General features: G+C 51.2%; 2 protein-coding genes across 2 annotated transcripts in view; both read left to right on the top strand.

The window, feature by feature from the left end:
* The first annotated feature begins 13,945 nt into the window (after positions 1-13,945).
* Positions 13,946-43,371, top strand: LOC104565515 (receptor-type tyrosine-protein phosphatase V-like). The gene is made up of 37 exons (XM_088534524.1): positions 13,946-14,087; positions 15,075-15,344; positions 15,963-16,229; positions 17,768-18,040; positions 18,567-18,827; positions 19,175-19,447; positions 20,059-20,328; positions 20,526-20,795; positions 21,239-21,511; positions 21,797-22,069; positions 22,756-23,025; positions 23,442-23,714; positions 24,506-24,778; positions 25,360-25,632; positions 26,459-26,728; positions 27,201-27,479; positions 27,722-27,856; positions 27,935-28,145; positions 29,657-29,724; positions 29,915-30,041; positions 30,392-30,439; positions 30,876-30,969; positions 31,863-31,953; positions 32,548-32,624; positions 33,437-33,571; positions 33,873-33,995; positions 34,661-34,821; positions 35,261-35,396; positions 35,970-36,049; positions 36,847-36,934; positions 37,432-37,522; positions 38,268-38,344; positions 38,750-38,884; positions 39,429-39,551; positions 40,080-40,237; positions 40,836-40,971; positions 43,281-43,371. The coding sequence occupies exons 1-37, from the start codon at positions 14,051-14,053 to the stop codon at positions 43,338-43,340; spliced, it is 6,459 nt and encodes a 2,152-aa protein (XP_088390650.1). The 5' UTR covers positions 13,946-14,050; the 3' UTR covers positions 43,341-43,371.
* An 8,539-nt stretch (positions 43,372-51,910) lies between these two features.
* LGR6 (leucine rich repeat containing G protein-coupled receptor 6) overlaps positions 51,911-70,474 on the top strand; it is a 117,938-nt gene continuing 99,374 nt past the window's right edge. Inside the window, exon 1 of the mRNA XM_088534520.1 lies at positions 51,911-52,107. Coding sequence (XP_088390646.1) covers positions 51,911-52,107 — 197 coding nt within the window. The remainder of the gene's footprint in view (positions 52,108-70,474) is intronic.

Below are 70,474 nucleotides of genomic sequence, written 5' to 3'. Positions count from 1 at the left end.
CTCACCAACAGTGTGAGGACATGAAATGGAGTGACCGAGAGACACGGAAGAGGTGGGAGACCAAGGGCTGGCCATGCATGTGGCCAGTTTCTTAGGCCATGGAAAGCTGCCCATATTGAACACCAGTGAAACTGCACAAACAAGCAGTACCCACTCTAGCTCAGCCTAGGCAAGACAACAGATTTGCAGTGATTTCAGCCCAGAGGGTAAGAGAATCATGCTGCCTTCTACTGAAGGTCTCTGATAAAGATCTTGGCCACTCCTGGGCCAATCTTGCCTCTTCCTCTATCAGATGTGCAAGAAGGATGGACTTATTGCTCTGGTGAGGAGCAGGGCTGGCTGTGCGCTGGGACCAGGCTTTGCTCGCTGTTCCAGCAGTGCTGGAAGGACTGCTTACACAACAGGAAACCATTTGACCAGCAGAAAGCAGCAAAACATTCCCTTGCTCCTCAATGTTTGTTGTTTTAGCCTCTCGCAGCCAGGCTGCTCAAGCTGAACTGCAACCTAGCTGGTGCCCCCAAGCCTTGGGAGAAGAACGTCCTGGACCACGGGGCTAGCCCAGCCAGCCCCATGGCTGTTTGGGGAACACCCCCAGCCTCCGGAGCCCGCACAGACAATTCTCCCAGCCAATCTGGACACACCATCCAAACACCACAGTTGGTGGTGCCACCTGCACCACTGAGGGAGGAGCAGGGCGAGAAGGGAGAAGCAGGGCAGCGTGGCTTCATGGCTTGGCTGCTCAACTCATTGCTAATGACAGCCCAGGAGGAGAATTAGGAGGCTTTGTAATGCGTCCCGCAGTCCCCGTTACTGTGATGTCTCACAACTTCCCTGTCTGCTCTCCCGCCCTCACCCCAGGCTGTGGAGCAGCTTTCCTTCCCCATGCAGGAAGGGTGAAACAAGACAGGGCTCACGTGGCATATCCCAGCTGAGCCACAACCATGAAAATAGCTTCTGCCAATCCTGCAGTAGTGGCCAACTCTCCAAGCCTGGCACCAGTAAAGATCTTCAGACCCCCATGATCCCTTCTACCCAGTCTCTCAGAGCAGGACTCCCATTTCTATCAGCATTCCTCTTGGGATACTTTCCCAAGGACCTTTGGGCAAACAGGGTTGAGCTCTGGGTCACTCTGCAAGACCCTGTGATGGGCTCTTAGCCACAATTTGTGCCACAGAGGTTCAGTCTGAAGCAATGCTCCTGGCAGGCACTGATGGAGGCTCTGTCCCTGCATCCCTCAGTGACTACTTCACCCATGCTCCAGGATTGCACCACCAGCTGGGTGATGCAAAGCTCGTGTGATGAGGCCCTTTAGCTGTCACCAGCAGTGAGACCAGTACTCGTGGCCTGGATCGGACCCAAGAAGCAGCTTCTGAAAGGGAGTAAGCTAGACCAGCAATCCTGCTTCTGCTGCTGACCTGAGCTGCCTCTGCAAACCATGATGGACAAATGCAACCCATGGTTAAAAGTGGCAGAGGGGTTAGTCAGGCTGGGACGGTGTCAGTGCCAAATCAGCATCAGCCTGGGAAAGGCGGCCCCAGGGCTGAACTGCAGAGAGGAGAGGCAGGGTAAGAATCCATGGGTGGTTCCTGCTCCTGAGAAGGAGTAGAGTTACCTTTCTGGGGGACTGAACGTGGAAAGTGGCAGGCACAACAGGCAGCCAAAGAGATAGAGTCACGTTGGGCTTGACTCCAGGTGCTGCAGGAGATGCCTGGGAAAATCCCAGGAGCTCTGGAGTGAAGCAGGGAGGCAAGACCCGTGGGGCAGGGCCAGCAGCGCGTGGCATTCCCCATGGGCAGGAACCATCCTGTCACTGTTCCCTGCCTCTGGGGTCCCTGCAGGCAATGCCGTAGTACATGGAGGTGTGCAAGGAGTCGGAATTGGGCACCCGGGAGGCAGGATAGTCTCCATGGCTCCGTACGCTGGCAGCGCTGGCATTGCTGAACGCAGCTGTGCGTTTGCAGAGACTTTGCTGACAGAGAGGATGTTCGGGAGGGAATGCAGCCAGGTAGCAAGGTAGCACCTTGTCCTACCCTCACCCTGAGCTGCCACCAGTCTGGGGCTAGAGATGGGGAGGATCCAGGTTTATGCTCTGAAAAAGAGAACTTTCTCCCGAAAACCAAACCTTTTGTATGCAAATGCAGACATCTGACAGGTTTATTTTTGCACAGGAAGCTTTCAACCAAAGGGGCTGGGCTTGTTTCATTTTCGGGATTGTTTTTCAGCACATGGTGGGATTTGGAAGCACAGCCACTTTCCATATTTGGAGGCTGCATTTTTGCATAGACGGTTAGTACGGAGGCAGCAGCCGGGGCTTTCTCCTGCTCCTTCAGCACTGTCTCATCTGGAATGAGCCAATGTGTCTCCTTCTCTTCCCCTTTTCTCTCCAAAGAGAATTTTGCATGGAGGGAGCCTTTGGTGGCTGTGATGGGAAGGCTTAAACCTTAAACCTGTAGCAGAAACAAAGTCCTTTTGGGACTGAAAAAGGGCAAATGCAGAAGAGGCAGATGTCCCTTTGAGGCACCACATTGCAGATATTGGATCCCAGTGCTCCCACATGGGCGTAAGGAGGCTAATCCTTCCAGCAGCGTACCAAAAGCTTGTAGACATCTCCATCCATCTGATCCCTCCTCTGCGGTGTCCTGCGGTTGTTGGGAGAGACGCTGGGCGAGCCCAGGCGGGCCTTGCTTGAGGACCAGCCCAGACTTGAGCGTCAGGGCCAAGCACAAGCAGCAGTAAATGGGGAGCGAGCGCAGGCGCGCGGAACAGGCACCGTGCGCGCCACGCTCGGGGGACGAGCTGCGGACCTCCGCTGGGGATGCCCACCAGGAGAGGTACGGGTCCTGCTCCTTGCCCCTTCCCTTCTCAGCTGCGGGTTTGAAGCAGGGATGTGCGCGGCGGGGAAGGGACCGTGGATCTGCTGGGGAAAGTCAACATGAACGCGCTCGGGTACGGAGCAGGCAAAACCAGCACGTAGCCTGCTCAGACAGGCTGTAGAGGACAGGGCAGCCTCAGTACATGTGAGAGAAGTGTAGATTGGCTGTTCCTGTGGGATTTGGGGGAAAAGGAGGGAATATATCACGTCCTCCATGCATGGTGAGGAGTGGGGAGGCACTGGCTGCCTGCTGCGGTTGTGCTGCCAGCAACACACCCTGCTTGGCTACGCAGAGCAGCTTTTCTGGCAGCACCAGTTGCTGTTAGCCCGTGCCAGCTCTGTGCTGGCGCTTCCTTGGTGCTGGGGCTGTGCCTCGTGCCCCCCACGGCTTAGAATCATAGAATCATAGAATCATAGAATGCTTAGGGTTGGAAGGGACCTCTAGAGATCATCTAGTCCAACCCCTCTGCATACGCAGGGACACCTAGAGCACGTGGCACAGGACTGCATCCAAGCGGGTTTTGAAGATCTCCAGAGAAGGAGACTCCACAACCTCTCTGGGCAGCCTGTTCCAGTGCTCTGTCACCCTCACTGTTAAGAAATTTTTCCTTAAGTTCCTATGGAATTTTTGATGTTTCAGTTTCCGGCCATTTCCTCTAGTCCTATCAGTGGCCACCACTGAAAAGAGACCATGACCGTCCTCTGCACTCCCTCCCTTGAGGTATTTATATACACTGATTAGATCCCCTCTCAGCCTTCTCTTCTCCAGGCTGAACAGGCCCAGCTCCCTCAGCCTCTCCTCATAGGGCAGATGTTCCAGGCCCCTGATCATCCTTGTAGCCCTGCGCTGGACTCTCTCCAGCAGCTCCACATCCCTCTTGTACTGTGGAGCCCAGAACTGGACACAGTACTCCAGATGCGGCCTCACCAGGGCTGAGTAGAGGGGCAGGATCACCTCCCTCGACCTGCTGGAGACGCTCTCGGAATGCCGTCAATGGGATGTGGGTCTTTCAGGCAATTCAGGTGTTGCTGCAGCTCTGCTCGCAGAAGGTGCGAGCCACTTTCCACAAGCCCTTCCCAGTGGCCAGAGGAAGGTGACTCCTGAGCCTGCTCAGCCGCAGGGCATTTACCCTCACCCTAGGAGCTTGGAGCAGGTCTACCCGGCTCTACCGGCTTGCTGGGTGTGCTCTGAGTTACCTGCTCTCCTGGGGTTCCCAGGTTCACAACCGCAGGCATCGACGGTCTTGCTGTCGGGTCTTGTCTGTCACCGACTGCAAGGAGGGGAAAGTGCAGAAGGTCGCCCCAGCGCAATAGTTGCTCCTGCACCTTCTTGCTCTCCCAGCAGCCAGGGCAGCACCAGAGTGCCCAGCTCTGAGCACAGACCTGCTCTGCAGAGTGAGCGGCAGCTGAACTGCTGGATGATGTGCTGGGGCCTTGTCCCGCTCTGGAGTGGGTTTGAACTCACGGAGCAGGAGGCAGCAGCAGTGCTGGTAGGACTCCTTGTGGTTAAAGATCCACCAAGGGGTGGAGGAAGAGTATCCCATTACCCTGCAACCTGGGGGCTGTGCTGCACAGCTGACCTGAGCCTTGCAAACAGAGAGGTCCCAGCAGCAACCAGCCCCTCTAGGACAAGGGCTCTGGGACAGCTTGTTCCCTTCTCGCAGCCCTAGGTAGCCCTCAGGACCTTGGCATGGCAGCAGGCTGAAGTCACAGCTTGGGGAAATGTGCGATGCTGGTGGGCACAAGGAGGGACCAGAGGGACTTTGTTTCTGGAACAAGGCAAGACCGGAGCCTGGGCAGCTGCTTTCAGCCCAGTCCGCAGAGTGGGTCCTCTACTCAGCTCCAGCGAGGCCACACTTGGAATATTGGGTACAGTTCTCCCCAGTACAAGGACATGGAACTTCCCCAGAGGATCAAACATCCATCTTGCAAGGAAAGACTAAGCGAGCTAGACCTGTTTAGCCTAGAGAACACTGAGAGAAGATCTTATCATGTATAAATACCTGAGGGGAGAATGCAAAGAAGATGGGGCCAAACTCTTCTCAGTAGTGGCCAGTGATGGGAATGGGGTAATGGGCACAACTTAAAACACAGGAAGTTCCATCTCCATATGCGGAAGAACTTCTTTGCTGTGAGGGTGACAGAGCCCTGGCACAGGCTGCCCAGAGAGGCTGCGGAGGCTCCTTCTCTGCTCTGGAGATCTTCAACCCGCCTGGATGCCGCCCTGTGCTCCGTGCTCTGGGTGTCCCTGCTTGTGCAGGGGGTTGGACTAGATGATCTCTAGAGGTCCCTTCCAATCTCAACCATTCTGTGATTCTGTGATACTGGCACCCCAAATTGCTGGACTTTTGGTGACACGGAGCTCCCTGGTGGGGCATCAGGGTCTGCCCAGGGAGCCATGGCAGTGCTCATGCAGGAGGGCAGGAGTTTGTGTTCCCAGACTCAGACACAGGGTCCCCCGCATTGTCATGGTGTCACTAATGGTGCAGTGCTGTCAAGGCTGTCACCTCACCTTGCCATCTCTGTGACAGGCCTTCCTCCTGAGGCTGAGTCCCTTTGCACGGAGTGGCACTGCCTGTGCCCACGCGGGTTTCCTTGGGCCCTCCCAGGCCCTGCACCATGACCAGCTTAAAGAGCATTGTCTGCTGCCTGGCACCACATGGAGCCCCGGTGCAGCCCCTGGCACTCGGGGATGACCCTCAAACGCTCCCCACTGTCGTAGGCACCTGCAGTGCTGCCCAGCTGCATGTTCATCCCCTCTCTTTGCCCAAGCTGGCTCTTCCAGCACAGGTTCCTTATTTCCTCCAAGCATGGAGAGTAATGCTGAAGCCTGGGAGATGCCCCAGCAGGGACAAACCCTGTGCCACCAGCTCCATGCCCAAGGAACTTCACATACGGGCTGGTATATGGAGTGCCAACGCAAACCTGAGGATGACTCTGTTCTGCCCTAAGGTTGGCACTTCCCAGTGGGGTAACCTGAATTGGTGTCAGATGGGGTCTGTGCTGCCGATTTGTATCTGTCCCACAATGTAAACAAGACGGTGATGGGCTGCAGTCAGAGGTCTCCCCTTCTCACCTCTCTTCCAGACTAGACGTAGCCTGGTTCCTGGCACAGGGATAATCTCCCAGGCTGGGGCTCCCCTCGCTTACAGGAGGCCAGGACGTGGCTCTCCAGGTTCTGCTGCACCAGCTCAGCCCAGCGCTGCTCTCAAATACCCATTTTGCCAGGCGCTCCCCCACCCCCCTACTCCATGTGGTGAAGCCTTTGCTGCTTCACGGAAAATGTGATGACTCGGCAGCCTCCGAGTTTCCAGGCCTGGTTCCAGCTGCTGGGTGGAGAAAACTTCTGAAGTTGTTTTTGAGTCTGGCACAACTGAAGGCTTCACTGTCAGGGGGACCAAAGGGGGGTTCTGGCACCCCAGCTGTAGGCGGGCTCGTTCTATGTCTGCCTGTGGCTGGCACAGTGACACTGGGGTGGCCACGTGGAGAGAAGCACTAACTAGGGTATAATGAGTGGCTTCTTCTGTCCAGCATGGGAGGCTGCTGAGCCCCACGGCGCCAGGGACAATGCCTGAGTTTGGCTCCGAGTAGCAATTCGGGCTGGTTTCCACCACAGGCACAGCCTGAAGTCCCTGAGCTCAAGTCCAGCTCAGAGCAGAACAGCTGGGTCTGTGGGCAGGAATCAGAGCAGCCTGAAATGTGCAGGGCTGCCACAGCCATGTCCCCAAACTCAGCAGGGTACCGGCTGTGCGTGCGCCGCACTGCACCATCAGCAACACACACAGGCTGGAAAAGCAACTGGGCTGCTCCTGGCAAAGCAGTGGCTGATGGTCAGTGCCAGCAGGCAACAAGGCAAGATGCCCAGGCATCCAACCAGCCAGTGCTCATGCCAGCCACAGGGTAACCTCTCCTCCTGCCCAGAGAAGCATGGGACATCAGCCTAGCATGGCTGAAGGCTCCAGCGATGATGGAGAAAACATGCTCCATTCTGCTCTGCTCACCAGCCTGGAGAATGTGGAGGGTAGGAGGGGTCCTTCGGTGCTTGGGTAATGCTCTGAGGACTACCCGGGTGGTAGAGTTGAAGTTGTCTGCCAACAAGCTCCTGCCATGGCACCACCTTCCAGCTTCCCTGGCTGCTCCATCCCACCAAGCCAGGATGGTCTATGTTCCCATTTGCTCTCTCTACTGCTGGACACCTTTGCCTGTCTGTCAGAGCACTTCCATCGCACTAAAATACGGGGCCACAAAACCACAGAAAAGCCTGTGTTCCAAAAGGCAGAGATTCTGTCATCCGTGTGCTCTGTAACACTCCCAGCTTTGCCAGTGAAACACGGGCATTCGCTCCACAACACGGCCAGCTCTCATCTGTCCTGAGCTGCAAGCTCTAGCAGCAACGTGATTTGTGTTGCTGGTTGCTGAGTGTACACTGGAGCAGGGGACACTGCTGGGGTGACAGCAGGGAAGGGGTTTAAGCTGCAGGGATGAAGCAGAGCTGACAGCCCTGGAGTCTGTGCTGAACAGGATGGAAACAGTGACATGGTCTGAGCTTCCAGCCTCTGCCAGTGTCCTGAGCCCTAAGCCTTCTGTCCAAGGATGCAGGACACCCAAGTGCTGGGATACCAAACCCTTGAAGCCTTATGGGAGTTCTCTTGGCTCACCTAAGACAAGCGGACCTGCTATACCCTAAAGCAGCTGAGATCTCCTGCCACTTGTGGGGAGGGCAGAGTAGGGGGTCAGGCTAGAGAGTCTGTTCCGATGTTGACGTGGTCTCCTGTGGCGCAGAAATGTCACAGAGAGGTCGGTGGCAGGAACATTTGGGCTGCAAATAGGTGAAGCTGGAGGAGGTGGGCAGATGTAGTGAGCTTGTGCAGGCTCAGCTTGTTCCCTGGCTGAGCTGGGCAGACTCAGCCCAGCTGGAATTTCCTAGAACTGCAGTGAATGAGGTTTGACCTCATTCTGGAGGACGTTCCGGAGCTTTTTGGTGTGCTTTGAAGCTAGATAAGACCAACCTTGACTCTTTAGCTGGGGAGAATCATCCCCAAATCCAAATCCTGCCTGCTGGGATGAAGGTCAAAAATTTATTTGCAAATGCATTTGGGGACATGCCAGCTGTAATCTCTAGGATCCCACCCTGGGGCCACAGGGTAAACCTGGCAAGAGCTCATTGCAATGAGGAACTTGAACCTCCTCTCAGCTGCCTGCAACCTCCCTGCTCTGGAAAGAGGCCTTTTAAAACAGCCTCCAGCCCACTGCAGGCTGCGGCAGCTAGTCACGAGCCTCCCTCTGCTCCAGCCCACAGAAGGGACCTCCCTCCTTATTGCTGTGAGTAGCTGGAGGACGTAACCTCCAGTATCTGTGACCGTCTGCTGTGCGCACAGCTATCTTCTCATGAGTCAGAGACTAGTCTTCCAGTCACTTCGAAATTCAGCAGCAGCAATGGGTGTCTCCAGGCAGGGTTTTTACCCTGAGCTTCCATCTCTTATGCATCTGTTGAATATTTATATTCATCCCCTCCGGAGCTATCTACACTAAAGCCAACACTATGCCTTGTGCTCTGAGCAGGGCCCAGTGACAGTACAGAGCTCCTGGGATGCAAAGTGTTCTCCGAACGGCCCTATGTCAACTGCATTAGGTGCGAGCATTTGAGTTATGAATAGAGGGGATGCAAGGTGATTAAATACACTCCTACCATTGGGACAAGTAGCAAGTCCCAGGCTCTTTTACCCACCCCTGCTTGGAAGTTTTTGGATGGTCCCTTGGTGTTTCTGTTGCTGCTGGGGGACAGGCTTGAGAGGAGTCAAGTCCAAGAAGTCTCCCAGACCTCCATGAGGGACAAGAGTGACAGAAGCAGGGCTGACCCTGTAGGGGATCAGGATCTGGCTACCCTCAGATTGCTACTGGCTGGACCATGGGATCTCTGCAGAGACCTAATACAGATCAAAGACAAGGACTCCTAGCACCGTTCCCATTTTGCCAGGACCTTCGGAACACTGTGGACCTGGGGAACATGCAAAGAGAAGGGGAGTCGCATGTCTTGTCCCCTTCTCCACCTGATCCCGTCAACCTGGGGGCTGTCAGGAAGTTGGGACATGGATTCAGGGTTGGAGAGGGGTCACAGTCTGGGGTATTTTTAATAGTTGCCCCTCTATTTTGTCTTTGCTCTCCCTAAAGGTCTTCCCAAAGCCTTGGCCCAGGAGATTTGTGTCCTGGGGCAGTCTAGCCCTCAGAAGTCCCACTTGACTAATCCCAGAGTTTCTGTGGGAGGGAATCCACCATCCTGTTGATAGATGAGTCCCCGTGGGATCCCACCCTAACAGGTCACAAGCTCACAGAGCCTGGCATGGCTCTAATAATTCCCCTTTGTGGCTGTGCTAGCTAGCAGGACAGACTCCCATGCCCACACAGGCTGCACTGGCTTCCTGAATAACTGCATCACTGAATCCTTTCCAACGCTTCCCCAGATCTCCAGCGCTGATGTGCAGTCAATGGCATCTCCACTCTGAATCAGAACTGGCGCACAGCCACGCATTGCACAGACACCACAGCCACCACGCAGCCCACGGCACCGTGCACGGCGCGGGGTGGCTGCAGGGCACCGAGATGTGGCACAGGCCAGACCCGGCCAGTGTCTCAATCAGGCCACAGCCCAGGCACTTTTGCACCCATGGGACACAGCACACACAAAAGGATGCACCCCCCGCAGCTCCCATCTGCACAGCACCGGCACATCATACGGACGCGCATCTCCCACAGCACCAGGCATGGCCAAAGCTCACATTCCCTACCAGAACCGTGCACCAACACACAGAGCTAAAGGATGCACGGACATGCAGGAGGTAGCAGGCAAGGTGCCCGGCACCCTAGGTCTGCATTCGTGCCAATGCCCGCTCCTTACACAGGAGCCCAGCTGCCAGAGCCTGTGGTCTGCCCTCCCCGTTCTGGGGGCTGGTCAGGGCCCTCCCTTCCAGCTCTGAGCCGCCATCTGTCCTGTCCTGTCTCCTCCCCTTTCCTCCCCTCTCTGCACCAACTGCGGCAACTCCACAGAGCCCCTGACAGACAGACAGGGCTCCAGCCTTGCGGGGATCCAGCAGCAGCAACCCCCTGGCATCCCGCAAGCCCCGCGGCCGCCGGCGCTCCAGCCGCAGCGCTTGCACAACAACAACAACCGCGGAGCGGCCGCAGAGGGACGCAAACCCGCAGGAACAGCAGCAAATGCTCGCAAGGAGACGCGCGCACACGCACGCACTGGACTTCTCCCAGCCCGGAGGCGCGCTCCGCTCCTGCCCAGGGCCAGCTGGCGAGGCTGGCGATGTGCAGCGTGCTGGCACGCAGCGCCGGCGCCCACTGATGTCACCCTGTCACTTGAGCTCGGGAAGCACGTGGGGACGCAGCTCCTCCATGCAATGGGATCGGGGGCTAGCAGGGGACAGGCACCACTGAGAATCTGCGCCCAGCTTGCTCTTTCTTCATCCTGCAGCTGCCCCAGTGCCAATGCAACTACTGCTGCTGCCGTTGCTCGTCCTGTGGCACCTGGGAACCCAGGCAGAGGTAAGCCCTTGTCTCTTGAACCCCTCGCTTGTCCACGCAGGGTCTTGGCTCTGCATTCACTGGCAGTAAGGGGCTTGCATAGTCTTACCCCACTGAGGAATGACGGCATGTTTCTGGGCTGGCTCTCCAGCCACGCAGCTGCACCAAATTAGCAACGTTTGCAATTACAAGCTGAGTCTTTCCTCTGCTTCCCCCCACCCACTATGCCCTCCCGCCCCAGCGCCTGAGATCAGAGCTCGTTGCTGCTGCCATGGCTCCGCGACTCCTCATCCCAGGAATTAGCTGGCTGCTATTCCCAGGGGGTCCGGGTCCCCCTCGCTCCCCTCCACACACACGCTCCCAAAGGCAGTTGGTGGAGGAGCCAGAAATGAGTCAGACAGCAGAGCCGAGAGAGAATTAACTACAGAAAGATGAGTGTTCCTCTGCGGCTTGTTGCTGGACACGGAGCGGATGGAGATATTTCCTTTAATGTGGAGGGAGCTCACCGCAGCTGAAGGCGGAGCACGCCCTGCTCGCACTGCTTGCTGGCAGGCTGTGGGTGTCCCCAAAGTTTGCTCAGCACCCAGCAAACTCCCTGAGAGAGGAGGGTGCTGGAAGCTCCGAACCTGTCAGGCCAAGCCTTGCTTGGCAGCCTGCAGAGGATGGCAATGGACTGAGTTCTGGGTTCCTTCCATCCCTCTACATGGCTGTGGGAAAGGGGTTTGGGAATGCTGTACAGGGGATGAGATTCTTATGACCTATCCTGAGCTCACTCCCTGCCCAGATCTTCCCCTGATAATTTTGATGTCTCTCACCAGGGGCAGTTGCTCCATGCGTGTCTGAAAACCAAGACACCCCAAAAGCTGCCCCTGTCTCCCTGCTTTAGCTAGGGGAGGGTAGTCACTGGAGGCCTATGCTACCCTGGGAAGACAAGGCCACATGCCCAGATGTCACGACTGGGTGGAACCTCTGCCCAGGCATCCTGACCCGGCCTGGCACAGGTCACCTGTCCTTTAGCTTCAGCATGGACCATCTCACCTTACCCCTCTCTCTTTCGACGACCTCAATCCCCTAGGGCGAGAGATGCAATCAGACAGCATCGGCAGGGTTGGAAGGACAGGATGCACCGAGTGATAGAGGTAAGTCAAAGATGAGGTAAACAAGGTACTACCTAAGATGTGGAGGGTGGTCTTGGTGCCCAGAAACTGGCAGACAAACAGTTTTGCTTGACTAGGACTTTCGGACCTAAGAGCAGCTTGGTAAATATTTTGCTTTGGACTCACTGCCTGTTGAAGCTGATTATGACCAGGGGACCCGGTTTCCCGGGAGGGCTTGGGAAAAGCCTTGTTTCTCCCAGTAGAGATGAACTCCACAGAGGGCAGAATGTAGAAGGTGGAAAAGGCATCCCCAGCACAGCTGTGGCCCGTGATGTCCCAGAAGATGCATAGGCAACATGTAGGGCACTGAATGTGCCTGGATGTGGCCATCTGTGAATACGGTTAACAGAACTTAGCTACGGTTACATGAGCAGGATTATGGCCGTAGGTCTCGGGGCTGGACAGTGTGCCTGGACTGTTTTAGGCATTCGTATAGTTTTACCAGAGAAGCGAAGATGACTGGGAAATGGCAAATAGAGGAAGGCTACTCAGTTTATTGGGAACATAGGACCAGCAGACAAACATGGATGGAGAACTCTAACCTTCAGGAGACAAGAAAGATCCCACAGTGGAAAAGCATCCTGACCTCTCTAACACTGCTCAAACTCTGTGCCAGGGAGTTTATATGGATGCCTTTGGGAAGAGATGCCCTCAGCTCAGCATCACCTCTCAGAAGGTGTTTTGGGGAATCTGTCCCCCTTTGCTTCCTTTTTGGCAGTCTATCTAGTTATCCTTATTCTCTTTGCACTGTAACAGCACTACATGAAACAGAAATAATATATAGTTAGGAGAGCTCAGGCCACTCCAGCTTTGCAGGAAACCCACACAAAACACCTGAACAGTCCGGACGGTGTACCTGACCCAAGGACCACACTGCTGTCCCTCCGCTGCATAAAGACAGCCCCTGGAATGCCTTTGGGGCAATGGCTGTGCTGGTTTAAAGCTTTCTTGTCCTCCTAGATCACATCTGAGGCTGTTACAACACATTGCACATCATAAATTTTAAGTACTAATTACGCACAAATGTCTTATTAGCAGTAGAGCTGCAGATTATCTATGATGCTTCCCAAAGGCTGAAATCAATAGGAAGAATGTAGTTAACAATATCGAGGAGTGGAGCATGGGGGACAATCTGCCAACAGAGTGGTCCCCATCAGGGCTTTGGGAGTGTGGTTGACCATATAGCAAGGCAACATAGAAGCATGCAGGGGGTAGACATGATGTGTGGAGGCGTCACCTTGCTGGTTTGGTCCTAACAGACAGGATCTGTCTCGTTCCTTTTTGTGTAGGCAGCCCCTGAGTAATTCCAAGGGCAGGGATCCAATGGTATTTTTGGCCACTGCCCCACAAATTAGACAGATCCCTATATGCCACTTCCCATTTCCATACGCTCTCTGTCTGAATGCCACAATGCTGGCCCTGCAGCCACAGCACGCTGACGATGCCACTGCAGCACTGAATGTCCTGCACTGGGAGACCCTCTCTGAGCTGTGGTGAAGCCAAGTGCAGGACAAGTCCCAGGTTTGTTGTTCCCTGGCAGTGGGTCTGGTTCATCCACATGCTACAGGGACCAAGGTTGCTATATGGGCTATCCCAGTCTGGCTATGAGTTCAGAAACAATCTCCCTTGTCCAGCCCCAGAAACCTTTCTGCTCTTCTCTGGTGTCAGTGCCTGGGTCCCTCAAGGGGACCTTCAGATCTCCCATGTCCTTCAGACCTCCCGTGTCAGGGCTCACGGAGAAGGTACTGCTGAAGGGAGAGTAACTGCCCTACTGCCATATCCATCCTGTTCTCATGAAGACCTTGTTTTGCCCCTGCAGCTGGGTCCAGAGTCCTTTGACATTTTCGGGGAGCCCATACCAACCAAGGAAATACCATAAGATGACAAGCAATGGATTAGAACCATAAAAGACAGTATTTCTGCCACAAACCTGGGGCTGTCTGAGAACAGAATGGCTTGAAATTGGAAGCCTTTTTGTCGACTAGAAGAGATACTGTATGCTTAAGAGAGCCTGTTTCACGCAGTGCCTTTGACCTTCACTCTAAAGGGTTTTCAAACACTCTTGTGTTACAAATGCTGTTGAGAACGTAGGGTCAGGGATGTCTGACTACAGTGCGTCAGGACCCAGTGGGCCTGTGCCAAGAAGTGCAGAGAAGGTTGGTGGGCTGGAAAGCCTGGCCCCACACCCTGGATGCCCACCGTATTCCTGTTGGATGCAGCAGCACCACAGCTCCCTGATGAGGATTTTGGCTTTACCCCTACAGGGACCCTTCTGAACCTCAGCATAAGTGACCACGGCCGCTCGGACTCTCTCCTCCTATCCTGGGATGAGCTGGAGGGAAGTGTTGTGGGATATGCACTTGCCCTCTCCTCCCTGAGGCCGGACAAGCTGCTGCAGAACAGCTCAATTGGACCCAACAGCACCAGTTTCTGGTTCCATGGGCTGACACCTGGCACGTACTACAGGGTTGAGGTGACAGCTACTCTTGCCTGCATGGACATCATCAGCCAGACAGTCACAGGACAGACAAGTAAGAGATTATTCAGGGACTGCAGACTCAATGAGTCTAAGTACTCCACCTTATCCTATCACTATCCTATCCCATCCCATCCTATCCTATCCTATCCTATCCAATGGAGGGTGCAAAGTTTTCACAGGGAAACCTGTGAATCCGTGGGGTGGTTGGCTTATTCTTCACTTCTCTGTCAGTTGGGTCCTTTCCTGATCCCCAGAGCCCATGGGTAGAAATTGTTCTCTTATTCATGAGAAGGGAGGGTCCTGCCCCTGCACTTTGTGCTGGCCAGGCCATATTTCTCCTGGAATAATGCGACAAGTAATGAACCAAACCATGATGTGGACCCTGCAAAAAGCTAAGGGATGGAAAGGGTCATTCTTGGAGAACCAGAAAGAAATACCAGGAAGTTGTGTCCCTTCCACAATTTTGGCACACCTCTGGTAATCACCTGTTTGTCCAGCAGTATTTGCTTTTGGCCTTTTCTGGCTCATGCCAAGGGCCTGGGGAAAGAGCAGGGCTGATGAACCCACAGCTTAGGTGAGGACATCAGCCATTGCCTGCTTCTCTCCAAAAGAATCTTGAGTAAATCGCTGCAGGTGAAGGTAGAAAGTCTGCTAAGGAGGGCAGGGCAAAGGCAAGGGCTTGGCTGGGAGAAAAGATGCACAGCGAATGGAGTTAGACTGCAATAGTGACTGGGAATCCGTGTGAGCAGATCAGGGCTTACAGTAGGGCATGTGGCAGTATCCACAGGGCCAGGAAGAAAGGAGGGCCCTCGCACTGGGTGAGCTTGGAGGCACGTGTTGATGTCCTTGCCTTTCTCAGTGCACATCCAGCATGTTGTGCCTGGCAGAGCTTCCCTGCCCACTCTGAAGTGACTGTGCAGAATCTGATCTGACACCCGTGGGAGACCAGGGAAGCTGCCAGGCTCCCACTAGCTCCCACACACACTGGCTGATCAGGCATATCAAGGCAATGAGCAAATCCTGTCTGTGCCATGCCTAGGTCCTTCACCCGTCCACAACCTGAGCCTGAGCAGTGATGGGAGCTCCACTGTGCTGCATGCCTCCTGGGAACAGGCCAGCGGGCAGCTGGACGGCTACCACCTTGCCCTGTACCACAGCGACTCGCAGACGCTCGTGAGAAATGCATCAGTCCTGCCCAACGCCACCACATTCCTGTTTGACGGGTTGCTGGCTGGCAGTGAGTATGCCTTGAAAGTCAGCACGCTGTCTGGAGCCAGCCAGGCCAGCACCAGCATCCACCAGTGGACAGGTAGGGAGGGATGGGTGTGCTGGCCCAGGGCATGAGGGAGGGAAGGGGTAGAGTTTAGAATGGCTTTGGTAGGAGAAATCCAGCACACGTGCCAACTGGGCTGGCAGAGAGGGGGAGGAAGAATCCAGACACAGGATGGGAAGTGTGCATGGGCTGGGAAGCAGCTGGAAAATTTTCACGTTCCTACTGTAAGCTGAGGGATGTGATGAGGGCCACCTTTGCCCAATTTGTCAAGCCAAGGGGATGGACCTCACACCTCCATCCTCGTTTTGAAGAACAAGCTTCTCTCCTCTATGTCCCCATGGGAGAGGAGCAGCATGGGGATCTTGGCAAAAGGTCTTGGCTGGTGGGAGCTGCAGGAATGTTGTGTTATCCCGACTGCCACCTTCCTCTGCCCTGGGACCCAAGAAAATATGGAAGTAGGGAGGGACCCCAAGACCATTTCAGCTTGCCTGAGAAGGGATACAGGAGAGAAAGGCTGCAGCAAAACCCAGCCAGACCTTCAGTCCTTGGACTAGCATGTAAAGTAGCTATGGAGACCCTGGGGAGGGATAAGGGTCCTTGGAGCCCTCACACTTCTGCCAATGCTGACTCACTGCCTCCTGCTTTTCCTTGCAGCGCCCTCCATCCCCACACAGCTAATGCTCACCCCAGGGTCCAGCACTAGCCTCTTGGCCTCCTGGGCTGGTGCTGATGGAGCTGCCTGGCTGCACCTCACGCTCCGCAACCTGCTCACCCAAACGGTGACCAAGACCCTGTCAGCCAAGAGAGGCCTCACCAACTACACCTTCCAGCACCTCCATGCTGGCACCCAGTACTGCTTGGGTCTCAGTGCCATGGCTGGGCCTTACACCGCAATGGGGCCGAATGCCACAGCTTGGACATGTGAGTATAGCGTACTTGGTTAGGGAAGGGGACCTCGGTGACCGTGGATCTGCCTTTAGGCTCAGAACAGGGCGAACCAAGGGCTCAGGGGAGAGAGGACAGTGTGGCCAGTCCCTTGAGAGTGGATGATACCCTCAAATCCCCCTGGTCCTGGAGCCTGCTGTTTATGCAAAGCTCCCTTTGTCCTTCTGGGAAAAAAAATACAAAAGTGTAGCAACCTACTACTCTCAAATGAAGATCTGAGACTCTGCCTTGGAGACTCTGTCTGTCTCTGTTGCTTTTTGTCCAGACTTTGAATGTAAAAGTTTCCTACAAGAGCTCTGGATGCAAAGGGCAATTCTATTTGAAGTTACTCCAGAACCTACCTCTGGGGCTCTGAGATAACAGACAAGGGGAAAGGGGAAGGAGGAGGACCAGGAACAGTGGGCAGCCTGTGAGGCTGGGACAAGCAGGAGAGTGCCCCAGAGGAACAGGAGCACCAAGTTCCCTGGAACCACGGGCAGAAACAGGGCTGCAACACAGACTTTGAAGGAAGACAGAGACAGCAATCAAGGAGGGAACAGAGGGACAAGATGCAGCTGGAAAGCAGTCTCCAGCAGGTGAGAAAAAGAGGGTAGCACTCCCAGACACCCAACTAGTTGCCCCATTCAACTGCCCCCTTTTCCCTCACCTTCTGACCTCTGGTTGATGACGACTCTGAGAAAGGTAAACTTCTGTCACCACCTTCTTGGTTTGCTGCCAACACGGTGTCTGTTACACCGTGAACAGTTCTTGCTGCAGACTCATTTCCCAGACCTCCTCACGGGTAAAATGAAGGGAGAAAACAGCCTCTCAGATAGTACTGATTCCTGCTGAAAGCAAAGAAAACATTGGCCTTCTGTAGGGGAGAGCAGCAAAATATGGAGATGTCAAACTGAAAACCCAGATCTGCTCTGCCCAGTGACTCAGCTTGGTCATTGCCAGGTGTACACAAAAATCTGAGGACCTGGGAGCCACAAGATAGCAAGTCTCCAGCACTTTCCTGTTCGGCCTGTTAGTCCAGGAAGCTGTGGCCTGGAGCCTGCTCACTGCTAATTCTGCAGCTGTGATTTTGGAAGGTCTCCCCACCCCCAGCTGGTTTGTTTCTGCTATGAAGTGGCTCCGACTACATCCCCACAGTTATTGTCGTGGCTCTGATTTACCCAACCGAAAAAAAAATGTCCTTGGTGCCAGACACAAAAGCTGGGAGCAGCCAGCAGTTCAATCCAGGCTAGTTCCCAGGAACATCAGCAAGCTCTTGACAGGACACAAATGGAGATGAGACGGGCCTTTAGGAATTTCCCAGCAGGGCTGCCAAGCTGATCTAAGCTCCATGGACCAGGAATGGTTGCACTGGGAATGAAAACAGCACACTCCAATGGTGTGTTTAAACCAGGCTTGTAGTGGTCTTGCAACTAAGGACCTTAGTTGCAGTCCTTACACAAAGCAAACCCTGTGAGGTTGAGGTTCAGAGCACCCTCTAATCCTGATGCACGCAATATTGTCCCCTTCCCTTCCAGACCCGCTGAGCCCTGGCAATGTGACCCTGAGCAGCGTGGAGGAGCAGAGCTCCTTGCAGGCTCGCTGGAACACCCCGGCAGGAGAGAGAGACTTTTATCTGGTGACCCTGCAGGAGGGAGAGGATGGTGCTCCGACCAGGAACATCTCCGTTGGAGGAGACAGCAGTCATGTCACCTTCCATGGGCTGAGCCCTGGGAAGCAATATTCTGTCCAGGTGACAGCAGTGGCTGGACCTTACCGTGCTTCTGAATACAGCACAGCTGCCTGGACAAGTAAGCAGAAAGTCTAAAAATGCCTTTTTGAGGCCATTTCTGCCACTCTACAGAGGAGCCAAATTCTCCAATACTGATGCCCAAAGGGGATCCCAAGGGGAAGGGAAAGGGATGATCTCAGCACCTGACAGAGAAGTTGTGCAACATGATGCCTCTGGCCTCACAAACAGGTGTAGATCAGAATGGCAAAACCTTCCACACTATGGGTGGTCCCAAACTGTCGATTTCAAGGGCCTTTGCAGACCAAATTTCTCCTGAGTGAAGCTTAAAGTCACAGTCAGTTCCCATCTGGTTTTCCCAAGGCTGCCAACCTGGGAGGCAATGACTGGGGCAGGACTAGAAGCAGGGAGCAGAGGGTGGGGAGGGCCTCACCCAGCCCTTGGCCCTCAGAACAGTGACATGGTCTCCTTGCAACGCTGGCTGCCTGTGCTTGGTGGAGGAGACCACCACACACTGCCATGAGAGGAAGCTATCTGCATCATGCACTGCCCCAGTGACATGCGTGATCCCATCTCTGTCCTTTTAGAGCCACTGCCACCATCCAGCGTGAGCCTCTGCAACCAGGGTAGCTCCTCCAGCCTGCTAGCCCAGTGGGAAGAGGCAATGGGAGAGGCGTACGTTCTGGCCCTCCATACCATGGAGCTCCCCGTGAAGAAGAGCTCCCTTCTCAGAGGTGTCACCAACTTCACCTATGAGGGTCTTCGCCCTGGAACCCTCTATAGCTTTGAGATCAGCACTGTGGCTGGCCCTTACACCTCTGCACCTCAGCGCATCACCAACTGGACGTGTGAGTACCACAGCCCTCACCCCACACAGCTCCTGGGGTTCCAGGTGGATTCTGCCCTTCCCAGGGGTGTCATGTCTCAGCAGCCCTCTTTTCCCATGCTATATTGGACCCAGTGCTGCCCCAGCCCTTGGTACTTTGGGAATGTAACTACCCACCAACACCCTCACCGGTGTGTGGAGTTTAGAAGGGGTGATGGTGACCTGTTCAGATCCCACAGGCAGCCCAAGAGCTTGGACTTCCCAGAGTGGGTTTTTTTCTGGGGAAAGACTTTCACCCCAGCACATCGAGGCTCTGCCAAGTGGCCCCAGTCTAACTGTAGCTGTGACTCTAGACTTTGCCTTTCCTAGATCCTTTGCCTCCAGAGCAGCTGACCCTCAGCAATCACGGTCTCAGCACTTCTCTACAAGCTTCCTGGAAAGCAGCTTCTGCCAGCAGCACTGCCTACGCTGGTACTCTCTGGGAGACTAAATCCCAGAGACGCATCAGGAACATGACAACAGGAAACGGCGTGACAAACGTTACCTTTGAGGATCTTGTCCCTGGGCGACAGTATACCCTGGAAATGGTTGCCACGGCTGGGCCTTACAAATCCCCCATGCGATCAGCAACAGACTGGACATGTGAGTGCATTACCCCCACCGAGAAGGGCAGCATTCCAAACCCAACCCTATTGCAAATTGCAATCATAATCTGGCTAAAAAGAGCAGAGAGTTTTCAGCACAGAATTAGAGCAGAGTGGAGAACTGGAGATAGGGATGGTTGGCAGAGGAAGGAAGAATGGAAGGACAAGCAGAGCCACATTCAGCCAGGTGGGAAACAAAAGGGTGTTCAGTGCAGGAGAAACCCATTGCTGAATGTCAAATGTTTCCAAATGTCACCCAGAAAGAAGGGAACCAGGTGCGATGTGTGTTGCAAAGTGGAAGTCTAGGCTGTTCTTGGGGTTTGATATACCAGCACCAATGTCTAACCTAATGTGACCAGGAAGAAGCAGTCCAGGGTGCCCAGGACAAGGAGCTGCAAACGTACAACCCTTTCTGCAGACAGCTCTGCACTCCCCAACTTCCCCCTGATGTTCTGCCTCTGGAACAAGGAGTTAAACTGATCCAAGGGGTCATAACCCTGTCTCCTGAGTCAACATGACACCACATCACCAGGCAGCAGCTCCCACCTCCACGCTGCAGCAGCTCCACTGGGGCTGCTTCTCACTGCCCAAATGTATCTTCTTTCTCAGATCCTATGGCTCTGTCTGGTGTGACCCTGACCAATACTAGACGCCCACTGGGGCTCTCTGCCTTCTGGGACAAGCCTGCTGGTGATGCGGACCAGCTTCACCTCCAGCTCTACAGCAAGAACCTGCCAGCACAAAGGAACATCACCGTGGGGCCAAAAACACAGAATTTCACATTCCTGGGTCTGGCCCCTGGAATTCAATACTTCCTGAAGGTGACCGTCCTTGCTGGTCCCTACAGATCTTCCTCCCACTTTGCAACCGAGTGGACATGTGAGTGAAGGTGCCTGCTGCAGGGACAGGGCAATGCGTCGCAGTGACACAGACACAGCCAAGCCATCTCTGCAGGCAGGAGGGCTCTAGTGGGAGCTTGTCCTTTAGCCTGGTAACAGAGATGCAGGCTGGGTCCTGCCTTTCCCCATGGCTTTTCTCTGCCATCTCATGGATCCCTATGCTGTGTTTCCTCCTAGATCCCTTATCCCTGGCTAACGTGAGCGTACAGCCCGGCCGGAGACCCCAGGAGCTGCATGTGAGCTGGGTGGAGTCAGGTGGTGGCAGAGAGCACTTCGTACAGCTCTCGGTGGCTGAATCCCTATCAATCATCAGGAATGTGTCTGTTCCTCGTGGAGTCAACCACATTGACCTGCAGGGGCTGGTGCCAGGGTCCCGATACCGTGTGGAGATCTTCTCACAGGCTGGGCCTCATCGCAGCTCCTCCCAGACTGTCATCGGCTACACTGGTAGGAATGGGGCTGTTCTGCAACATCCCCATGCCTGGTACCATCCTGGCTGACTTGGTGAGGATCTGGGAGCCAAGAGAATAGTTCTGCAGGAGGGCCCTCAGCCCACACCCCTGCTACCCCACCAGTGTCTGTCATACTCAGTGTGCTGGCTGTTTTGGGGACTCTCCCTGCATGAAGAGCTCACCTTGAGCCCACCAGCTCCATGGGGTGAACTGCCATGCCTGACCCAGTGCTTTGAGGTCTCAGGCTGTGGTTGCAACTTACTGCTGCCGCGTAGGACACAGGGAGCAGCTTTCATCTGCAAGCACCCCACTGCCCTCAGCACTCTTTAGATAGTGTCGTAGAGGTTCACCGTCCTGCAGCTTCATTTCACACCCAAGCTACCTTCAGTCCTTGGCAGACCAAGATTTGTCCACTATAACACTGTTTCTCTCCCACAGTCCCGCTGCCTCTTCTCTCACTGTCAGCAATCCCTGTCAGCACTTCCTGGGCTCTGGCTGTGTTCTGGGAGACTCCACCTGGTCAGAGGGATGGATATCTGCTCAGCATGCATGAGGAGGGCTCCTCTTCACCAGCGAGGAACCTGCATGTGGGAAAAGACAGCACCAACATCACCCTGACACAGCTGGCGCCAGGAACTTGCTACCTTGTTGAGATCTGGGCTGTAGCTGGACTTCACCGCTCCCTCCCCAAGAATGTCACTGGCTGTACAGGTGAGCACCCACACCGCAGTCGTGTGACTCCAGGTGGGAGGGTTTCAAGGAGCTGTAGAAGGGAATGGGGAATGTTGTTTTCCATCCAGAGAGAGGAGCCCTTTGGCCTCATTCCGGGTGATGATGATCTGCAGTCATTTTCTGCCTCTTACAGCCTTCTTCCACACCATCACTGGGCATGAAATCACTGACTTGCCTGATGCTCTTTGTTGCCCGGGGGGAAGCAAGGCAGAAATGGCTACATGTTTTTCTCTCTCTGACTCATGTCTGTGTCTTTTCTTGCAGTTCCTGCTGCTCCAACAAACTTGAGCCTTACCAACCCAGGCAGCTCCTCAGAGCTTCACGCGTTCTGGAACAAGCCCCCTGGCAGAAGGGACCACTATCGTGTTAACATATATAGCCTTACCTCTCAAAGCAAGGAGAGGGTCCAGACATTGAGACCAGATGCTCAGAATGTTACCTGGACTCACCTGGAGGCAGGCAGCAGGTTTGCTGTGCAGGTCACTGCTGTGAAAGGCCCATTTGAAGCTTCCTCTGAAAATGTCACCCAATGGACATGTAAGTCTGATGGGAGGGGTACAGCATTTTCTTCTGCTCCAGAGCCACTATGTGAATCTTCAAGGGCATCCCTACTCACCAATTCCCCATCCCAAACCATCCCCAAAGTGCCTCTGCACACTCAATCCATTTTCTAGGTCACTGTCCCCACTCTAAGCCCCATATTTCGCCAGTCTGTCCATCTACCTCAAAGATACTGAGTACCAGGTCTATCTTGCACATCTACAGTCACAGAATCACAGAATGATTGGGACTGGCATGGACCTTTGGAGATCATCTAGTTCACCCACCCTGTTCAAGCAGGGTCACTTAGAACATGTTGCACAGGCGGGTTTGGAATATCTCCAAAGGAGATCCACAACCTCTCTGGGCAACTTACTTATTCCAGTGCTCTGTCATCCTCACAGTCAAGAAATTCTTCCTCAAATTCAAGTGAAACTTCTTGTGCTTGGATGTGTGACCATTGCCTCGTGTCCTAAAGGATATTGGCTCTTGTCCCAAGGATATTGTCCTTGGAGTCATGTGCACTGCCTGCCCTCTTGCCTGCTGTCCTGCAGGAGCGTGGAGCTGGGATCCAGCCCGTAGTATTGCTGGAGTGCAAGGAGCCACTTGGCAAAGCAGCCAAGCACAATCAGGAGCAAGAGGTGGCACATGCAGGGGTTGACTATTACCCTCTTGTCTTCCAGATCCATTGGCCCCATCCAACCTCACCCTGAGCAGTCCCTCTGCCTCCATGCTGCAGGCCTCCTGGGCAGCAGTGGAGCAGGGAGCAGACGGCTACGTGGTAGATCTCTACGACACAGCCTCCAGCAGCCGTGTTGGGCACATGGTGCTGAGAAGGCACAGCAGGACTCACACCTTCAGCAACCTGAGCCCCGGCACTCGCTACAGCGTGGCAGTGAGGGCCACAGCTGGGCCCTACCACGCCGCCACCCTCAACCTCACCCACTGCACACGTGAGTATGACGCAGCCAGGTGTCTTCCACCAAGTCTCCCTATTCCCACATTCAAATCAGAGGACATACTGATCCAGCCAGATCCCTGCCTTCTCCTCACCCACACAAACATCCTGTGCTCACCATGTGTTGTGTGCAGCATAGAGAAACTGTGTTGGACCCTGTGGCCTGGCCAACTGCTTCTGAAGTAGCCACTGGGGAAAGGGACGGCTGGGACACAGGCAGCACTGGGGAAGCAGGGAGTCCCCAGAGACAGTTGCCACAGAGGTAAGGACAAAGCCAGTCTTGGGGACCTTGTAGGGCTGAGCCACTGACTGCAGCACAAGGGACTTGAGATAGAAATTATGGAAATGGGACATCTGCCTTCCCCTCAGCTCAGGCATGGCTCCAGGCAATGACTCCTGCTTCCTCCGCAGGCCCCCTGCCCCCTGCAGCCGTGCACTTTCTGAGCACGGGGCACCCGGACAGGCTGAGAGCATCCTGGAGGGCTGCAGCCGGGGAGCGAGACAGCTACGCGCTGACACTGTACCACGTGGGACTGGGCACTGCGGTGGCAACAGCCTCGCTTGCAAGAGACACCCACAACTTCACCTTCCTGGGCCTGGCCCCAGGATACGAGTACTCCCTGGAGGTCAGTGCCATAGCTGGACCGTACCAGACAGCGGCACACAACGTCAGCGGATGGACACGTGAGTGCTCTGAGGATGGGTGGGAACCCTGGCACAACCGGGTGACCCTGAAGGGAGCTGAGGGGTTCACGGGGACACGGGTGCCTTTGGGGCAGGGCACACACACGCATGAATGCGACATACACTAGTCAGTGCATGGGCATGCTGTTATCCCCATGGACACATGGGTGTTCTCACATGTAGGCTTGCACAAGCATGTGCTGATGACACATAGTGGGGTCCAGCATGCCCATGTGAGGACATGCCTGTGCCCATGCAGCTACAGGTCCTGTATACCCGAGCTCTCATACCCCTGCTGAGTCTCCTCCAGCGGGTAGAAAACACATTATCATAAAGGTCCATGAATCAGTGTGGGAAGAAAAGTCTGATCCATCTCAAGAGAACAAGCCTCTGCTGTGGAGAAGAACTAGTCCAGCACTTCCGTTCATCCTAGAAAGATTTAAATGCTGGACAAAGTATTGACTAGTCCTCTAGTCCTGCCCAAGCTAAGCAAGCCCTGTGCTCCTGCCCGTTGATGGCAGAGAATGGCTGGAGAATTTATGTGCATGTGGCAAGCAGATTGGCACTGCAGCTGGGTTATAGGGAAAAGAGAGAGACATAGGAACTGGAATGCAACGAATGAGCAGGATTAGAAGCTGAGCAGGAGAGGAAGGGAGAAGAGCAGAGCAGGGAGGAGGAGCATGCTGGAGAAGGCCTGCTGCTGTCCAGCCCTCAGGGAGAGTCTTCCTGCTGCACAGTGTCCCATCAAACACGGTCTCTGGTCCCTAATCTCAGGTCTGGTGCTTCCCCAGGCCCCCTGCCCCCTGCTGCAGTGTGCTTGCTGAGCGAGGGGCACCCCGACAGGCTGACAGCATCCTGGGGAGCAGCAGCCGGCGGGCGAGATGGCTACGCGCTGACTCTGTACCATGGGGGCTTGGACACTGTGTCAGCTACAGCTTCCTTTGGGAGTGACATCAACAACTACACCTTCACGGGCCTGGCTCCGGGAAGCAAGTATGTGTTGGAAGTGATGTCCGTAGCCGGGTCCTACCGGACGCCTGCAGGGAATGTCAGCAACTGGACATGTGAGTATCAGGTTTTTGAGGGCCATCTCAGGCCTTGATGGAGCAGGGGTAGTCTGCCCATCATGAATGTTCACAGCACATAACTGCTGGCTTTTGTAGAGGATTCCCGACCCCACTGTAACCCTGCATCACTGAGCACAGTGCTGCATCACTGAGCAAGGCTCTGTCCATCCTGAGCATTAGTTCCACAACCCTGGATTTGCTCAGCTTCTGAATCTGGAGGCTATAGTTCAAGAGAGACTTGGCCCCTGGCAACAGGGGAGGGAGCAGGAGAGTGGAGAGTCAATGGGATGAGGAGATTCAGTTTCCCCTGCACTTCACCTGGCTGGGTGCAAACTCTGCTCCCAAGTCACTCGAGGTGACTTGCTCCACCTGGAACAGGGCTGTCTGCTCAGCCAGGAAATAATCAGAGTTTGCACAAGTTGTTTTTAGCAGCCTCCAGGTTTTTAGATACTGCCCTCCAGTGAAGATAAAGTGCCCCATCCTGCACAGTGCACCTTTTCCAGTGGCACCGCCAGGACACCCGGGCAATGTCCTCAGACCCTTCACTAATACATCTGTCTCCCATCTTGTCTCCCCAGATCCCCTTGCACCACATAGTGTGTACATGACAAACCAGGGCTATACTAACCGGCTGAGCGTGTCCTGGAAAGCTGAGCCCAGAGGACAAGACGGTTACAGGCTCTTTCTGTACCATGTGGGATCAGGTATTCTGGCAGGCAACGCATCTGTTGGGAAAAGCACCAACAAATTCACCTTCTCTGGCCTGGCTCCAGGGCACAAATATGTGCTGGAAGTCGTCTCCGTGGCAGGGCCCTACACAGCCTCAGCAGGGAACATCAGTGACTGGACAAGTAAGTGGCAGAATCAGAGTCCTTTGTGTCACAAGTGAGGTTCAGGCTTCATGGGGCAGGCGGCTCAGCACCTGCAGTGAGAAGATGCAGAGACAAGCTTCTGTAGCAGCAGATTTTTAGTCTACTCTAGCTCCTGTGGAGGGGAGAGGAGCAGGGAATTGCTGTTGTCCCTAAGACATGTCCCTAGGACCCAGCTATAGTCACTGGCTATGGTCACAGCCTGGCAGTTCCACTGCTCATAAATTACTGGTTCCTCCAGGCATGATTGAACAAGACAAGGGATCCATGGGTGCTATTGCTACTCTGACCAAGGACATCTTCAGATCCTGGGGGTCCATAAGGCCACACAGCAGGGTGAGGGAACACCCATTCTCTAAGGCATGCAGGAAATTCCTGGCATAGGGGATAAGGGCAGGCTGAGATTTTTTTTTTTCAGGAATGTGGAAATTGGAGATAAGCACAATAAGCCTCTTCATGTGCTTGTCCCCACAAACTGTGCACTTCAGTTGGGGAATCCAGAGATCTCTGCTCCCACGCTCAGCCGGTCCCTGGCAGGGTACTGGGAGTCATGTGCAGAGCCCTTCAGGCAGGTCTCTACTGAACACTTGCTAATTAGCAGGAGAAAAACCCATCTGCTCATGCTCATCAGTTTGCATGTGTACCCATCACCATTTAAAGGCCATTTCTGGTAGTGACAGTCAGAAATCTTATCACTAAATATAGGAAGTTTCCCCCTGTATTGCCCATCTCCTGTTTCTATCTCTGCAGAATGTGACAGGGGTTCTGACATGCCAGTAACACTCTCACAATGTGGTTTTCTTTTTAGCCCCCTCAGTTCCCAAAAACCTCTCTGCGGTGGTTGAAGGGAACAACACAATGCTCGTCTCCTGGGACAGTGTCTCTGGACAGCAAGATGACTGCCAGCTGTGGCTGCAGGATCCCAGGAACAGCTCCCTGCCCCAGCAGCACACTGTCACCAAAGGTCAAGTGCAGCACACCTTCCAGGGGCTGATCCCAGGGAGAAACTACTCCGTGTCCTTGAGCTGTGTGGCTGGGCCCTACTGGAGCAGCACCAAACCCTTGGCAGTGCCAATAGGTGGGTTTGATCTGCTGTGGGGCTGGGACGAGTGCAAGCTGGAAGAGCAAAAACATTTGGTTGCCTCAAGGCTGGACCGGCTCTTGGGGGTTGTCAGCAGAGCGGGAGATATGGGAGACTGGCAAGGTCTACTCTTCTGGTAACCATCAACCCCCTGAGCTTTCCTCAGCAGAGATTCCCCATAAGCCAGTGACCTGGCAACTCGTGAAGCAAAGTGGACTCTGCAGAGGACAATTGCAATGGTAGTTCTCTTATAGGACACATCCTTTCCATGCCCTGGCCCATTCACTTTGTCTTTTGGCCCCAAGTACAGAAGACTCTTGGGGCACGTTCAGGTCTGCCCTCTTCCACAGACCTAGGGACTAGCAATACCGGGCCATAATGTCTCTGTGGTGATCCACGGGTTGGTGTTGGGATTCTTCTGATGTAGTAAGCTCAGAGCCTGTTGTATCCAGGGCTCTCGCTTTTGCAGAACCGAACCCAGTAGAGGATGTGCAATGCCTGCCAGAGTCCAGGAGCCTTTACTTGAATTGGACCAGTTCTCGTGGAGATGTGGAGGCATACGAGGTGGTGACAGAGAGACTTTCTGATGGACCTTCCACCTCCAAGGACTCTGTGAGTGTCCCTAGCAGTGAAGCCAGCCTGGAAGGACTGGAGCCAAACTCTTCATACCAAATCATTGTGAGCACAGTGGGCAAGAATAGGATGAGGAGCCAGGCTGTAACTCTGCTGTGTCACACAGCAGTGGAGGGTGAGTTCTCTTATTTCCTACAGCCTTATCCACAGATCACAGGAGAAGACATCTGACGTTGCTAATAAAATTTGGGGACTTTTTCAGATATCTATGAGGCCCATGTGGTCCTGCACTCTACTGCAGTGGGGCAGGGCTTTGGGATGATGTTGCTGGGGGCACTCAAGTGCTGAGTAGTGCATGGTGGGTCTGTGGGAGCTGGGACACACTAACAGGCTGTGTTTGCTGGGTTCCTCTTCCAGCCCTGCCTCCACCCCTGCGAGCAGACATCTTCCAAGTGGAGGCCAGCTCCACAGTGGTCATTTCATCTGACCTCTTCAGTGAGGAGAACGGCCAGATCGAGTACTACGGTGTCATTGCTACCACTAATGACTCATGTAAGTGTCCCTGGACTGCAGTGGCTCCCTAGACATCACTCTGGAACTACCAATGTCACTTTGTATCTTTCCCTCCAGTGCTGAGGCCCACCCAGGACATCATGTCCAGCACATGGTACGACCACTATTATGGGACTGAGGACTCCTACTTGGCTGTCCTAATCCCAAATCCCTTCCATCCGAGCCCCAGGAGCTCTCTGGAAACCTGGCCAGTGCCAGTGGGAACAGAGGAGTGTGGCCAGTCCAGGGCAACATGCAACGGCAAGCTGAAAGCTGACAAACAGTACAGGTAGGATATGTCACCATCCTGCTGGGACGAAGGGGCTGGGGGATTATAGGGACTATGTGACTACCCTGCAAGGTGCCACCAGCTCCCTTGCCTCACACTCCAGCAGGGGAGCCCAGGGCTTGCTCTTCCGAGCAGTATTTGAGGAATGCAGGGGCTGACAAACCAGGGAATATTAGTGTCAGTGAGCAAGGAAAGGGAGAGCAGAAACAAAAGCTGAGGCTGACAAGGGCTGTAAATGCTGCCTCGGCAGCTCGCCAGATGTCCAGGGCAAGAACAAAACAGCCACGCTGGCTTAGACCAGGACCTTTTTGACCTCATCTCTTGTTGCTGCCAGCAGCCTCAAATAGGGTTTAACAACAGTACAAATATACTGAGATACACTTCCATCCCCCTAGCACTCTCTCAGCCACCAGCCAGTTTGTGTTTACCAGCCCTTGGTGTTTTCCAGCAGAGAGATGACATTTTCTCTCCAGGATCTACTTCCTGCACAAAGGATATGGACAGCTAATTCAGAGCCTGTCTGTAACCTGCTTGCTGTGATTGAAAAACATGCCTTTAATTGTCTGGTCAATCAGGAGCAGGAGTTCCTCTTGCAAATTTCTGTAACTTGCTCTCCTTTTGGCTGCTGTAAATAGTGTGTAACTTACTTCAGTAAATTGTCCTGCTTTTCTAGTTAAATCCTTAGGAGTATGGTAAGCAGATCCCTCCAGTGGCTCCTCCCCACTGTGAAAGTTAGCTTTTGTTTCTCATCTTTTAGCAACTTATTTATCCGCAAGTTCAGCTCTTGTCTCTTATGTCATGGTGTCTGCAGGCTGAGTTACCAAAGATATCCCGAGCCTAGCACACCAGGTCTGCAGTGCTGCCAAAGGGAGTCCCCTTGGCTCCACCAACTCTTGGCTGCTAAAATGCAAAGCTGATTTTGAAAGTCCTAGCTTTCCTTAGGGTCATGAGGGTCTACCCTTTTGGGCTACCTGTTCAGAGGACCAGGAATCCAGATCTGTGGGTCTGCGATGCTTGGTGTTCACATTGCTTGGAAGACACACAGCCAATTCTGGGTGTCTGGAATGGATGTGCATCTGGGCTCAGCTCTCCCAGCTGCATCGTCCTCTTTGGGCAGAGCAGGTCTCACAGTAATTAGTAGATTGACCATAACTGGGACAGTGACTTGATTTTCCCTACATGCTATTATCTTTCCCTACTTCTGTCCTGTAAAAGAGCATCTTACTACCTGTCTCCACAAACAACCTCTCAGAGAAGAGCTGTTTGCTATTTGTGCTTTTTGACTTTTTTTTTCATGCTCTCCTAAATGCAGCAAACTTGTCCAAAAGGCAAAAGTGGGAGGAAGGACCATTTTAACACATTACCTTAACTCCCATGAGAAAACAAGTCTTTTTCTAACATAGCAAAACAGAGGCAGCTTTCACATCCTTTTGGGTTTTCTGGCTGCTGCCTGCACGGGTGCTGTGATCAGTTCAGGTTTCCCCTGACTGCAGGGCTGTGCTTTACCATAGGTTCAGTATCGCTGCCTTCACCAGGTATGATCCAGTAGCTCCTGCAGTGTCGTTCACCACATTCTCAGGTAAGATTGACTCTGTATTTCACGGTCACTTTGTGAGATATACCACATGGTTGTGCATGTAGAAACTATTAATAACAAGCTAATTGTAAGACATAGGGGAATTCAGGGGCTTCAGTAAATGTTGTAAATGCAGTAAATGTAGCCATTTACTGGCTCTAACTTATGTCCTTTTTTCATCTTTTGACTTCAGCTGTTCAAGCAAGTGTAGATGCAACTCCACTCCCCATGCCAGTCATAGCTGGAATTGTCGTGGGATTTCTCTTGACACTCACAGCTGTTTTTGCTTTGGTCTATTGCAAACAACTCAGAACAAAGAGGTAAAGATAAGCTACCTTTTACCGAGTGGGTGTAGGGTGGGAATCTGAGGCCAAATCTCACCTTTAATGCCAGGCCAGGAGAAAGAGCAGAGAGAGGGTATAAAATGCCCCAACTGGGACACCTTCTAGTTGGAGTTGTGCCTGAGAGTCACAGAAAAGGCACAGAACTGAATACATCAGGCAAAGGGGAGGTGCCTGTGATTAATTCACAAAACCTACAAATTTGCAAGGAAAACTATGTAATGTGAGCTGTGTGCTCCCAGGTGCTCTGTAAGCCAGCAGGTTGCAATATGCCTGTAGCATCTATGACTGCAATGTAGGGAAGAGTAACATCTGCACTTTGCTTGCAGAACCAAGAAGAACAGCCTGCCCCAGGAAATGGTGACTTACAGCTTGAGGTGAGTGCTGCTGGCTGCACTCTTTTCCTCTCCACCCCTGCTGGTTTGTGTCAAGCCAGGTCTTGACTCTTCTATCTACCTCTCATACTTTGGATCTGGAAAAATCAAGCTGTCCTCTTTCCAGGTACTTTTAAATCCCAGGCTCTCCCATGCTCAGTATTTTTGTCTAGCTCCATTTAAAGTCAATGGAAGTGGAAACACATTGTCCACACCTCTGCAAAGGTTTCTGCAGTGCTGGAATATGTTCATCATCCTGAATTCCCTCCTGTCGCGATAAGCGACGCTCTGCTGGACCCACTTCCCTGGGCAATGACAAGGGCTATAAGCCACCCCTGTGCATGTCCAGCTTGGTGCTGCAAGCCTCAGGGCTGGGCATGTGGCTGCCCTGCTGTACTTCTCAATAGCTAAGGCACGTTTTCCTTTGGACTTCATGCAGAAATGTCCATCGGCCAATCCCTGTCCAGAACTTCAAGCAGTACTATGAGATGAAGACAGCAAGCGGCAATCATGCTTTCTTCCAGGAATTTGAGGTAAGAGAACAGTCCTGCTAGGGATAAGATTTAATTTCCCCTCCTCGAGTGCTGCTTCAAATCCAGACTGGCTCCAATAAGGTTTTGATTCCTCAGCTTTGGCATAGGCTGTAGAGATTCCACATCTCCAGGGCCAGTAATCCACCTGTGTAGAAATCCAAGCACATTGCTAGACAATCTTAGAGACCAGAGGCAGCAAGGACCAAGTGAGCAGGTAATTCCCTTGCTGAAGAACTGGTTTGTCCAACTTCTAGTAGAAGTACATGTTTTGTGTGATGGAAGGTGAGATTCTAGCACTATTGACAGCTGATGATAGGCAAAACTAGGGGGCCCAGGCCTGGGCTGGAGGCAAAGATACTGAGTGATGTTGCAGTGAGATCCACCTTGGCAGTACTGGAAAAGGGCCTGAACCTAAAATGAAGGAGCCCTCAGAATTGTTGGATCAGGCTGTGAAGTTCATCTCAGACTAGCTTCACAGGCTCCCATAGCAATTTCACTGCAAACAACTGAAGCTTGTGATCTGCTCTACAGCCAGCCCATTTGAAAGCGCACCAATGACTGAGGCAGAAGCATCACAAGCTCTTTTGGTCTTCTCAGAACAAAATGCTTTGATTTTATCACAGATTTCAGACTCCTGGGATTTTTTTTGTCAATAATTGTTGTTTCTGTTGGTTATTTCCAAACAGTGCTGTTGGAAAAGGCATGGGGAAAATCCACCAGTGGCTCATAGTACATAAGCTATGCTGGGTAAAAAGTAGAGCAGTTCCCTGTGCGTGGGTGAGCCCTTTCCTGATCTCTAGAAACACCAGACAGAGCTGTTGGCATGAAGCTGGCTTGGCCAGGAACAATCTGGATAGACACCTAAGGTGCTTAGCTTCTCCCTTGTCCTGCAGGAGCTGAAGGAAGTTGGGAAGGAGCAGCCAAAGGTGGAGGCTGAGCTATCTACCAACATCTCCAAGAACAGATATCCCCATGTGCTGCCCTGTAAGTGCTATCTTCTCCCTCCTCCTCTGCAGAGCCCAGTGATGGGAGTTCATGCTGTGATGGACAGGGAAGGGTTTACCTTGCAGCACTGCAGGCTTCTCAGTGTCTGAGTCCTCTCCTGCTTCTCTCCTGGAAGGAGTTTTGTATGGCTCGTCCATTTCCCTTTTCCTGTTGGATATTCAAGATTTAAAAGCTGAACCACTTTCCTCCTCAATTCCTCCATGCGGCTTTTGAGCAGCTGCTGGATGAGCCCTGCTCAGGGAAGAGTCCCCCAGTTACAAATAAATTGGGAACCATGAATATCCCATGGTGCCAGATGACAGACCGAGGAGGAGCAGCTCTCAGTCATCTTCACTTCATGATATTTCATGATAATAACTCCTCTTTTTTATCCTTCTCCTATTCCAGGCAGGATGGAATCACTATCTGGAGATCAGAGTGTCTGGCAGGAACACAGAGTATTGTGGCTGTCTACATGATACGGAGCTAGGGGAGCTCCTGGGACTTGTTCAGACATTCTATCCCTGTGAAGGAATTGGCCATGTCTTGGTGAAGGGCTGTTTTGGGGCATCATGTTTGTTTGGTGTGTTTCAGATGACCACTCACGAGTCAAGCTGAGCCAACTGGGGGAGGATCCGCATTCAGACTATATCAATGCCAACTTCTTGCCTGTGAGTGCCCGCTTGCCTTGCCCAGGCACAGGGAAAGCACAGGGCAGCAGTGGAGAAGCTTTGCCTGGATGCAGGTCATGAGGGCTGGTGGTCAAGAGTTACCACTGGAACAGCAGCTGACACAGATTGTGGCAAGGTCCTGGGAGCTGGGCAGAGATGAAGAGTTGTCTGAGAGCTGGGGTTAATGGAGACAAAGAGAGATGATGGGTGATGGCTGTGAACGCATGGGTGTGAGTGTGGGGAGACTGGCAATGCTTTCTCCTTGAGAACTATCCTCTTTCCAATCTCTCCCAGCTTACTGCCCCATCTGTCTGTCTGCTCTTTCTCCCTGTGGCCTATACAGCTGCATTTGAGCAACCCTGGACCAGTGCCCATGTCCCCTGTCCGGGGGGATTTCCCAGGTAACAGCCAGGGACACACAGCATGCGTGGGTCTGTGGATTTGCAGTGCATGTGTGTGTTGGCAAAGGAGCAGGCCTGAGACCTTGCATGCTCACCTTACCTCAGGTAATGCCTGGGGGGCACCAGACCCTGTTCTGTCTTTCCTTGTTTGAATCTGGAATAGGAATCCTTGGAGGAAAGTGTTGGGGTTGGGGGGCAGCACATCTTTCACTCCAAAAACATAGTGAGCATGTGTCGGGGAGCACCGGCTTCCTGTGTGGTGGCACCTCTCTGATCAGCTGCTGGGATAACTGGGATGAGGAAAATGAGCATCTCCCCATCTACCACAAAGGCACACCAGGAACTGACTGTCCCAGGGAAGGACCCACCTGCCTTAGGAACTTGCCAAATCTCTGTCTGGCTCTTGCTTAGGGCTACACATCACAGCAAGAGTTCATTGCGAGCCAGGGCCCCCTGAAGAAAACAATAGAGGACTTCTGGAGACTGGTATGGGAGCAGAACGTCTGCAACATCATCATGTTGACAGTGTGCATGGAGAACGGGCGGGTAAGTCTGCACTGCATTTTAACCACAGCCAAGACATGGGTAATGAGACCTGCATAGGACCATTTTCTGGAGGGGACTCTGGGATCCAAAACAAGGGGTGGTAGAGGGGAACTTTGTCCAATTCCTGGTGGGAAATGGAACACCCTTGCCTGTTTCCCCTGTTCTGCCCCTGCTGCCTTGGCCTCCCCTGCAAAGGAGTCTCCAGGTGTTCCTAGAGAGCTGTGAGGTGACCCACTTATTCTTCCCTGCTTATTCTTCCCTGCACTGGTCTTGCTGTGACCATGACCTGTCTGTACTCTAGGTCCTCTGTGATCATTACTGGCCGTCAGAATCTGCCCCAGTATCCTATGGGCAGGTCCAAGTCCACCTGCTGAAGCAGAGCAGCTCAGAAGAGTGGACCATACGCGAGTTCAAACTGTGGCATGTGAGTATGAGCTCAAGAAGACAGATTCAGTGCCTCATCAAAGCCTGTGGGTTTGCTAAGGAGAGAAGTGGCCACTGAATTCTCCTTGTTGGTAGACATCTGGAAAACTCTGTCTTCCAAAAGCAGGATTCAGTGCCTAGTACCCAGAGAAACAGACTGTCTCTCCTCATAGTTTGGTAGCACAAAGATGTGCATCATCCCTTCCTTCCTTCTGGCCTGGTATCTTTGCAATGGGGCATGACCTTCAAGGAGTTTTGCCTTCTGATGCTAAACAGCTTTCAAGAGGGCACATCCCCAGAGTAGGAAAAGGTGAGTCTCCTCCCTGCCACTCCACCCAACTCATCATGCCAGGGAGCTGTGGAGAGAGGCAGGTCAGTAGGAGCCATGGAACAGTGCAGTAGAGCGCTGGCACCTACTCTGTGCAAAGAGACAAAACCAGCCAAGGGATGATTAGTTTTTACCACATTTGCAGCCACAGGTTGGATGAGGAGAGGCAATGAGTTGTTGTCGTGGCCTCTCTGCAGCTCCAGTGTGGACATGTCCAAATGCTGTTACCCAGACCCTACCAAATGTATGTACTAGGATGCAGCCCTCCCAGAGATGCACATTGCACACAAGACCGTCCCACCAGGCTGCACACTAATGATCAACATCCCCTCCAACAGGAAGGCTTCCAGACAGAGCGGCATGTGTCCCACCTGCACTACACAGCATGGCCTGACCATGGCATCCCAGAGTCTACAACTTCTATTATGACCTTCAGGGACATAGTCCGAGAACACATTCAGAGCGCCAAGGATGCCGGGCCGACCCTCGTGCACTGCAGGTGAGGCACTGCTCTGTGGGGAGAGGGCTGGTGTGGAAGGCAGGCAGGGAAGATGGGAGAGAGCAGGGAAAAGAAGATTCCTGCTCCTGCATGAGCCCGTGGCCCCATCCCTCCCAGAACCTCTGCAGGGTAAGGATCATGAGGAGGGAGAGCAGCATCCGGGCTCTGGTCTGAACAGGGGCTGATCTGAAAAGTTCCCCTGCTTGGTTGAGGGAGATTACAGGAGAGCTCATAACCTGCCTTCCATCCCGGGGGATTGAGAAATGTGAGGATGTTCAGCACCCTCTCCAGACAATCTGAATAGTTTCTCAGCCACAGAGTCACACAGGGAAAAGAGTCCCACAGTACAGCATCTGGAAGCCATTCCTAGAAGATGAAAGGGAACCTGTAAGCGACACAGTCCAGTGAAATTTATTCCTTGCTATCTGTGCTGTCTCAGTGCCGGGGTGGGCCGCAGTGGCACCTTCATTGCTCTGGACCGTCTGCTACAGCAGATGAAGCAGGAGAAGATAGTGGACACATTTGGGGTTGTCTACACCTTGCGGATGAACCGTTACCAGATGATTCAAACCCTGGTAAGCCATCTACTTTCTCTTCCCCAAGGCCTTTCACTTCGTGGCAACAGCCAGCTCCAGCACTCCCAGGCTGATATCAAACATGATGGTTTGTCATCTTGTTGTTCAAAGCATTCATAGCCTCCAAGCTAGGGTGGAAATTTCCACCAGCTAGGGTGGAAATTGCTCTTCTTCCATGGGGGTCTCCAACAGCTTTGTGTCCTTGCCAGATCCACAACAACAACATGCAGTTTCAGAGCCCTCCCAGCAGTCTCAGAAGAGCAATCTATGACCAGAAACAACTAAGAACACCTAGCAACAGGGTTAGGCCCTTCACAGATAATTCTTGACCCACGCCATTGACCTAAGATGCTCCAAAGATGCTGATATTTGTGGTGCTCAAAGTGTCAGTACTACCCTTCCTGCCAGATAAGAGACCCAGGGAAAGGATTCAGGGGGGCAGAAATTGACTCACCAGGGGCTTTGGAACATGAATGTGGGACTTATTCTGTCTAATATGTAGTGCCATCCCCACCCGTTCATGCTGTCTGTGGTGCAGGACTGCTTTACACTGTTGTCTGCTTTGCCTTCCAGTCCCAATATATTTTCCTGCACAGCTGTATCCTGGACAAGATCTTGGAGGAGCCACTCCTGGGTCTATCAGGAACAGAGACGTAAGGGCCCTCACTCATTTTGCCTCTGCTCTACCCGCTCTGATTCACAAGTTCTGGCAGCAAGTTCAGATTCCAATGTCTGTTGGGGTCTTGATTCCAGGACAGGAGGACTGGGCAATCCAAACAACAATCCCACCTTGTGTTTTGTGGGGGTTACCCTGGGGCTGGTTGTTCCCTACAGTATGTGGAGCCCAATCCATAACCAGCTGGGAGTCACCGGACTCAGGGGACTGCATCCCCCTTTCCTTTAGTGGCAGGGCTGCACCGGTACCAATGAGCTGGGTTGCAGCTGTGTCACCGCTGTACCCTGCAAAGCTTCCCTAGGAAGGCATTTATATCAGTGTCTGAATCCTCAAACCACCAAAATGCACTAGCATTGGGTCCAAACTGGAAGGGCTCATGGCAGCTGGATGGCCTTGGGATGTCCCTTCTAACTGAAGCCATGAGGATGGAGCAGGGTTAGGCTGGGCCTGGCTTTGCCTCCCTGCCTTGCAGTCTGAGGCTGCATCTGGAGGTCATACATGTACACGGTCAAATTCTCTCCCCCCTCACTCAAAACAGAGTGGATTTGTCTATGCTGCCCCTTGTAACTGGGGTATAGACTCTGTTAGACCTGGGACAGGGTCTTGCCTGAGGGAGGCCAACTTAGCATGAGCCAGATTCAGACTGATGTGCTACAAGGGTCCAGGCATTTGAGGGGTGGTGATCTGTCCACAGTCCTGTTTTGCTACTGTGGACAGAGCACGGATGCTGCTGGCTTTGCTCAACCTCATCCTTAACAAAGTTTCTTTCCCCAGGTCCTGCCCCATCCCACTCAAAAGCTTTGCACAGCACTGTGCCCAGAAAGCATCCAAGTCCAACATGGGCTTCCTGAAGGAATATGAGGTAAGACATGTCCTGAGAGGGACAGAGAGGACTGCCACTGCTGCAAGGACTGCCAGCACAGCCACACAAACTGAGGGAGCAGTGGGGAATGTTATCTGCTGGTCTGGCTGGGGTTCACTCAAGAAATACCCCCTGAGTGGGACCCATGCCTTGGTTTCCACCAACACAGCTGTTCTGTCCAGGCTCCCTTCCCTCCCTGGCATTGCCTCTCTGGGCCATATCTCCCTAACACATCCTGCACAGAGCAGACACTCCCAGATCCCATCCAGGGTAGGGACCTACATGAGCACCACTACTCTACCGGATGGTAGCAGAGAAATGCGGATGTCTCCTGGCAGTGCAAGCCAGACCCAGCAGCCCACCCTAGCTTGGCAAGGGGGTTACATAGCCAATGCATCCACCTCTATGCTGAGACGTTCTCAGGAGCACACAGACCCTCCTGTTCCTCTTGACCCATCTCTGCTCACTACTTTCTTCACCCTCTCTTATTGTGGCAGACCCTCCTAGAGGTAGTCAAGGAAGAAGCCAGCTCTGCAGCATCATCTTCAGGCAGCCAACAGGCACGGCCCTCGTCCAGCATCCTCCCATGTGAGTGTTACTGAGACCTCGCAGCCTCTTTCCTCCTTTACCTGTGTGGAGCCAGACTAGACCAGAGCTCTGCAATACAAAAGAGTGACACACTGGGATGAGTCCACCAAAAGATTATCAGGGTGGCCAGGGGCTGAAACACATGATGTATGGAGAGATGTTTAGAGAGGCAGATTTGTTTAGCCTGCAGAAAAGAAGGCAAAAGGGAGATCTTATTGCTGTCTACCTGCTAGGAGTGGAGACAGAGACAGGCTATTCTTGGAGGTGAGACCTAGAAGGGCAAGAGACAACAGGAACAATTTGGAACGCATGGAAAATTCCAACTTTGTGCACAGGAAAAAATATCCCAAGACGAAGATGAACACTGGTTGGGGGTCCCAGAGAGATTATGGAATCTTCTTCCTTCAGGATATGCAGTGCTAAGATAGACAAGACACTGAGCAACCTGCTGTAAATGAAACTACTTTGAGCAGGAGAGTGGCACAGAAATCTATGGACCTTTCCACCAACAGGAAAGGGTTTGTCTCCAGCATCTCCCCGAGAAGCTCTTGGGCTGTCTCTAGGTGATAAATGTCCATAAGTCAAACAGAAGCACAGCAGAGGGATAATTCTTTTCAGAGAAATTGAGAGATGGGAAGGTGGTTGATGGATGTGTGCGGCTTTGGCAGAGTCTGACGATCAGTTTTCAAGAGCTGTATTACTGCAGAGCTGCCCAGGCTCTCCTCACATCTCTCGTATTTTGCAGATGATCGCTCCAGAGTTAAGTTTTCCCTGCTGGAACAGGGCACTTTTTCAGGTCTCCTTCATGTGTGGCATGTCCCGGTGAGTTGTCTGTCCCCCCACAAAGCTGCAAAACCCTCTTCAATACCTGGGTCCTGTCACTTCATTTTCCTATGGGTGGCAAGTGGTGTCCAGTCCTTGCTCTCTGCTCCTTGGTTCCTGCTCTTGTTCTACCAGCTCCACTGGTCACTGCTGCTTTGTTGCATGTCATACATGAAGCTCTTGTGGACAAGAGCATCATCTCTGGGAAATGAGGATGTGTCTTTTACCTCTCCCCAGTCTGGCACATGTCCGCTTCTCTTCCTCAATGCTTTCTCCTCTCTCTCTGCCTCCAGATTTGTTGAATTTCCCGTCTCTTCCTGACTTCTCTCCTGCAGTCACTTGGGATGTTTGAATTCCTCTGTCTCCCTTTCCAGCCAGAGAGTGACTTTCTCATTTCCCATCCAGGGCTGCAGTTCCAGCAGGGATTATTTGGCTATCCAGGGGCCTGACAAGGTGACCATGGAAGAGTTCTGGACCCTGATGTGGGAACAGGATGTCCACACAATCCTAACACTTCTCCCGTGGCACGAAAAGGGGGAGGTAAGGCATTTTGTCCACCTGCAAACCTGTTTTACAGAGCTGGAATCTAATGTTACTCCAAAACAAAATCCGTTTATTATGCCCTGAAGTTTCGATACAGAACCAGCTCACCTAAAACTGAAACTTTTGCATGTCAAAATGTTCTTGCAGCATGTCACAGGACATGGATTCTGTGCTTGCCCACTGTTGGGTCCATGGGCTGGGTCTTTGGACTCAGCTGCTTCTCCAACATGGTTATTCAAGCTGTATCTCAAGAGCACCCTAAGGATAGTAACTCCTGCTTCCTTCCAGCTCTGGAGGGACAGAATGAAGGAGGTGGAGAGCTCATGGTGAACAGAGTCCCATTGCCAAGGCGCAATCTGTTAACGGGAAAGTTGGCTGCAACCAGCTGGTGTTTGCAAAACTCCCCTAGGATGAAGCCAGGGGTTGAACTGCAGTGATATGGGAGGTGGCCTCAGTCCAGCCCTGTCGCACACCTTAAGGTGATGGCTGATCTCAAATATGGTCACTGTCAAGATGAAGTCCAACTTGTTGTTGTGCACAGGTCCCATGTGAGGCATGCTGGCCCCTGGAAGGAGACTCGCTCTGCACAAAGATGCTGACGATCCAGTGTGGTGCAGAGAAATCTGTCTCAGGATGGAGGTGTATCCAGCTCAAAATGAAACACGTACGTGTTCACGGTGGTAGTCTGTCTCCCACTGCCTGGGATGATTTCATTGCTGGCAAACAAGTCTAGAGGGGCAAGGACTCGAGTGTCTGCAGAGACCGGGCTAAGCTGCTAAAGAAAAGTACCAGTAGCCCATGGATACAGGAGGGAATCTAGGATTGCAATATCCAGAGAGCATCTGTAGAGCAGATATAGGACAGGCACAGGAGAAACCGTGGAGGCTTCTCCCACCACCTGACCAATAGGACTTTCTGACCACTTTGCAAAGACCTTCTCAGTCTTTCTCTCTATTTCTCTCAAGGGAAAAGGTAGGATGCCATGAGGGAAGGATAGCAGGTTTCTAAATGCACCCGCCACTAGCCAGAGGGTGGGCAATGAACCAGCAGAGAATTGATAGCATTATAGAACCTAGCACTACAGGTCACAGAAGGCATCTGGCAGCCCAAGGGTTGGAGATCCGGAAGCTTTCTTCATCCAAACTCACCCTTCCCACTGAAACGGCCAAGCCAACTCTTCGTGTCTTCCCAGGAGAAGAAAGCAAAGGAGAAGCAGGTGCAACGGTTCCTGTATACACTCTGGAGCAGCAAGAAGCAGCCAGATATCCAGAGCCTGGTGGAGTTCCTCACTGCTGTCAGGCGGTGCATACCGCAGCGGAGGAGAGCCAGTCCTCTGGTCCTGCACTGCAGGTACGCGGGAGCAGATTTCTATCTCCAGGAGCGAGTGCCCACCAGGCTGTGCACCCTGCCATGGCCCCCAGCAAACCAGCGCTCAGAGACTTCGAGGCTGTAGGACATGTTGAAAGAAGGTCTGTGGGAGAAAGGGAAGATCTGGAGGTCACATGGAGCAATGCAGCCCTATGGGAGAAAGGAAATCAAATTGGGCTGGGTCAGGGGTGGGGGGAACAAGTATTCCTGGCTGAGAAATTCTGCTGAGGTCCTGGGAGCAGCTCTGATGGCCTCATCTGCTGGGTAGCAAAGAAAGCTCATGGTCCCTCAGGAGCCAGCCCAGCTGGCACACAGTTCCCCTCATGGTGGGGATGGCTCAGGCAAGGCATGCACAGCTCAGCAGGGTAGGCTGGATCTCCAGAATCCTTCAACTTTGGGGTTCCCATCCTCCTGGTTTCTCCAGGGGTTCCTGTAGTCTACCCCAGTGCTTACAAACTCTTATCCCCGCTGAACACAGTTGTTGCATGTCCTCATGGGGCATCCCGTGACGCCAGGCACGTCTGTTGCCAGAGGGTTGGTTCAGCCTGGCCTGAATCACGCCTCTCCCCTGTCCTTGCAGCGGCGATGTGAGCCAGATGGGGCTACTGATTGCTCTGGATTGCCTTTTGCACCAACTGAAAGCTGAAAGAAGTGTGGATGTCTATGGGGTGACCCTCCAGCTAACGAGAAGCTGCTGTCTCATGACCCCAACACTGGTAGGTGGGAAAAGGGGAGAGTGGCAGGCAGGGAATGTCCTGGCCAAGCAGCAATCGGATACTCTATGGAGCTGCTTGGAGCTGAACCAGCACATTTCCATTCTGAGAGTGTTGTCCATCACCTGGGATCTATTTAGGCTATGCGATAACTGACTCCATGCTCCGACCCATGCTGCAGCTCTGCCAGCTCCTGAAGGCTAAGGATGCTGTCTCTTCCCAGGGACCCTCCCAGGAATAGGCTCTCTTCAGTTTATGGAGCTAAACTATATTAAATATCATGTGAGCTCATGATAAACGCAAGCCAGCCACATTCCCCATCCTGCCCCAGAAAGCAGGAACCACTAGTTTGGTGCTGTATGGGCAGCTCCTGCTCACCCTTGGCCCTTGGGCACAGCTACCAGCCAACACCCAGAACCTGCTGTGTATCTGTATTTTTGCCTGCCACATGCTCTACCACCCAGACCTGGCTCCCAGGTGCAGCTGCAGCCAGCAGGACAGCACAACCTGTGGCAACAGAAGCCACCGAACTGTGGCACTGTCTGATGGTGCTGCAATCAGTGCCATGCCAGCCCAGGACAACATGATTCATGCTTCCCAACATGATACTTGTGATGGGCCCTGCTGGCACAGATACCCTCTCAACAGCGCTTTCATTTATTGCAACCACTGCATAAGGCAATACAGTACCCCCAAAAACCCTCCTCTCCAGGGACAGCAAAACTGGGGCAAATCTCTTTGGGGTTTCCCAGCTGCAGAGCCGCCTGCAAACAGCTAATCACATTCCTAATTAATACGAACCACGCACATGGTTGGAGCTGGAGGAGGGCAAGGCCTCTGCTGCCCTCGCTTCTGAGCTCCTTTGTGTTTCGGCAGCGCCCTTGCTGAGCAGGGACACAATGTGCCCATAAATGCACAGCAAGTACGGATTAAAGCCGCTGCCCCACTGAAGAGGGAAGGGCCAGCAGAAGTAGCAGTCCCCCCACCTTGCCACAAGCAGTGGTTACTTCCATCCCAGTATGTCCTGTCCTGGCCAGAAAAGGACATGTGAGGATGGCCTGCAGTCCCAGCCTCTGCCATGTGGTTGGGGACTTGCTAGGACGCTGCCTTTATTTGTGGCAGGAGCACTCTGCTCTCATGCTTGAGGCATCAGCTGATTTTTTTTGAGGTTTTAGCAGCCAAAGAATGGGAAAATGAACCTTTGATTGTCCACATATAAATCTTGGGGTGTGCGAGCACCCGCAGCGTCAGCACACAGCGAGTCCCAGGACGTCACTCCAGATTTCTCAGTGGGCCCCAGCTCATTGAAAACCTGCTCTGGTGACCTGGATTTGCAGCCGTCGTGTGATCCACGGCTTTCCCAGTAGTTCAGTGGGGCTAAAGCTGCTGCCAGCGGGGGAGTGGGTTCCTCGTGACTTGCGGCTTAGCCAGGGCATTAGTGAGGCTCTTGGAGGCCCCTCTATCACCCGCCTAATCCCCCTTTCCTGCCTACCATGTGATTTCGACCCACAGCGTTTGCAGGCTGGCCCTGCCCTGCGGCTCTGTACATTGAACACAACTTCATTTACCTTTCCCACAACTTCAAAGGAGCCTTTCCCAGATTCCTGCCATTGCAGTCATCACTCCTCACCCCAACCCTCACATGCCCAGCACTTCTGTCCCAGGCAGTTTATAGCACAACACTGTTTTGGCTATTTGGCCAGAATCTCTCATGCTAAATCTAATATGATCTTGGAATCTCTGGACACAAGGTTGGTGCTGATGAAATAATTCTGTTCGCCTTAAAAGGATATATATGATGTAATTAGACTTAAAACACCCAGATCGTTTTGTCCAGCTGTGGGAGCTGGCAGAGATCGAGCTTACTCTGCCATCAAGCCTTGAGTCAGATGTGCTGAGACCACCGCAAAGGGAAACTCTGTCTCCATCAATGTTCACCTGGTAAGACTCACGTCACTGCCAGACTGCTCTGAGCACACCAGCAAGCGCCAGTGTCAGTGGAATTGCTCTGCAGTCTTGTTTTGGACACCCAACCCGTGTCGTAGTCAAAAACTGCCAGCGTGGTTTGAGGAAGTGAATATATGGTTTTCTCCAGGTCTGAATTTTCCTTTCCAGACAGCTCTTGTTACACAGGACAGACTTGGACCATTTGAGACAGTCAGTCTTTCTCTACCACTGACACTGTTAGCTAATCTTCTTCATAAAGCAGTTGCAGGCACTTTTAAAGCAAACTGCAGGATTAGTCCTGCAGTCAGCAGGCTTGAGTCCTCCTGCCAAAAACCTGATTTCAGAACCCGTCTTCTCTTTTGTAGGACCAGTACATGTTCCTGTACACCAGCATCCGGGACATCATTGCTCAAAAACAGCCCTAGACCCTCTCAGCACTTCCTGGCACCATCCTTCCCTCCACCAATGCAGGGTCCCAGCCCGAGCCAGAACCTGGAGAGGAAGCACTGTGGGACGCTTGGCAGAAATGAGACTCACCATCAAGAGGAGCCTCATCAAGAGGAGCCTCATCAAGAGGACTGCATCAAGAGGAGACTCACCTGGATGCAGCCACGGGTCCTACATGGATTACAGGTGCTGGCAGAGACATGAGGACTTCTGATGTCCTATCACACTGCTGCAGTTGCTCAGATTCCTGGTGTCTGGAAGATTTATTAACCTAATTGTGGTGCATAGTCCTTCCTCCAGAGTCCTGCAGTGCTTCTGCACCTCAGCACAGGATGGATAAGACTCTCTCTGCAGGCCCTGGCTCCAGCAGGCTGCTAATGTCTCCTAAAAGCCCGTAACTGCATGGGCATCTCATAGCATCCATGGGCACAGCATGCACTGAGATGTCAAGTGTTGCTGTGCGCAGACCATCCTGGGAAGAGACCTGTCTTGGATGATGGATCACTGCTTGGTACGAACAATACACACTCCTAGGAAAGAGTGTGCTCTTACAAGCGGGTTGGCTTTCCTGGGGCCCCACAATGCTCCAGGACATCTCCTGCTGCAGCAAAGTACCCATTCCCAAAGGGCAGCTGTGTCCCTATCCAGGATGGCCATGAGCAGTGGTCATCCTGGATAGGCCAGCCCATGTACAACAGCCTGTGTGTGCACACGTAGGAACCGTGCTCAAATTCTGAATGCATCAAGAAGAGCAGGAGCTGCTGATACTAGGAAGGCTGGTGCTCATCCCCTCAAACAGAGGGGAGATGAACCATATCTGGAACAAAACCCAGCATTTCCCCACCAGTGGTGCTGGACAAATTCTGTGGGTTTCATTTACTAGGTGTAGCTCAGAAATCCCAGGCACTGAGCACAGTTAGGTATTAAAGATGTGTGTAGATGCAAGCATTAGCCTACTGTCCAATAAACGCTTATTGAAGGTCCGCAGTGTCCATCGAAAGCTGAGAAATGTTCATATTTGTATGTGTCACCATGGTTTGTGATGCATAAAACACCCAGGGCTGTGAGTCTCAGAAGCTGTCAAGAATGTCTGTGAAGCTCCATGACCTGGGAAGTGAAGCAGATCCCAAATACAGTGAAGATGCAAAGCCTAAGGCACTGCCCTGAGACAGGATGCGAGCAGGAGCCTCATGGGGTTGGAGAAGCAGGATTCCCTGAGGAGGGCTTCTCCCTGAAGCCTGTGTGGGGCTCATGTGGCCAGCCCCCACCCACCATGGTGCTCATTGCCTCTTTGGTGGGATGTCAACCTGTAGCTCCATGCAGGGAAAAGATTGCCCTTGTTTGGCCAAGCACAGCTAGGGGCCCTCCCAAGAACCTGTCCAGAACTGACTGCTCAGAACAGCAGCTGACAATGTTAAGGAAAGGAGCATCTCCCTGTCCTCTCATTGCCATTTTTCTGCAATCAGATCTACCCTGCAGCTTTCAGAGTCATTATGCCTGGGGTTCTGCTCAAAGCCATGTTCCTCAGTGGAAAAGGGCTGGCTCAGGCTCTACTGCTTGTGGCACAGAAGAGGCCTGACGGGGGGATCATGTTCCCAGGGCCTTCCTGTGGCCTCTGCAGAGTGGCTGTCATTTGAGGAGCAGGAGCAGAACAGCATCCCCACAAGACAACTTGGCACCTCTTCCCCTCCATGCAGAGAGGTGAGTTCTTCTGGCACAAGCCCCTCTGGTCCCCATGGGGTTCAGTTCAGCACAGGACTGTCCATCTGCTTTGCCTGCTGAGCTTCTGCTCTAGGCCCACAGACAACTCCTCAGGAAAGTGCTGGTGAGTTTTCTGTGTGTCCACGTAGCCCCAGCCATGGCCTACATGGATCAGATGCCATCCCAGGTCTGATGTGCAGAACCAGTCTCATTCATGGCAAAGAGATCCTATGGGCACAAGCTATCAAGAAGCAATTGAAGTGCATGATAGGGGAGGCATGTTACTGTCTACGGAGCTGCCATTAAGTCCAGGAGCAAGTTAACCCACAGTCCTCATGTCTGGCTCAGGCAACGCTGTCTCCAGCAGCACCAGCAGCCATGCTGAACCTGTGGACACCTGCAGCTGAAGCACAAGCTGCTCTGTCCGGCACGAAGGAACCTTTCCCATGAGAGGCAGAGGGCCAGGAGCAGGAATTTGTCACGCGAGCTGGCTAACAGGTTGCACCAGGCCAGCTCTGTGTGGCTGCATCAGTAGCACAGCCCATCGCTGAGTTTCACGTCCCTATCTAACAGGAGGCTGCCTTGGTTCCGATGATGAATTTATGACCTCCCACTCGCTCCTGCGATGTAGTCTGGAGCCACAGCTGCTTACGGAGGGTGTCGTGGGAGCTGCGGTTTGGATAAATAATTTTCCAGCCCTGCAGCTCAGAGCCACGAAACCCAGAGGGGGAGACAGACAACAAAACAGTAAAACAAAACAAGCCTCCAGCTCCGGCCGCCCAGCGTGTTCTGGACCGCGCTGTGTTGTTCTTCGCATTTAGCCTGCTCGGGTCTGGCAGCATCCAGCTACCACCCTCCTCCAGCAGTCCCCGTGCAGAGGTCAAGACCCTGGAGATGAGAAGGACCGTGTGTGTTTGGATGTCTTGTCCCTACCCCTGATCCTGAAGCTGTCAGAGAGGGGCCAGAGCAGGCCAGTAATGCCAAGCAGGAGAAGAGCAGGGGCATCCAGCCCAGCGACTCCTTGGGAGCCGCGGTCAGAGGATCCTTCTGGGAGTGCTGGGATATCATAGCATCTATGGTGGGGTACAATCTGCCCTAGCTTCTCTCCTTTCCCTTGCTCCATCCAGGACACAGAGAGTCCAGAAGTGGCTGCAACTTCCCCCTGGTGCAATAACGAGGCATTTCTTCCATCAGAGGAAGCCCATGGCACCCTGCCAGTGCAACCACAGCCATCAGTGTGCTGAGCCCTGCTGTGGTGTTAGGTGCCTGGCACCAGATCATGGCTGCCCTGACTGTATCCATGCTGGGGTGAGGAATCCCCACTGCCTGCTCCGTTGTGCTGGGCACCCTCTTGTACTTGAGCCACACCAGCACCAGGGAGCAGCAGAGCTGCAGCCTCTTCCCAGAATCTCCAGCATCCTCTGTCACCACTGTCAGACACATCCTTGAGAGCAGAAGCTCTGGGACCAGACAGATTTAGACGGGGCAAATTTGACCTGTGAGGGGAATTCCTCCTGAGACAGCCTGTTAGGATGGTTGCTCCATCCACAGCGGCCAGGGTCCATCCTGAACACCTGCACACACTGGGCTGGCCATGGCCTCGGCTCCTTGACCCACTCAGTACATGGATGGTGACCTGGGAGGCGAGTAAGACCTCCAACAGATAGGACACGCTAGGTCAGGGGTCTGGTCCTGCAGGTCCTTCACCTAACTCTGCACCTCTGCCTCTCCTCCCTGCATGGCATGGAGCCAGCAGCCTGCCCCATGACACTTTGTAAGCAGCCTCTGCTAAAGCAAAGAGTTAAATCGCATCCAAAGCACCTGTGTGCTGTGCCTTTAGCATCAGGGAGAACCAGTCCTGTCCTTTCAAGTGCAGCTCCATGGGCACCAGTCTTTCCAGCTAACAGGGAACGCGGATGCCCTCAGCCTGCCCAAGTCAGACAGCAGGGCAGCATGCAGGGCACTGGGGCTTTGTGCTTGTTTTCAAGTGTTTACTTTTACATTTTGGAACGCCTCTGGGCGGCTTTGCTGCTTCTGGACTCACTCACAGCCTGGCTGTGGTTATTTTGGCCTTTGGATGGCCCTGGTGGGAGCATGGGCACAGGGAACATTCCTCTGGCCTTTGCCCTTCCACATGACCTCAAATGGCTCCCTGGGGTACTTCCTGGGCTAACAAGCAGTGCAGACACATGCGAAGCACCAGACACTTGGCTCCAGTTACATTTACCCATCCCTGCTTGTTTGGGGCGCTTTCTGCTCTCCCCAAACCTGAAGGCCCAGATTCAGGATTGCTTAGGAGAAATTGGGGCCTGTAAGGAAGTCTGGAGAGCCATTCTTATGGAACAGATCCTGTCAAAAGAGTGACTGGCCCTTCCACAGAGGTGTCACAGGAGAGGTGGATGAGGACAGACCCTGGAACAGACCAGCAAATTCTGGGACCACTTATTTTTCCCCTGTGTCCCTGTGCCTTGTGTCTCGGGCACTCTTGGCTTTCTCTGAGAGCTTTACAGGAGGGGCTGCCTCTCCATGACATTTTTTAAGCATGCAGCACAATAAGCCTTGGTTCCTCTGTGTCTGTAGTAGTGATATCTTCATGGTCATAGGGTTGTTTTCTCCTGGAGATCCAGGAGATCAACAGTCAAACCAGGATTTTTCTGAGAACATTCAAGGGGTGTTCCGGAACTGTCTAAAATTCAGAAGGGCATGAACAGAGGGCACAGATGTTTGCCTCATGGGAGCAGGATAGAAGACACACTTGTGGATTTGTGCTAGGATTGCACAACTCAGAGCTCCAGCCAGCACAATGTATGTTCCACTTGGGAAGGTCCCCTGCTTGATCTCCCAGATGCTGACACCAGGGATCACTGCAGTGCGACCAGCCACCTCCCTTCCCTCCACCCTCACAGTACTGAGTGGCAGGGTCCAGTACCCGTGAACTGTCCTGTCCAGGCCTATAGAGTCATTTTGGCTCTCCAGGAGGAAATATCACAGCCCGTTGTCAGGTTTTAGCTCTCCCCCAGCGATATCTCACTCCAAAACAGCTCTAAAAAGCCTCACCAGCCACATTACACAGATCAAAGATTCAGTTTGGCATTTCTGCTCTGTTTCACAGAGAGGATGTGGCCAGAACTGATACCCAGAGAAGCAGCACTCCATGGGTCCAAGACTTAAATCCAGAGAGAGGCCATCTCAAATGTATATGAGTGAACGACACAGCTTCTGCTTCTTCTGTTCCCATGACTTTGCAGTAATTGTACTTTCTGACCCTGGCCAAAACTTGCTCCCCTACCAGGTTCTACTCTAAGTTTTCCCAAGGTTTTAGCAGTGTACTGTGGAGGTAGCAAGAGAAACATCAGCTAGAATGTGACTTACCATCCAGATGTACCACTCGCTGAAGCGTCATGCTTGATCACAAACTCCTAGCATTTGACACCAGAGTTTGAGCTCTGTCCTTCAAAGGCAGGTCCATGTGAACGGGAGATACAGCAGAGCATCTGGGGGATGCTGATGAGTAAAGGTGGCCACAAAGTGTTACCAGCTCAGGTGAAAAGGCAACGATGCTCAGCTTGCTCTGCAGCTGCTCGCTCATCTTCCAGATCTGCATCCTGCCACTAGAGGACAACACACAAACACATGTGAGCCTTGAAGAAGACACCCGTTTATATCAATAGAAATGAACCGAATCTGGAGTTCCCGCTCCCTTTAATAAGCCCACACTACTTATCGTGAACTTCAATTTAAAGGAGAACTGGCTGAAAAGTGACAGTTCCACCTCAGCAGGATTTATTCAGGAATTCCAGGTTTACCATGGAAACATCAAAGCTCACTGACCCGATGACTGACTCGCTGACTGTTCATTTTGTCAGCAGCCCAGCAACCCACAGGAATACCCAAGAAGTGACCATGTCAAGTGTTAATACATATCATCAGGTCTCCAAAAGTGGAACATGGAAATGAAACACCAAAACTAAGCTGGACTAAATAGCAAATGGAAAAGTCAAAATAAAACAAAAAAGGCAGAGCAAAGCTCTCCACACCGTGTTACTCCAAAAACAATGTGAAAAATGTCATTGCAATCAATGTCTTCCTGGGGAAATGGCTTTATTTCAGCAGAAAGACAGTTTTCAATAGGAATCTCTTCAATGCATTTTTGTAAGTAAGTGCTCTATTAATAGTGTGCTCAGCCAGAGCTCTGCATCCCCAAGGAGAATTCAATGACTGAGAAATTGTCAGGAGCTAGCAATGTGGTCGTTGTCTGTCTGTTTAAGCTGGAAAAAGAGAGTGAGAGGAGGAACATGTAGATAAAAACTGCTGTTGCAGCCAGGACCACAGTGATAGGCCTGACACTTTCTCCAAATTGACTCCAAATTTCTGGCTGCTGCAGGAGGAAATCTGCCACTTCAGGCTGCACTAACACCCCATGTCAAGTCTGGGGTGGAAGGGTTGTCAAGGAACCCAGTGAGGAAGCCCCTCTCTGGGGAGGGTTTCCCATCTTCCCACCAAGCCCTCTTCCACCCGCATGGCAATGTTTTACATTTGGAGCTGTCAAAGCACATTGCAAATGCTTAATTAATGTCATCTCCAGAACTACCCATGATGGAAGTGGCTTAATTCCAGTTAAATCAGTTCCTGCTCTCAGACAAAAATTTTCTCTGCACACAGTGGCAAAGAAACATTGTCACTGATTTCAGCAGTGACTGACTTACAGCCTTGAGATTTTGAATTTTAAGGGGCTCTGCAAAGGAAATAATTTCACAGCATCACCCAGGCCAGGCTGTGTGCATCAGCCCAAGCCTTGAGCTCAGGAAAGAGCGGATTTTTCTGTAAGGGATAACTTATTTTGACCCAAAGACCTTCATGGAAGACAGAGTCCACTACAGGCCTGGATTAGATGGAGCTTTGTACATGTCCCATTTTGCAGAGCTACCTTCCTGATCCCAGATATTCCCCTGAGCTCTTTTCTCATGAGACAATGCATGTACCAACGAGGAAACCCTTTTTCCCAAAAGACAAAGCACATTTGCAGGAAGCAGGCACTGGGAAAATAAATAAATAAATAAATAAATGATCTATCTGACGCCATGGAAGTAGTAGGTAGAAATACACCATGACTTATATTGGTCAAGATCCAGCTAAGGCTGGATAGCCCATTCGTTCTCTGTCTTTCTGCAAAACAAGATACCCACATTCAGCTGCCCTCCTTGTTACAGACCAGATGCATGTCCCCACGGAGAAATCCGGCGTGACACAATCTGTGGTGCTAGACATGGTCCCCATCACCAAATGCACTGTGATGGGAGGACAGGGACCATCCCAGCAAGCTGCATGGGTGAACACACTCATGAGAGGGGAGAGAAGAGGCTGTGCAGCGCTGAACTTTGCCGATTTCTCCCACTGCAGGTGCTTCAGGCACCCCGTTTGGATGCAGACCTGGGTGTTGCTGAAGGAATCCCTCTCTCCTCCCCTGACCAAACTCAGTAGCTCCCTCACAGCCAATAGCAAGAACCCTCAATCTGATGCTTGTGCATCCCACACTTCCTGAGATACCTCTGGTCCTTGGCCTGGGCAGACACACAGGAACTTAAGGAAAAATTTCTTACCAGTGAGGGTGCCAGAGCACTGGAACAGGCTGCCCAGAGAGGTTGTGGAGTCTCCTTCTCTGGAGATCTTCAAACCCACTTGGACACAGTCCTGTGCCACGTGCTCTAGGTGACCCTGTGTGTGCAGGGGGTTGGACTAGATGACCTTGAGAGGTCCCTTCCAATCTTAACCATTCTATGATTCTATGATTTCAACCAGACCTACCCCTTCTGCCTAAAAGGGACCAGTCCTGCCCAGGCCTATGGGGCAAACAGCCTCTCATGGTTACATGGTGCCACCTCGATCCCCACTCCTCTGACTATTGCTCCATTTTGACCTGTAACCATTGTAACCGGGGTTAGCAACAGCTCTTGGCGCATTCGGAACCAGCCACCTGCCCTCGGTGCCAGTGATGCAGCTCCTGCAAGCGCAGCCGGCGCTCGGCTGGGCGCTGCGTCCAGGTGAGCGCTGCGGGGAGGACCCCCCGCCACGCCGAGCACCCCGGCACTGCCGCTGCATCCCCTGCGGCTCCCACCGAACCCTGCCCAACGCACGTGCTTGAGAGCAACGGAGGGACTGCTCCGGTAGCACGCGGGAGCAGCCCCACGTGAAGATCAGACCCCTGGACGGACCCACCTGCACACAGCAAACAGTCAGATGTGACCTTCCCACCGCCTTCTCCCCACCTACACGCAGACTTTCCAGCTGCAGCTGGCTTTAGCAGCCCGCACGGACACACAGAGTCCTTTATCTGGGGTTATATTTCAGTATCCCAAAGTCTGGAGCACTTGAAGTGCTTGCTGGATACTCCTGCCTCCCCATTCATACTCCTCTGCCCTACCAGAAGCAGCTTTGCCTTCCCTGCACTGCTGTCTCACAAAAACACTGTTACAAAACCAGCACAGGTCCTGGAGCTATGAAGCTATGAACAGGTCTTTATTTGTTGAGGTTTCTTCTTTTTTTTTTCCTTCCTTTCTCCCCTTTGAATGGAATTCCTGCCAGCTCTAAGGGAGAGAGAGGGAAAAGAGTAGAAAGTTTAACTCCTCCCATTGGAGCGTCTCACGCCCCTGCCCAGCCCTTGAAACCCAATAACCAAGATCATTCAACAATGCCTTCCCTTCCCTGGCTGCATCCTCACCGCACTCCCAACGGCACAGGACACTGTGCCCGCAGCGTGTGAAGACGCCCTCCATCCAGCTTGGACCAGAGGGACAGAGCGACCCAAGAGCACCTCGCGCGGGTCCTGCGGGCTGCAGCCAAGGCGAGGATGGGCGAACTCTTCTCCTGGGGCGTCCTCCTGGCCTCCTCGCTCTGCTTCCTAGCAGGGTGTGCAGAGCAGGATGCTGCACCCTCGTGCCCACCTCAGTGCCACTGTGACGAGGACGGCATCATGCTCTCGGTGGACTGCTCCGAGCTGGGGCTTTCGGAGGTCCCTGGCAACCTAAGCCCTCTGACAGCTTACCTGTAAGTATAGTCCTGGCTGCTGCTTTTGAAACGCTCTCTGCAGATCCCTTAGTCAGCTGCATCTTTCTTAAGTTTGGAAGTTTGTGTCGCATTTTCCTGAATTAAAAATTCCACTGGAAATCAGACAAACAAAACAAATTAATAAAAAAGGGCAGCTATCGCTCCAGGACCTGCCAGCTAAGCCAGCTCCCCCTCCTCCCTGCACCCCTCTGCAAATGCTGTTTATATTGGGATGTTATGCATGCTTTGCTTCTTGATTACAGCGGATCGGAGGAGCTGATTTGCTGGGTAGATTTTGATTTTCTGAGAGCATAATGGAGTATTCATACCAAGCAATTACTGCAAACTGTTCTGGGATCCTTCTGTCAAACATTTCAATAGCTGTGATAACTCATGGCTTTGGGGGTTTGGGTTGAGCTGGCCACCATCAGTGTCCAATTTGCCTGTTTAAAATGAATATGAAAGAATATGAAACTCTTATAAAACAGTGTGAGGGTGGATTTTGGATTTTCTTTCTTTTTTTTTTTTTTTGGCTTGGCTTGGCTTGGGTTAAATGTTCCTAAATTTTGGAATGTTTCTCCTCCTCCCTACTATCACTACCCCAAAGAGTTAAATTAAAACATGGACTGTGGGGTTAAATTACCACTAACCCCAGAGACAGTATCAGGGATCCAGTCTGATTAGTGCTGAGGGAGCATATCCCCATGGACGAGCAAGGGAGACCACGACAGGACTGTGGAGTTTGACCACAGAGGTAACCCCTTTCTTAGGGAGACAAGTCACCTCTGGTCTGCCCTAGGATCTAGTCTGTGGAATCACACAGTGATTTAATCACACAGAATGTGCTGCAGCCATCAACCCCAGCTGAGCATCAGGTCGAGCGGGAAGGACCCTGCCTTTCCCAGCTAGGGATGCAGCGAGGAGGCTGCCGAGGGAAGCTGCGTGTGTTGCAGTCAGTCACAGCAAGTGGTCACCTGGTAGCACCCAAGCACTGATGAGGATATAAGTATTGTGCTCACACCGAGAAGAGGTATTTGTCCAGGTGTGCAGTATGTTCTGTGCTGCTGGTTTCCTGGCGTCTATGGCTTGTCTTGCGATGCGGTTACTCTGCGGTTAAATCTAACCTGTCCCAGGAGGGTTTTGCAAAGTCAGTTAAAGCCGCTGTGGCTGGATAAGAGCTCCTTTCCCCATCCTACTTGCTTGAGAAGCATGTTGCTTTATGCCTTGTGCTGACCAGCTGCCCAGAGGTGTAGAGGATCAGCTGAGAGAGAAACGTGACAGGGAAGGACAATTTTCACTGGAGACCACGAAAGATGAAGGAGCAATGTAAACAAGATGCATTTCCTGGGGAGAGGGAACCATGAAGCACTTGTCTCCTGAGGTGTATGCTGCATAGGGGGGTCATCCCCACCCGCACCCTGGGGCTAAGTTTGTAGTTAGCCGTTTATGAGTGTGATAAGTCACTGTGGCTCTGGAGCATGTCCCGATGGAGGTGGTTAGAACACATAGTCTGTTAGCTTGGGAGGCTGCAGAGCAATGGTACTGCAGGACAAATGACAGCCCCACCAGGAACACGCTCTACCTTTGCAGTTATGCACAACTCAGCTCTGCCGAGTATATGTTGCTGTCCAGGTCTGCAGAGTGTTTCCCACTGGGCTCTGAGCCATGGGAAGCTACACTGCATGAAACAAGGTCCACCACTAAGTAAAATTGTGCCATATCTACTCTGACGTGGTGGTCAGAGGGAGGACATAGAGTCTGGGGACATGGATTCTGTGTGCAGGCTGCCCGGAGAGCAGGAGCCTGAAGATGCTCTGCAGCAGGTTGCTGCCCAGCTGCTCCTGGCAGAGCTCAGGTTACATCCAGGGCTCAGTCTTTGGGATGTCTCTGCGCTGATTTGGGAGCGCATCCAGCTGCCTTGGTCACAGCTCTGTGCTCTCCTGGGATGCCAGGAGCTGCTTCAGCCACCTGCTTTATTCACATGGTGGCGCCAGTGACAGCAGTTTGCAGAAGCACCAGCAATGCAACCTCCCCAGCCTCCCAAGCCTGGAGGGACTTCAATGTAAAACCCCTGGGACGGGACCTGGGAAGTGGTGGAGGGCCCAGTGCTTTTCCCCTCCTTTTAGAGCTGGACCTGCATGGGGCACAACAGCACATTTATTTCATGACTTTTAAATGCTGCCTGTGGATTAATAAATCAGATGATGTAACAGAGTTAGGAAGGAACGATGAAATGGGAAGTACTGAAGGAGGACAGAAGAGCCGTGGTTCTTCCCATTCCTGTCACTACTCCTTGGTCTACCTTTGGCAAGTCACAGAACATTAGCTTTTCTGTTATGAGATGTGCAGCCAGAGCTGTTTGTTTTTATTTTTTCAAGAAAATCAGCATAAATTTTGTTGGAACCTGGTCTTTAAGAGAGATCTAAGCTTTTCAGGCAAACTCAGGCTTTAAATCCACATTCAGATTTATAAAGAAATGACTAGGTTTCTTTTAGAGTTGCAAGTACTTAAAAGAAAGCTGGTAATGGAAACAAAGAACTTGGAGCAGAAGACCAGCTCCTTCTGAAAGATTTCCAGCTTCATTGACCTGTGCCTTGTCTTCCAAGAAAATTATTTCTGCAAAGAGCAGGACTCAATTGCAAAATAAAGCAGATGATCTTAGCAACAATATCTGGTTAGATTCTGCCTCACCACTAATGAACTTACATTCAAGCTCCATCCTGACAACACCTTGTCCCCATCGTGTTGGTCTCTCTCCACGAACTCTCTCCTTCTCTATGTCACACTTCCCTGAACAAGAGCTGCCTGATCCTGGGGTCATCCATTCAAAACTCAGCCCATGCAGTCAGCTCAGCTGGGGTTGTCTGTGCTAGGTGACACAATCCTGAAATCTGCCATGTCCAGCCATGACACACTAAGGATTAGCACATCCTGTCCATCTGCATCCAGATATCCCACGGCCTGTACTAACCCCAAAGAGCTGTGCTATTTAGAGTATAAGGTTACGATTTAACCAACATGCCAGTAAGTCCTACTAGCAGCATGGCAAATATTACATCTCCGCATTCCACAGCCAGTATCCTATGGAAGAGAGTTGCTGTTGGAGCTGATGAGGGATCTCTGGACCATAGCAAGCTGAGAGCAGAGGAGACTGGTGCTGCAAAGGAGAAAACTTCTGTACCAGCAGAGGAGACTGCAAAAGGACACTGCTATATCCATGTTGCAGGTGCCTGTCAGGCGCCTCCTGGGATCAGAGCAGCCTGCTCAGCCTCACCTGTCAGGAAACAGAAGTCTTGAGATTTGGATTTCCTTTAACATCAACAGGAGATATCCGTGTTAGTACCCACAGAGGGAAAGTGGTGGCAGTAGCATCACGGTTATATGTTCAGAACAGGCAGCCCAAGCACCCTGACCAACCAGCACGTGTATGGGTTAGGAAACAGGCAGGATGCAGGGCCTTTCACCAGCCTGGGCTTCGGGCATGGGAAAAGGAACTGGGAGGATTGTCCAGAATCACAGGATACTTTAGGAAAGCACCTCTGGAAGTCACTGATTCAATCCCTGTTCAAAGCAGGTTCAGCTCATCAGGTTGCTCAGGGCCTGGTCCAGGAGGGCTTTGAATATCTCTGGGATTCCTCCATCCCATCCTTGTTCCAGTATTTAACCTCTCTCATGTGATTTTTTTCCTAAAATTAAATTGGAATTTCCCATGTGCCAACTTGTGCTTGTACCTCTTGTCTTCCTGTGTGATCTCTAAGAAGAGTTTGACTCCTCTTCTTTACACCCTGCTGTTAGGAGGTTGAGGTCAGAAATAAGATTTCCCCATTTAACCTCATTTTGCCTCTTGAAAAGACTGAAGAAAACCACTTGTATAACCAGTGCATGGCACAGAGCTGGAGCTGGGAACAGTGCAGTGAGGGAAAGGAGAGCATATGAGGAACTGGGGATACGTTGTTGGAGGTGATAAGAGCACAAACCTGTAAGAAACCAGACATCATTAGCACCACTGCCCACAGCTCAACTGGAGAAAGCGTAGATAGCCCTGTGATGAGCTACTCCAAGTCATCCCCTCATTTCCCAGAGCCCCAGGCCACCCACAGCACCAGGGGGTATCAAACTCCGCTCCTGCTCCATGCTCCATGTCCAGAAGCACTGGAGACCTCTGCTTCCTTCCCGTGTGTGCCCCTGTGCCACCCTGCAGTGAAATGGGGCATCCACGGCATAGCTCACTGCATGCAATACTGCAGCTCTGCACTTGCAAGCAGGGAAGGACCTGAGGCACAAGAGAGACTGACAAGATAGTCAGATTATTGCTGCCATAGCATAAATTGCTGGGGATATAGGGAATAGAGTTGAGTTTTGTTGCTCATGGATATCACCAGTCATCTAAGGAGGCCGCTCAAATGGAAAGCTTTACATTCCCCATGCTGTTTCTCTGAGGAATGGGTCCAGGAGCACTCAGGGCAGATGTCACACTGCAAAGACATTTCAAGCCATCACCTGGAATTTGGCAGCCCAGTGGGAATCTGAGGCCACATCGCCACTGAGCTACCCACTGAAGTCAGGCAGTTGCATGGACTTATCCCAGGAATTCACAAGGAGAAGGTTGTTGGCTTCTGTAACATGAATCCTGGCACTGCCACATGAAACCAGGCAGCCACTTGCCTGATCACAGTGCACTACATCACTGCATCTGGTGCAGGGAAAGCTTCAGGGGAAGATATCTCTTTCCCAATATATTTTTTTCTAAGTACCCATAAAATTTTGTGTAAGAGAAGCAGCAGAGCTTGAAGAATCACTCCAGAACCACATCTGGAGCTCAGAGCAAGACAAGCACCAATGCTGAAGGCAGGTTCTCAGCTCCAAGCCCTCCTGATCCCTCTGCCCCAACCTCTGTGCCCCTGCAGCCTTCACCCTGAGACGGGGGAGGATGGATCCCACCACAGCCACCCTACAAAAAGCAGCACCTCAGAGGAGGAACGGGGCTGGTGCCTGGACTGTAGAGCCCTGAGCAGGTGTCAGAGTGATGGAGAGGGTGTTGGGGCTGGACAGATGGCTGAGCTTGTAGCAGGATGACATGGAGACAGGATCTCCTGCTGCAGGGACTTCTATGTGTCTTCGGGCATGAAGTGACAAGCGCACACCCTAGGGAGATGCAGGGGGTATCCAAATATCCAGAAATTGCCAAATCCTATAAATAAAGACCTTCACTGGATTTCTTCCCCAATAAATTTCTCCCAGATAGGCAAATAGCAGAGAATTACCACAGCTCATGTTTGCCCAGTGCCAGGGCCCATCCAGAGCCTGTTCTCTGTGCCTTGGTCACCAGGGTAGTCACCAGAGGAGTCACAACACTGCCCCAAGACTCCTCTCCTCATCTTTGACTTGGGCTGGTATTCTCCTCGTGGAGAATGTAGATGAATTCTAACCCAAAGTAGCATAATTCCTCCTCAGCTTATAATGAAGAGAAAACCAAACTGAGTCGGTCTGGGATCAAGCACAGTTGGGAGAGGCTTGTAAGAGAAATTGAAAAACAACCAGAAAAAGCCACAGCTACTAGACACGTGCTTCCAAATGGACTCGTGTCCAGGCAACATGCGATTCCCACCCAGGCCACCAGCCAAAACTCCCCAGTCCCTGGGCCCATAGCAGCACTCAGGGCTGCTGATTAGTGGTTGAGCGCAGACAACATTCTCCCCTGAGCCCTGGTGCTGCCAATGCTGGGTCATGCTCAAGGCCAAGGCTCAGGGCAGGGCAGTAGCATCAGGCTGAAGTTCCCTAGAGAGCAGCCAAAATAGCTGTGTTGAAACCAGCACCTCACCATTAAGCCAGAATTGAAAGATCCATATTTAATGGCTCATTCAGTGAGGTCTGACTTATACCTGCCTGAAAAGCACGTTTAGTGGAATGACTTTCCCAAGGAATACATCCTTTCACTTGAAGCAAAATGCTTAATGAAAGTGGATCGGTGTTGATGGAACAGTGAATGGGAGAAATGTAGTAACAAGTTGAAACAAGGGAGATTATTCCAATGTTTTCACTTCATGGTGACTTTTGCTTTAAAGCTTCCATTTACATATTTTCACCTGTTGGTGTCATGTTTATCTGTAGACCATTTAATATTCACACTGCATGTCTCCAAAATTATCAAAACAAAACATTCTGATGTTTCTAAAACACAATGCATTGAAATTTTGGTCTCATCAAATACTAAATATTGACATGTTGATTCTTTGTTTGGTGTTGAGAGGAAGGTAATTATTGAAATTTCTGAATTTCCAGTGAGATGGGACTTTCAGGTTCTGGGTGTCTCTCCTCCCTCCAGTTCTCCACCCTCTATCTTGAGCAAGAGACACTTTGGGTCAGGGAGAGTTTTCCCTTGTATATCTGCTGCTCTCCTGCTCTGGACAATCCTGGGATTCGTTATCCCTGTGCTGTGCTCTCTGGAGTGTGGCTGGTGCAGGAGGCAGGATTGCAGCGGCGGATGCTTCCTGCATGCACAGGCAGCGCTGTGGGTGAAACGGCTGAGACCTGGCTTTATTACTGCATGTCATAGCTCAGTCCTTCCCAAGAGGTCACTTTGAATGAAAAGAAGCATAATTTGCAGGGTTTTAGTGCAAGTGACAGAAGGGTATTTGAGACATCACAAATGCAGGTGTCCACTTATTGGCGGGACACTGTCTGAGGAGGGCCGTGGGTGGTCAGGTGTGGGATCTGCCTCTTCCCAAAGTGGTGAACACACCTCCGAGCAGTAAAGAGAGAGCCAGACCTTTCCTGCACTTGTTTCCCAGCTGGCAGTGAGCGCCGCGTTCCCTGCAGCCAGGAAGCAGGTGTGCAGACCCGGAGCACGGTGGGGAGCATCCCAGCTGAGCGGTTACAGCAAACACGAACAGGGATGGAGCTGTGGTCGTGGGTGGGCAGCAGCACGTGGAAGTCACCAAGCCTCATTGCTCACTCTCCACAAGTAAAACGCAGCCGGGGCAACCTGGTGACTGCAGGCGACCGGTTGCTCCTGCTGCCATTCTGAGGGATGTCCTGCTCCTGGTCCTGTCCATGGGAGCTGCATGGGGCTGCAGCAGACACCCTGTATCCACATGTTCCCCTGCACCACAAAGGGAGCTGCTGCTTTCCCTCAACATGCTCTGGACTTTAGCCATAGACGGCCAGGTTCTCACTCGCATCCGACCCTGCGGTGTCTCTCCACCAAGCCCAAGAGCATCGTCCGCAGCCAAGTTGGGCTTTTGCAACATCACACATCTCCACTGCAGCCACCCTGCTCTGTCCTCCCTCCTCTCCTCCCTGCCTGCCCCCCAGGCTAAGCAATATGCCACGGCCTCCCCTCTCTCCCTCCCTTCCTTGAAGAATAAGCTCATAAATCTGCCTGGGGCAATGAAAACACTGAGCTCATGGCCCTTAGATCTTTGCGGGAGGAGCTCTAGATGGCGATTAAAGGAGTTTAGGGTTTTCTTTGAAAAGCGCTTTGATTCTGGCAGTGGCTCTGGTGCCAAAAGGCAGCAATGAGGCTGCAAATGCCTCTCCCCTTCTGCACCTGCGTGGGTCAGGGAGCAGCAGGAGGGTGGAGGAGGGAAAGGGAACCTCCGCAATTCCTGCTCATGGCAGTGGAAGATAAGTGACCCTCCGTGTCCCCAGCAGGAGCACCTGATGGGTAATGCTGTCTGTGATGGCGAACGAGAAGCTCCTGCCATGATCATCTACCAGGGAACGGGGCTGGGTCATAGCAAAGCAGCCCCATGGAATGGAGCCATTCCTCCTCTTGGCTACACCGAGATGGCTCAGAAAGCCATGGGTTGGACTCCTTGGGGACCAGGAGAGGCAGGAGAGGCTTGGGAGCCAAGAAGGAGCTGAGAGCAGGCAGAGGAGGATGGGACAGCATTCTGCACAGCAGTGTTTGGAAACACTGCGGGAAGGGAGGGAGGAGGATTGTCAGGACTGGGAGGAACCTGAGATCCTGGAGAATGAGCTGAGTGTGGCAGAAACTGAAGAAAGATCAGAAACCACCTTCACAAAGAAGGGCAGGGCCAAGTGCAAACATCTAGGGTTAGACCAGGGTCAAAATAGAGCCAGGCTGCAGTCTAGTGGGGAGCAAGGGGAGACTGTGGAGAACCTCAGTCAGTGCCTCCAAGTTTCACAGGACCAGAAACAGGTGATGCAAACTCCAGGGCAAGCTCTGCAAGCACAGACACTCATGGAGGAGTTCCACCTCCAATCTCCTTCCATGGCATGACAGAATTTCCTTAGCTCTCTACTGCTCTTCATTTCCATTTGCCTTGTTTGCAAGCCTTGCTATAGCCCTTTAAACTTCTTTGAACAATCTGGGAATGAAAAGCAGGCCCCATGGTAGAGGAGTGAGTCAGACACACCTGTAAGGGTAGGACCTGCTGAAGGGACCTGCTATCTCAGTGTGAACAGCCACAAGCCCCACTACAAAGAGACCCTGGGGAGACAGAATAGCTTCCAGCACCGAACAGCCCCATAGGGCACCCATTAGTAACATTCCCCTTGGTTCAAAGGAAGGTGACACCCAAGCAGAGCAACATCTTGTCAGCGATGTGCAGGACATGGAGGGAGCTGTGGGGCAGGGGGACAAGAAAGGAAATGCCCCCCCTTTGCAGAGTGAAGGGTGGGCATGAGGCAGGGAGAGCAAGAATAGGGTGAGGGGGGCAATGGAAACCTGTCATGGGGATGTCCCATTCCACACTTGTGTTCAAAGGTTTCACAGTGTGACACTCACCCTGCAGAAATGCAGGGGCTCCGAGCCACACAGCTGAGGGATGCAGGAGGGATGGAGGGATGGACCATGCAACCTCTTCACAAGAAGGATGGGCAATGTGTTGGGTCAAGGCCACAGTTGTTGTGGCCAGCATGACAGTGTGGGCAAGTGTGAGGGTAGAGAGGACCAGGGACCTTAGCACCTTGCAGGATCTGAAGGCACAAACCACTTTCCCCAATGTTATCTAGTATAGAGACAGATCTGGGCATAACTGCCTTCCACTTAAGGCAATTTCAAGAGAATTGTAAATTCTAGATGCATCTTATCTGTAGTAAAGCAAGCTTTCATGAGCATGTATGTGAAACTAGCAGCAAAAGCAAATAACCCACTTTCAAATATAAATACATCTCCAATTTTTCATTGAGAACACACACAAAAAAAATTCTAGTTGCAGGGAATAATCTTTGCAATTTTGCTTTACCCCATTTCTGCAGCTGCTCCTCAGCACCAATCTATGTATGAGTGACAGTTTCTCCAGTGGCTCCATCTGGGTCTGAAAAGACAAAAATCCACGTGAGCATGTCCTTGGCTTCCCAGGCAGTGCCCTGAATCAATCTGACTATGGATATGAAAACAGCACTTCTGCTTCTGCTTATTTAGGGTATAGGGTCAGGTAGCTCCCTTGTAAGATGTCCTTCTCCCTGCACCTATGGGCACAAAAGTTACAGTGTTGAGACTGGGAGGTGGTCTCCATTAGTAGCATCTGCCCCGTTACCAAATGACAGCTTCAGGGTCAGTGTGTTGTATTTCCTCATATTAATCACCTGAAGTCAAAGGTACCACAGTCAAGACAGGACCTTGTTTATAGCTGCAGGTAAGACTCTTATTGCACTACCAACCCGTGGCAGTGAGTTCCCCTGATTATGTTCCTAGGACACAGGGCAGTTTTAAGTAGTCTCTCCCCATTGCATATGGGGTTTAATGAGCATAGTCTTACTGTATATACAGCCCTTAACTTTTCATCAGTCTGGGGGCAGATTCTCGTGCTGTGTGATGTGTCTGCAGCCGTAGTCCTGCACAGGAAGATGCCCAGCAATTAAGGTATTGCAGTTCTTTCATGTCATGTAACACTGCACAGAATTTATTAGTGACAAAAGCATAAATACTACATTTATTGAAGAAGGAGAAAAGGAAACAAGTTTCAGCCCATGCTGGTTAGTGTGATATGAGTCTGAGACAAGCTTGACATGTGAAAGCTGCCCTGACCCTTCATGTGGTGTTCTGGCTCACCTGGTAATATAGAGCTCCTCTTCAGCAGACGACTTCCCACTGGCCCTCACACATGCTCTGCAGAACAGGCTTTTCCCAGCACAGAGGGACACAAAATCTTCATTTCTTGGGAATGGCCAGATGCCCCATGGCCACAACACTGCCTCCCTTGTGTGATGGAGGTGACAGATACAGAGATTAGAAACAGATTAAGAAACCTGGACGGTTTTTAAGCTATGCCCTAGCCACGTGGTTTGTCCTAGACAAGTCTTCCGTGCCTCAGTCTCCCTATCTTTAAAACACTAATACTAATCCTTTCTCTGACGCTCTTTGAGATCAACTGATTAAAAAATTGCTATGGAGACTCTTAGTACTTTTTAGCCACATGTCTGGACCTCTGAAGTTAAAATACCTTTTTAAAGTTTATTAAAAAATTCTTGAGCTCTGCATTTTTACAGCCACAACAAGAAGAAAACTTATACTAAGCTCTCAAATTTGTAGCCCGCCTTTCATGTCCACTGACTTCATAGTTCCTTCATTACAGACGTAGCCACAAGTCAGCAGAGCTACCAAAGCTCCTCTGTAGGTAAAACTAGTCAACTTTGCAGAGGAAGTGAACTGATTTCTGCATCCAGCTGGCAAACTGTAGTTTGGCCAGAATTTTTGTAGATCTCAATTCTTTAAATCTAACCTTCTTTCTACAGGAAGCTACCTTGCTTTTGAACATATCAGGGTAAATAATGGCTATTTCAGTTCTTAGGCTAAACAAAACAAAACAAAGGCAGGGAGAGGGAAGACTGGTCTGGAGTAAACTAATAATTTTTTTCCAGGTTTCCCATGCAATTAAAAACAAAACAAAACATGTTTACTTTGGGTATCTCAAAACATTTTGCTTTGTCTCAAAAAGGAATACTTTGTTTCATTTTCAGTTTACTTAAATATTTTTGGATCATTTTAATAAGGGTTTATAGTGAAGCATTCCACCACCTCCTCTCCCTCATTATTTCAGTAGAGCGCAATATTTCTGTGACTTTAGTATTGATTGAAAAATGGTGCATTCTGCCTGGCTTGGGAGATCACCTGGCCTGATCTTGGGCCGTGATTTGTTTTTCCTTTCAATACCGCTTCCGTCTTCACCTCTCACTGTGCAGGGACACGGTCCAGGAGGAGGCATCACCCTCAGCCCTGGGCTGTGCAACTTCCCAGGGAGACCCGAGTATGGCCAGGAGAGGGGAGGAAAGAGCCCATCAAGGCACCTCTTGGCTTCAGAGATCCCTTCTGGCTCTTCTGACTATCTCCTGCTCCTGCCAAGTCACCTTTGAAACAACTTTGAAACATCTCCAGCATGTTGGGCATTGCGATTGGGCTGGAGGGGAAATCCACATTCCCTTTGAAGTCTGGATACTTGAGCAGTTTTAGAATTACAGGGTTGTAACATACTGGAATGTGTGGGGATGTAATTGTGACTTAGATCCTTGGATGAAAGGTGCTATGTACATACAAAAGGTATTATTATTATTGCTATTATTATTGCTATTATTACTATTATTATTATTATAGAGCTGCAATATGTGGATTGGGGATGAAAGTAACACCAAAAGACCCTGAAATATGAGCTGTGTCTAAGGAAATTTCAGCCTGAAATGGGGTTTTGCCTACAAGGGGGAAACAAAGTAGCTGGGATCACCTACAGTGACAGCTTTTATGAAAGCCCTGTATACAAATATGATTCCCAAATCCAAGTCGCTGTGATTCTCAGAAGGGTGCCTCCAGGAGGAGCTACTCCTGAGCAGTGTTTGCAGGAAAAAAATAACATCAGGCAGTATGGCACATACATGCAGCAGGGCATGGCCAAGCAAAAATCCCACTCAATAAAGGAGGAGGGATTTTCTGCAGCAATGAACTATCAGTGCTACCTCTAGGAACAGGGGATCATCTCAGAGATTTGGATATACAGGCAAAAAAATATGTATTTATATATAAGATGTACACCAAAGAAAAAAATTTTGAAAGCATCATCAGCCAAAGATACATTTCTAATGCGTGGCCTGAGCCGAAAAGGAGGTCTGGGCACTGCCTCTATGCACCCCTGGGTAGGTCTCCTTCTGCTCTGAGAATAGACTACTCTGGTATTTATATTTCCCCATGTCATAGGTTGTTGCTCTGTTTCTTCAGTCCCTCCTTTTCATATCAGTTTGCCACATGGCCAAAGCTTTCTAACCAAGGCATCCCACATGTGCTGGCTTCCTGGTAATTTTTGGATTCTTCTGGTCAAAGATTGCCCTTGTTTTGCTACTCTACATGCCTTGTGGAATCAGACGTGCAGAAGCAAGAGCAAGGCATCCACCTGAACCACAGGGGCCGTGAAGCAAAGGCTGGTCCACTTTGGGGATGGTGAGTCAGGTCCATCCACGGCAGCTTGTCCATTGCTAAACTCCCACAAGCAAGACCTTGCTCCTAAGCAGGAGGGCTCAGCTCCCCAGCCCTGCCCCACTCTTTCCCAATCGTACCGATAAGTTGAGCCTTTTCCCCCAGTAGAGTTGCGAGTGATGGTGACTCACCACCACTTCAGTGCGAAGCATGTGGGCAGGCACTCACCAGCGATGGTTGTTGGAGACATGAAGACTCACTACCCACTTGACAGCAGAAAAAAGACTTTTCTTGGTGTTTAGGGACCACCCATCAGAGAATGGGACAAAGGAAGAGCTGTCGTGCTCTAATGTCTTGTGGCTTCTAGTGACACTAGAGCATTCGCTGCAGTTAATGGAAAGCTGCTAGTTGCTCCGAGTGGCAGAGATCAGCTCTGCCATTCTGCACCCCTGAGATGAGCCAGTACCTCAATCTCCAAAACGCAGCTCTTAATTCCTTGCCAGGCCATTTCTGGGTTTGGCAGGAGAGCATCTCACAGCATGAATCCCTGCAGGCTTTAGAAGACACTGAGCATGGTAAGGAGCACAGACGGTATTCATCTTTACCTTGGGCTATGAGCTTTGGTCAAGAAGCCAAAGTGCTACAAACAGCATGCAGAAGTTTTCCTCTAGTGTCATAAATACTCAAGACTCTTCCTTTATAAATTGCACACTATCTCAGAAGACATCTTATTTACAAGCAGCTGGAAGAGAAGAAAAAGTACAGGAACACCTTTGACATCCTCAGCCTGCCTCAGTTGTGGTCCCCAATGGCAGGGCTTGCCAGGATTAGAGCTGCAACCCTTGAGAGTATTTTTCTAGACAGAAACAAAGAGCATGGGACAAACATGGGACAAAGCTGGAAGAGTGCTCAAAGCAGGAGCATTAAGAGATACATAAACAGAGTTTAAAGGCTTTTGACAGATCAAGTTAGGAAGCTCTCAAGATGGCTTTGAAGCATCTCATTGCTTCTCATCCAGGTGTAACAACACTGGAGATGAGTACACCAGAGATGGGAACTACCTACAGAAAAATACCTACCTGCCATGGAGAGGTCTGGATTTTCTGCTGTTTGCTGGATGGGGGATTTCTGTGAGGCTCTCAGTGGGTTTCCAAGTGTTCTCTGCTGTGAACAATCTCTCAAAGCAATGAAAGGCTGTTTTCTAGAATTCAATTTTTGTTGGTTTTCACACTCCTGGAGGCAGAGTAGGGTTTTTTGTTTGTTTGTTCATTTGTTTTGCATAAAGGTTCTTCATGAGGGATGTATGAAACAATGAAAAAGCTCAAAGCAGCAAATACACAATTTATTGGGCTGATCTGAGCAGAAATTGCGAAAGCCCCCCAAAAAACAATGGTTTGTTTTTTAGGTAGGACTGAAATTTCTTTAGAATGTTTCTCCTTCTGATGGAGTCAGGGCCTCATGACATTAAAATCTGCCTGGACTTTAAAAACTTCCTTTGTTTTTTTCCATAGAGAATTTTGTAGACCTCAGTGCACAGCTGGGGCTAGTTCAGAAATATGCTCCTTTGGAATGTAGTGGAACTGAGAGGGGAATCACTTCTAGACCTCTACAACTTGAGTCCAGAGAAGTGTACAGATAAATGTACAGAGTTGTTCTACAGAAATTCTGTAGGCAAGGTAAAATATATCCAGCCATCCAGATAATTCCATCCTAACCATTCTGTCAGAGATTATTTTCTTTATTTACCAATAGCTTGGAGTGAATATGCAAAATTAAAACAATCTTATATTCCTAATAGGATAAGACATTCTTTCTAAAACATGGATGAAATCTAAAGCTTCCAATCAGAAATCCTAGTAGGCAGCAGCTCTATAAGATAAGAACAGCAGGGTAGGTGTGTTGTCTTGGTTAAGCTCTTCAATATGAAAAAAAAAAAAAAAAAAAAAAAGCTCTTCTGGTGTCATGTGGTGGGAGATCAAAAATGTAAAGTAAACACCTGTGAAATGAATAATGCAACAGTAGCACCAGTCTTGACATAGCTGCAGGATTCAACACACAGAATAAGCTTCAGGAATTTGGGGCCAGTCAAAAGGAACATGATGAGAAGCTCGTAATCCCTGAAATACCAACTATGGCAGAAATGTGGCTTGCCTGGTGCTTGAACCAATTAGCCCCTTCTGGGCTTACAGCTGTCTCTTAGCCCAAGTAAGCAATGTCATATATGCACTTTGTGTGGGTACTGGCTTGGTTGAAGGCTATCAGTCATCAGTACACCAAATCAGCTTTTGGGGTGTCCGAAGGGACCTGAAAAGGGTGCCTTGAAAAAGTCCCGGTGCTTTTAAACCTGATCTGCAGGATTTCAGGCCAGAGCTGGCTAGCTTGTGTGTTTAACACCAAGCCAACTTTCCCCACTTTCCCAACAGGCCAATACAGGATGGTGAAATGAAAGATAAAAATAAGGAAGCCTAGTGGGTTAGCAATGGGTTAGTCTGCCAACCTTTCTGCTTTTGTCTCCTCAGCATTCTCATCCCACCTGGATAGGTGCGGCATCGCTGCAGGTAGCGCTGCTCTTGCTCAGAGATGCACCTCACTGATAACACCTAGGCAAGAATTCATCCACCGTCACTCACTAGAAGTCACTTGTGCAGGGAGGAAGCCTTGAATGAGAGGTCTTGAGCTGAGCTCCTTCCGCACCATGAGAAACATCTGCTCTAACAATAAAGTGGTGTGTGCATGATGAATGGGACAATTAGAAAAACCTGTTTAAAACTATCACATATTTCCTAAGCAGCCAGGGTGTGATTTATCTCCACCTAAAATGCATGCCTAAAAGAGGGTGCATGAATCACACAGTAAAAGGGATTGTTTCTCCTCATGGGACTATAAAGGGAATCCAAAGTTGAGCTCAGATGTAGACATATGCATTGTAGGCATTTAAATTGAGGTGGTGAGATTCAAACTTCCCCCTCTTTAATAAGTCCAGCAATGGGGAGATCGTTTGGTGAAGTCTTTAATTAATTGGTGATAAAAGTTAATGAAGGTAAGAAGGTACCAAAACCTAGTAACTGTCTTTGGCATGGCCAAGTCTGTGATTTCTCAGGGTTTGTTTTCATTGCCCCTGGGGAGGTGAGAGCGCCCAGGAATTCAATGGAAGACCTTTCAGAATTTCATCTCTCTAATTTGCCTATGGTTTGTGACAATTCAAATACTCCAGGACTGATTTTACAAGCTGTTCAGGTTGCTTCATGTTCAGCAAAAAAGTAATGCTGCTGTCTAAGAGTATTATTATAAAGGAATCTAATAAATCTTAAAAAATATATTTAAAATGTTGCAAGGTAGCTGCAGCATTAGATAGGCCAAAGGGCACGACCAAATATTCAAAGTGTCTGTCTCAGGTCCAAAAGATTTCTTTTTCTTTTTATCTTCTAGGGATATTCCTTCCAAATTATATAAGTCTCTAGGCTGCAGTTTTGTAGGAACAAATCAGCTTATTTTCAAGATTAAGAGTAAAGAGATAATTTTTCTCACAACAATCTCCCGTGATTTCCAAAACTTCGTTGTGTAGATGAAATAAGCCATCTTACACAGAGGAAGGATACAAGATACCTGTGGCAAAGCTGAGCAGCACAGGAAAGCTCTCGTTGTCTATTAGAGGTGTTTTCCAAGGCCTTTAGTAATAGTTCTGACTGTGGATAAATTAAACCAAATCTGGCACTCAGGACCAAGTGGTGCCTCCAGAAGGGAGGGCGAGGGGAAGCAGCACGGTGTCCCCATTGCTGCACGCTGTCCTGGCTAACAGCACTTGTTTTCTAACCCAGGCAAGGCTGGAGTAACGCCAGCGACCTTTCCTCCTGAGCCCATAACTGAGAATGCTTCTGATGAAACACTGATGGAGACAAAAATCAGAACTGGATGTTATGCCCTCATTCCAAAGGGCTAAAGATTGCGCAAGGAGAGCCAGTCAGCCCCTGCATAATTGGGAAATGGGATGAGCGAGTCAGACAAGAAAAGTTAATAGTTAATTAATTTTGCAATCTAACAGCAGCCACTACTACTAATATATTTTTTCCAGCATATCAGAAGTAATCTAAAAGGCCAAAAGGTGGCAGAGATGTGGAAGCTGCTGCTCAAACACAGAGCTCTTCTCAAAAAATGAAATCTTTGTTTTGCCCTGAGAACAGCCTGTGAGCAGTTGGAAAAATCCATTGTGAACAAATCTGAGAACTAATGGTTCAGATACATAATAAAAATTGTCAAGATCAGACAATACTCACAGAGCTTCTAAAGGAATCCAAATCTGAGATTACTGACCAACTAACATTCTGTTGCTTAAACCAGTCCTGCTATCTGAAAATGGAAGGTGACAAGTGCAACAACTTTAGAAAGACTTCAGGAATCCATGGAATCATAGGCTAGCAAAGTAATCAGATGAAGTTGCAAGTAAGGAAAAGAATTAGTAGATAAAGGGATAAAGGTTAGATAGAATGGTAGATAGAAAGGAGAAGGCTTTTGTAGATTAAATAATTCGGTGAAGGGGTGAACAGACATCTGCTCCAACAAAAATCAGTTCTTGAGTTTCCAGAAAGATTGGAAACTCAGAAAGAAGGTTATTTTTCAAACTCTCCTAAAGAAATTAAGTTCATACAGAATGATGATCAGTTAGAAGAGGGGAATTGAAAGTATAAAACTCAAGTCATTTTCAGAACAGAGGGTGAGAGGGAAACAAGTTCACAAGGAGTGATTAAATAGTAACCAGGAAAGGGAGCAAACAGCAAGACAAAAGAGCTTGGCCAGAATAAAGAAATAAAGGAGAAATGAGTACTGACTGCAAAGGGTTTAATGGCAGTCTCAAAGAAAAAGCAGACAAATTTAAGTGTTAAGACCCCCAGGACAAGGCATAGGGTCAAACAGTCTGTGCCAGGGGGCTGAATGGATGCTGTATTCACATGGGAAAGTGTCCACGGAGTCAGTACAGACAGCGTGAGGCAAATGTGAGCTTGGACCTCTGAACAATCAAAAAGACGATTGTGTGGTACATTGTTCAGTAAAGAAACCATATCTAGTTTCTCCGCTCCAGAAGTATGTTGTAGGTTCATTGAAGATGAAAGGGTTAACCTGAGGTCTGAAGAAGCTTATTTACAAACTGCAAATACATAGACTCTGAGATCCAGAGGTCATAACTTAAAAGCAAGACAGCAAAGAAAAAGCAGATTTCTAAAATCATATGAACCAGTTCTATGGCTCACTTTCCAAACCTTGCCTGCTCTTAGTTACCTAGTTACCCTAGGGGATCCCAGTTTTCTGCCTCAGCTAGTTCCACGTCTCCTGCTCTTCCTCTTGCCTCTCTTCAGTACAGTTGCTGTTCTAGAAACGCTTTTGTGGAGACTGTTGTTGTCTTCAGCAATGGTTTTGCAGCCCATCTTGAGTTCAGTATGGGAACCACTGGTGAAATAACTATAAAGCCCCAGTTACTGCATGTTCATGGAAATGACAGTTTAGATTCATTAACTACTACTCCCCTGATTTTCCTTATCTTGCCAAAACTACAATACCTTGACAGGAACTTTATTCTCTTTCTCCTGCTTTCTCCTCTTTGGTCCATCCTCTGAAGGATCTCTGATTAGATCAGTTTTTCAGTGCTCACCATATAGTGTGCTCAAAAAATTGAGCCATTGTGTCAGCAGACGCTGCTGGGGTTGCTCTCTTTTGAAATCCAGACTTTATTGAGGTGCATACAAGGGTGCTGAATATCCAGATGAAAAGCCAGCAGCTCCTGGCATGAGATTTTCCTAGATCCTGCACTGTGAAGGCCACACTGACAGCTCTGGGCTGCTCTATGGGAGAGAAAGAGTTTTTGTTTCAGGATTTTGTTTCATTTTGTTTTTTCAATGGAAAAATGCATGTTTTCTTCAAATTGAATATTTCCTCCACAAAAAAAATAATGTTTGCCAAAATGTTCCAAGTTTCCAGTGGAAAAGTTGAATCAACACGAGTTGA

This window comes from Tinamus guttatus, unplaced genomic scaffold (genome assembly GCF_059628265.1).
Source record: "Tinamus guttatus ecotype Peru unplaced genomic scaffold, ASM5962826v1 Tinamus_guttatus_pri_ptg000563l, whole genome shotgun sequence".
Lineage (NCBI taxonomy): Eukaryota > Metazoa > Chordata > Aves > Tinamiformes > Tinamidae > Tinamus > Tinamus guttatus.
Note: the sequence above shows the minus strand (reverse complement) of the source record. Positions and strands in the feature narration are given on the sequence as shown.

Coding starts and splice junctions, on each gene's coding strand:
- LOC104565515 (XM_088534524.1), top strand. CDS start 14,051: ATGGACATCATCAGCCAGACAGTCACAGGACAGACAA. Junction 18,828..19,174: donor GCGCATCACCAACTGGACGT/GTGAGTACCACA, acceptor TGCCTTTCCTAG/ATCCTTTGCCTCCAGAGCAG. Junction 38,885..39,428: donor CGTGGCACGAAAAGGGGGAG/GTAAGGCATTTT, acceptor TGTTGTGCACAG/GTCCCATGTGAGGCATGCTG.